The sequence below is a fragment of the Euphorbia lathyris genome, chromosome 9, assembly GCF_963576675.1.
Source record: "Euphorbia lathyris chromosome 9, ddEupLath1.1, whole genome shotgun sequence".
NCBI classification, from domain to species: Eukaryota; Viridiplantae; Streptophyta; class Magnoliopsida; order Malpighiales; family Euphorbiaceae; genus Euphorbia; species Euphorbia lathyris.
The window spans coordinates 74,553,094-74,623,843 of NC_088918.1; the positions used below are offsets into that span (position 1 = coordinate 74,553,094).

General features: G+C 36.2%; 2 protein-coding genes and 1 long non-coding RNA gene across 3 annotated transcripts; all 3 read left to right on the forward strand.

Moving 5' to 3' along the window:
• The first annotated feature begins 10,100 nt into the window (after positions 1-10,100).
• Positions 10,101-41,683, forward strand: LOC136207427 (pentatricopeptide repeat-containing protein At1g63080, mitochondrial-like). The gene is made up of 3 exons (XM_065998682.1): positions 10,101-11,419; positions 16,609-18,323; positions 41,244-41,683. Exons 1-2 carry the CDS (start codon positions 10,748-10,750, stop codon positions 17,830-17,832), a joined length of 1,896 nt encoding a protein of 631 aa, XP_065854754.1. The 5' UTR covers positions 10,101-10,747; the 3' UTR covers positions 17,833-18,323; positions 41,244-41,683.
• On the forward strand, positions 11,426-14,214 carry LOC136207071 (uncharacterized). The gene is made up of 3 exons (XR_010676558.1): positions 11,426-11,688; positions 12,379-12,581; positions 13,592-14,214. It is a non-coding gene; the product is annotated as an uncharacterized lncRNA (long non-coding RNA).
• Positions 38,886-40,592, forward strand: LOC136207428 (putative pentatricopeptide repeat-containing protein At1g12700, mitochondrial). The gene has a single exon (XM_065998683.1). The coding sequence runs from the start codon at positions 38,886-38,888 to the stop codon at positions 40,590-40,592; it is 1,707 nt and encodes a 568-aa protein (XP_065854755.1).
• Positions 41,684-70,750: the final 29,067 nt, after the last annotated feature.

Below are 70,750 nucleotides of genomic sequence, written 5' to 3' on the forward strand. Positions count from 1 at the left end.
AGTGAGCATACTTTTGCCCTTGCGGAGCCTGAGACATTTAAAAGTAAAAAATAACAATTTCGTTATCACGTGAACAAAAATAAGTAAAAAAATACTAATTACCTTGCAATATGTTCTCTTATGGCCTGTTTGTCCACAATTACTGCATTTTTGAATCTGACCCTTCCTTGATAGTCTAGTTCCAGTCCTCTCCCATACATTACCTTCACTAGCTTCCCTTATCCTTTTTTTCTTTGGTCTGCCAGGCATTCTCGTAATCTTTGGAGGTTCAATAGGTTCAAAATCCTCCATTCTCCAAAAACGTTTCCCTCTTACTGGTTGCATTTTGTACTTGTATGTCATCATGTATCTCAATTTAGAATAATACAAGTCTATTTGCTTCACATGATTTATTTTAGCATGATACATAGCACATATGGCATGAGGGCAGGGTATTCCACTTAATTGCCATGCCCTACATATGCACTTTCTCTCAAGTAAAATTACACAGTGCCTATCAGTCCCATGTGTAACTTCATACCCTTTTTCCCCATTAAACACAACTCGACAATACCTGGCTATCGAATGATTTAGCATGAATTCCTCCATACTAGTTGGTGAATAGTCACCACTCCAACTTGTAGCCTTCTTTTCATTTTCATGCAACCTATTCATGATCATCACTCTCAGTTCTTCTAACATCCTCAAAATTGGTCTTGATCTCTGTTCCAGAATCTAACTATTGAAGCTCTCGGTCATATTATTATCCACCATGGGATCTTTACACCTATCAGTGAAATAAGCCCTACACCAATGTTGAGGAGGATACTTTAACAAGTATTCTGCTGCTTTTTTATTCACATCTGCCAAGGTCTTTAAGTTGTCCTTGAACTCTTCTTCATATGTACTCCATGCACAACTCCAAAAGTGTTTTTGCAGCTCTAGTCCTTTAAACTTAATCCCCCAATTGGATAGAACATGTCTTGCACACCATCTATGTTCTGCCCTCGGGAGTAGCATACTTACAGCAGGGAGCAATCCCTACATACATGGAAAAGAGACAAACATGATTAATAATTAAATTACTTACCTTCTGCATATTTAATTGTATAAAGAGACAAACATAATTAATAAATTAAATTACTTACTTTCTGCATATCAGACATCACTGTTACATTAGCCCCATCTTGCAGCTTCAGATCTTCTATCAAGTGAGACAAGAACCATTCCCAATTTGCCTTGGTCTCTTTTTTCGACAACAGCCCATGCTATTGGGTAGATTTGATCCATTGAATCGTGTCCCACAGCCACAAGTAGTTGCCCTTTGCATATATCTTTTAAAAAACAACCATCAAGGCCAATTATTGGCCTACATCCGTCCATCCATCCTTTTCTACACGCATCAAAACATAGATATAATCGACAAAATATTCTTTTGCCAATTCTGAGACCTTCTTTTGAAAACTGTAAATCAAATGTGCTACCTGGATTACTTGTAATCAACTCATTCACATATGCTTCCAAACATGAGTACTCTTCCTTATATCCCCCATCCAACTCTTGAATGATCGCCCTCTTAGCTCTTTTTCACATACTAGGTGTCACTTCTAGTTCTAATTCTTCCTTTGCATGATCCTTCATATCTCTAATTGAATACTCAGGTTTTCCCCTAATTTTTTCCTTAAAATATTCAGCTAAAAACAATTTTGTGGCTCTGGGGTTAGTATATTATCGAGTGCATTCGTGACTTGGGACAAATGTCCTAACCACAAATTCATCACAATTACCATCTTTAACAACATATAATTTAAAAGAACAAGTAGGTTCGCAGTTGTACATAACTCTATTTTTATCACTCTTGATCACTTTTAATGGACATCCCTCTTGAACTGAATATTTGGAGACAGCCAATCGAAAGGCCTTAGCATTTGCAAATGTTTGACCAAGTTCGAAAGTGAATTTCTTATTTAAACAAAGCCTTTTAATAGCTGCTTCATTTCCCATCAGATTATTTATAACACCAGCTTCATCAGACTCGTACTTCTCATTATCATAATCTTCTTCATTATCATCACTGCCCTCATTACCACCGTGTCCTTCATATGCTTCCCTTATCTCAATAGAATTCCATTCTGCTCTATATTAATTTCAATATTTCCATCCACTTGGCTTGCTTCTATTTCATCCAATTCGTCTAACATAGGAGCTGCACTTGATTGTGTAAATATTTCAACAATCTCATCGTTTGTTCTGTTATCGCGATTTGATTTCACATGACTATTAGGCTGTATGCTTTTCTCATGCTAATAAAATGGAATATCATTCACCTCAAATGGATAGATATGTACTTCAGTTCCTCTGCCTTCTGTAACATGACCCATAATTGATCTTATGTCTTTATCACCTTCAACTAACATTAAGCCATCAGACAAAGACTTCCCCAACTCTAAGTAATATAGATGTTGAATGTCCTTACACCCTAAATCATCAATGTATCTGTCTTTGATGTCTTTATAGCTGAGAAAATCTATGTCAAACTTGAATTCAATATCCACATTACCACCAATGTACTGCCTTATGGGCATTAGTATCCACTTGCCACCAAAGTGCAAGTATAAATCACAGCAAGTTGTCATTCTGCAAATTATGAATAATAAAATTAATTTGTGAGCCAATAATCTACATATGCACTGAACTAGGCTCAAATAAGAATTTTCATCAGGTCCAAATGAAGTTAAATGCATTTCAACTAAATGCATAATAACACCTTGAGAGGAAACATGGTGCACAAATGGCTTATATATGTAAAATTGGTACCACTAACTATCTTTACAAACAAAGTAACCATTAAAAAATGTGAACAAAGACAACTCACTAAAAGATAACTACGTTCTTGGACTCATTCGAATAATACCACACATCTGAGTAAAGTAAATAACACATATAGAGACAAAGGACCTACTTCTATGCTAATCTTTTTTTATATGAGATAAAAAATGTTATTATATTCAACCTAAATCCTTGCACATAAGAAAAAAAAAGTTAAGAAAGTTACCTTTGTTCTTACTTGGTGGCTGCACAAATAAAAAAACCAGAATGCTTGAGTTCCTTTCAGTTCAATATCATCATTTACAATCCAGAAATGCTTGCTATTATATAGATAGAGGTCTTTTTCTCCAGCAAAAATCAAAGTGAATGGCAAGAAAAAAGAACCGAATCAAAGTGAACTGAAAAAACCAAGAAGTGAAATAAACTATATTAGGGTTCCTGGGTTTTTCGATTAATAGATTTGGGTGAAAATTTTAGATTTGTGAATTCTATGGCTTTACACTTAATCACATTAGTTCAATCTTCATGGAGGTACAAGAAAGAAGAAGCATATTCACCTGGATGGTTGAATCAACAAAGTCCATTCAAAATCCATCGCTTAACACAGAAGATGAAAGGGTGGGGGTATAATTGATATTTGATTAATTTATATCCCTGTGAGTTGGCAAACTTCAATTACTATAAGTAACGGTGTAAATTACTATTTGTTAGTATGGGTAAAATTGAACCAATAGGTTAACCATGGGTCCTTAATTGTACCATTTTAGACCTTAGCGGTATTATTGCTCTTGGCTGTCTACCTTAAGGGTATTTTTGAACCTTATCCCTTTATTTATTATTTAAATTAAATTAACCCTAGTCAACCACTTATAGCATAACTACCTTTCTATTTAAAATACAAAGAAATTGTTTTCTTCATTTCTTAGTAACACTGCCGTCACCCTCTCCTTTTCTTTTTCCTGGAAGTTCATATGGACACCAAAAGGTATTTTTGATTTTCCATTTATCAATTATCATTTTACAACTTTTAAATTGTTTTTATAATTCCATACCTCCATTAGTTTAATTCGATTCTATGGTGCCTGGTATTAGGTGGAACAACTTTTTATTTACGATGTTTAAGTTTAAGGATTAAGGACACTTTGCAAAGAATTAGAGTAATTTGGTTCGCTTCGTTTATGGAATAGGAATTTGATATCCTTTGGATGGATTCAGAAGATCGATAATCATCTAAGATTTGGATCTGGCTATTATTTGGAGTTCGAAGTGAGTGGTAATTATGGTTCATGACACTATGTGTTTGATTTTGAAATCTCTAGCATGAAATCTATTTGATAAAAATATTTTGTTCGGTACTTTGGTAATTAATATTAAAAGGTTTGATAAATACAATTCTATCCGATTTTTTTAAATTTATCTCCTATTTTCGTTCCTTTAAGACATTTGTGACGAACTTTCCTAAAAATGTTATTTGTTCAAAATAGCCCTTATTCTAGTAAGTTGATAAAACATTTTCTTGATGTTAAACTTATTTGTCAAATATTCTCTGCGAACAGGTCTTTTATACATTAGTTTTCTTATATCATTTATTTTATTTGGAAATGGAAAATCCTTTGAGGTTATATTTAATTTTGATAATCGATTGATTTATCTGTTACTATTTGTATTGAAAATCTGAAATTTTATTTAAATTCTGTCATCTGGATATTTAAGTTATTTGAAAAAAATATTATGAGATATAATTTACACATTTTGAAACCGGTACGTGTGCTCAGTATTATCTGTATCTGTTTTCATGTCTCACTGACGTTCATGTTAGGCTTGCATTATTTGTTATTGTTTTATTTGTATATCTGTTTATCTTTGTGTCGATTGTATTAGAATCATGCATAAGGTCGGTGAAGACATTGTGTATCTGAATCTGGTAGTGCTACCATCCGTGTCTGTTATCTGGCATTTGGTACCGTGGTTTTGATAATTGCTGTAATTCATTATTATTATTCGATTTACTTGATTTGAGTAAATATCGCAATATTATTTGATTTCTCTGCACCGTCATGTTTGATAAATTCTGAAAGAAATTTGAAACTTATCGGCATATCTATCTGTTCCCCGTCTGTTGTGCTATGATTATCACTCACTGAGATTTTCGCTCGCATAGACGGAAATCTCATATCACGTTGATTTTATTTTTTTCAGATTAAAATCTCTATAGCTGAACAGACATTTGGGGTTCAATATTGAAGGAGGATATTGTTAGTTAGATATTGCTATTGTACTAATTTAGAGACATTTGGATAAATTTACGGTATATACTTCTTTACAGTTTAAGTTGTATCATCATGCTAGAAGCCTTTATTAGTTAAACTAGTATTAATTTGTACTTTGAATTTAAGGCTAGCATAGATTAAGGTAGTCTTAATTTATGCGCCGGTCATGACCAGGTTCGGATCGTGACAAAACAATACCTAAATGGTCTCAAAAGGAAAAAAAATTAAAATTGCTTAGAATAAATCATTTCTTGATTTTTTTTAAGGTTGTCAACGGTCATTTTAAACCGATGATTAAAATTTTGTGACTATAATATTAAAAAATGTAAAACTGAAGTTTTATGTTACGTTTTGAAATTCAGTGATCATATAATAAAATTGACTAAAGTTTTTTTTTTTTTACAACGACTAAAGTTTATTGACTATAAATGTAATTTATCCATATAAATTCACTTGATAGTAACGATTTTAATGTTTAGTTGTATAGTTAAAAAATGCTTCATGATTTATGGAATTTTCTTTTTCCTTAATAATAATAATAATAATAATACATGAACTAGAAATTGTTTTTTTTGGTGATTTTCATAAAAAAAATGATTCAACTCTATTTTGTTTCAGTAAAGTGATTTAACATTTTTATTTTAAAAAGTCATTCCAACCAATTCAAATAATAAAAATCACTTGAATAGTAACACGTTTGGAAAGAACTTGAAGTTCATTTTATTATTTTTTCAGGAGAGATTAGATTCATGGTAATATATATACAACTCCAAGCTGTTATAAAAGTCAATTGTTATTTAAATTTTAAATACTGTGTTAACATGTTAAATTAGTTTAAACTGATTTATTGTCTCGTAAATTTGTTTTTTTAATCCTTTGAAAGCTATAAAATGAGTTAGAAATTGGTAAACTGATTTAAACTGATTTATTGTCTCGTAAATATATGGGTTCGATTGCTTTGTGGCAAGTATCGAAAGGACAAAATCTTTGGGGCCCTAAAGAGAGGATTGGCAATTGTTCTTTCCTTTGGAAAGGGCTCAGTGCTGTGTTTGCTGAGTTCTGCACGGGGGTTGGCCTGGAGGTGAGTAATGGTAAGTCCATAAGCTTCTGGTATGACACCTGGATCGGAGATAAACCTCTTATAGAGGTTTGCTGCTCTCCCCCGCCTAGCAATTTCCACAACTGGAGGATTGCCGATGTGGTGGACTCTGATGGGGACTGGATTTGGTCTATGTTTGATTCCTTCTTGAGCCTTGATTCTCTCCTCAGAATCAGGGGAGTGAAGATTAGTAACCTTGAGGAGGACAAGGATAGGCATTGCTGGGCCCTGACAAAAAATGGAGCTTACTCTTGCAAGTCTGCCTTTGAAGCTTTTACTCTTGACAGATCCGACCCTCTTTCGAACACTTGGAAATCCATTTGGGCTCTGAAAATCCCTTACCGAATGAGGAGCTTCCTGTGGCTTGGAGTCAAGGACAGGTTGCTGACTAATTCGGATAGACATAGACGTCACTTGGCGGATTCAGGTGCTTGCAGTAGATGCAGATGCCAAGTTGAATCTTTGTGCCATGCCCTTAGGGACTGCCCTAAGAGTAAGGAGGTTTGACAGAAAGTTCTTCCGCACCACATTCTCCCCTCCTTCTTTGCCTACCCTGAGAATGACTGGTTCTCCAATGGGGTTAAAGGTAGGTTAATGGCTAGCATGGAGCAGAGAGACATTTTATTTGCTATTATCTGCCACCACCTTTGGAAGTGGAGAAACGAGGAGATCTTTGGTGAGAAGACTGTTTTTATTCAGAACTTACCCGAGTTCTTCTCTAAAAAGCTCCTTACCATTACGGGGAGCTTCAAAGGGGACCCCCTTGCCAATTCTACATAGAATAAAGAGGTTCAACTCGTTGGGTGGTGTAGGCCGAAGGATGGGGTGGTTAAGTTGAACACGGATGGCTCCTGTCTCAACAATGGAAATATCGCGGCTGGAGGCGTGCTCAGGGACGCGGGAGGTGCCTGGTTGTCTGGATTCACCCATAACCTGGGTTTGGGCTCATCCTTTTCAGCGGAACTTTGGGGTATTCTTTCTGGAGTCAAGCTTGCCAGAAATCTGGGTATTAAAAGGGTTGCTGTGGAGTCTGATAATATGGAGGCTATTAGTATGATCTCTAATAATCATGCTTTTTGTCTTAGTAGCCAGAACCTTATCAAAGCAATAAGAAGTCTTGGCTCCTCCTTTGAGTCCTTAGAGTTCAGCCACATCTACAGAGAACAAAATCGAATTGCGGATCGCTTGGCGGCGGCTGGGCACGAGGGGATGTTAGGTGTTTCCACCCTTTCTGATCCTCCTATCTATCTTTCTTCTCTCCTTTTAGAGGACAGAGTTAGGGTTAGCTTTCCTAGGCTGATCCCAGGTTAGCTTTTGTCTCGGTGTTGGTTTGTTTTCTTTCCTGTTTCTATCAAAAAAAAAAAAAAATTGGTAAATATATATTTCTAGAGTTAATTGCAACAATATTCGTTAAATTTAAATTAGTTTTTTTTGAAAATATTAGATATTTTATTATTTAAATAGTGATATGACAGTTACATTAAAAATAACTGATTACAAATGACGTGACAATCGAATGGAGTAAAAAAATTATATTTATTATTGAGAAAAGTACAAAAATAAACCTTGTGGTTACACACATTTTCGATTACAGCCATGTGGTTTAAAAGTTTGCAAAATGGTACCTTGAGGTTCATTCCGTTAGCAAACACATACCAAATTAACTAACGGTGTTAAAAGTCAAAGGGAAAAGAGTTAATTTAGTCCTTATATTTATTTATTTTATAAATTAACCCCCTTTATTATCTAATTATCACAAAAAAACCCCAAAATAAAAAATAAAAATCAAATATACCCTCTTCTCCATCTCTTTTTAATTTATTTATTTTTCTTCTTCTCTTCTCTCTCTCCTTTTTGTTAATTTCTGTCTCTAAAATCAAATTGATTTTCTATCTCTCTCTAAATCTAATCTTTAATTAGCTTAAACAACACAATTTAATCTAATCTTTATTTTTCTCTCTCTTTCAAAAACTAATCTTTAATTATCTTTCTCCTTTCTTGATCAAAACGTATGAGATGATAGATGCCCACACACCAATCCTATTGTTTATTGGAGCCTTACTGGCTGTAGTTTTGTCGTTTGGAATCCTCCCGAATTTGCTCAGGATCTACTTCCCAAATACTTCAAGCACAATAATTTCTCTAGCTTTTTTCTTTTGCTTTCAATTGCTCTTTTTAAGTTGATTTCATTTGGGGACATATTAGATTAGCCTAGCTAGAGGGGGAAACTCAATTTGATCTCTGATCTTGGCTTTGTAGGATCAACGTTAACCTTGTTATTTGGTTCATGATTGAGCAGGGATTCAGAAAGATTGATCCTGATCAATGGGAGTTTGCTAATGAAGAATTTATAAGAGGACAGAGACATCTTCTCAGTAACATAAGACGAAGAAAGCCAATCCATAGCCATTCTCTGCACAATCAACTCAACTTTTCACCATTATCTGATTCAGAAAAAATGGAATACGAAGACAAAATAAAGCGACTTAAACAGGACAAAACCTTGCTTCAGCTTGATCTGCATAGAAATGAGATTAGATTAAATTGTGTTTTTTTTTTTTTTTTTAGAACTTTGTGTTTTTTAAGTTTTTTTTTTTTTTTTTTTTTTGAAACATTTGTGTTTTTTAAGCTAATTAATTAAAGATTAGATTTAGAAAGAGATGGAAAAATAAAGATTAGATTAAATTAGGTTGTTTTAAACTAATTAAAGATTAGATTTAGAAAGAGATAGAAAATCATTTGATTTTAGAGAGAGAAATTAACAAAGAGGAGAGAGAAGATAAGAAAAAAATAAATAAATTAAAAAGAGATGGAGAAGATGGCATATTTGATTTTTATTTTTTATTTTGGGGTTTGTTTGTGATAGTTAGATAACAAAGGGGGTTAATTTATAAAATAAATAAATATAAGGACTAAATTAACTCTTTTCGTTTTGACTTTTAACACTGTTAGTCAATTTGGTATGTGTTTGCTAACGGAATGAACCTCAATGTACCATTTTGCAAACTTTTAAACCACACGAGTGTTGTTCGAAAATAGGTGTAACCACAAGATTTATTTTTATACTTTCTTCCTTTATTATTTAATTTATTAAACTGCTTGAATCTGTTATGCGACTAAAAACTATATTTTTAATTTTTTTAACCGTTACATTTGACTGCCATATTATACGTAGTAGAATTGTTTTTAGACATATACGTCATTTGTCTCTAAACTTGTTCAAAAAGCTTGATTGACCATTTAACTTTCAAAGTGTCCCGATAGCCCTCTGAATTTTCACAAAATGTTTCAGTTAGCCTTTTCAACTTGCGTAAAATATAATCAATTGTAAAAAAGTAATTTGAATGCGAAAAATGTATTGCACGTATCAAGGACAAGTTCAGAGCCAAATGATGTATTAAGCCTCGTTTCTAATACGATTTTCACATCACTATTTCATTTGAATTAATTAAAACAACTTCATTAAACTGAACAAACAATGATGAATAATGACATAACATCCATTTGACTTTCCAAACTTAATATTCAAAACCAATTAGAATCTTAAACTATCAATATCATCAATTAGATCTAGAACTAAGAAAAAAATCATTAATTGAATTTTCATACTAAACAAAAATATCAATTGAGTCCTCATAAAAAATCATTCAGTTTAACAGGCTCAGCTCATTTTCTCTAAACTTATTTTGAACCAACATAAAGATTATTATAACTCATGTAAAACAGTCACATTTTCTGATTTTAAGATAAGATGATAACTTAATTGATGTTTTTTTTATTTAGTTCAGGGACCTAATTAATGATTTTGATAGTTTAAGGTTTAATTGAATTTGAAATTTTAGTTTAGATCTCAAATGAATGTTGTGCCCATAATAATTGATGAATTAATGAAATTCCGAATGACTTTTTCAAAATGACTTTTTCAATCAAAGAGATTAACAAATTCCCAAACCAAACAAATCTCTAATTATAATCTGCTGTTTCAGGGTTTTGAAATTCACCCCAAAATCGCTACTCCACGATGCTCACCACCACCTCCAGACGCCTTCTTCTATCTTCCTCTTCAACTTCACCTCTCAATCACTCTCCATTTCATCAGATTACGGGTTTAGTTTCTCCCCTCCATACTCATTACTCTGGCGCTGAGGTCAATGCAGTTGTCTCTTCCTTTCATAAGCTTCTTCGTGCGAAACCCCGGCCATCTGTAATCGAGTTCACTAAATTGTTGTCTTCACTGGTTAGGATGAAGCAGTTTCACACTGTCATTTCTTTGTCCAAGCGGATGGAATATGTGAGTATTAAACCTGATGTTTATACTTGTAACATCTTAATTAATTGCTTCTGCCATTTAGAGTGTGTGGATTTTGGGTTTTCTGTTCTCGGCAAAATTTACAAGCTTGGTTTTCAACCTCACATTGTAACCTTCAATTTATTTAATTAATGGTTTATGTAAAGATGGTAAAATTGTTCATGCAGTGGAATTTTGCCTGATGTTGTCACTCACACTTCACTAATTCATGGTCTTTGCTATTCAAATAAGTGGAAGGAAGCTTCGACATTGTTTGAAGAAATGTTGAATAGGAATATAGCACCGAATGTAGTTACTTTTAGTATATTAGTTGATGAACTTTGCAAACAAGGAATGATAATAAAAGCTCAATCTATTTTAAGCAGAATGATTCAAATGGGTGTTGAGCCTGATGTTGTTGCATATAATTCACTAATAGATGGATATGGCCTACATGGAAAAATGCATCTAGCTAGAGAAGTGTTTGACGTGATGAAGATAAAGGGTTGCAATCCTAATGCCCGTACTTATAACATCTTGATCAATTGGTATGGTAAGAAGAAATGTATTAGCGAGGCAAAGGAACTTCTTTATGAAATGTCTTCTAGAGGTTTAATTCCCGATAATTATACTTATAGTTCTCTTATTTACGGCTTATGTCATGCAAGAAGACCTTGGGAATCCTTCGAGCTCTTTAAGGATTTGGGTGCAACTGGCTATCTTTCAAATGTAGTAACATACTCAACTCTGGTACATGGCTTTTGTGAAAATGGATGTTTTGACATAGCATTCTCCTTATTTCATGAAATGCAAGTGACCAAATTGAAGCCTGATATAGCTACTTACAATATCATAATTGAAGGCATGTGCAAAGCTGGAAGGTTTAAGGATGTAAAGAAATTGTTATCTGGACTTTTTATTGATCGATTGCAGCTACAGTCTACACATATAATATAATAATTGATAGACTTAGCAAGAAAGGATTCCTCGATGAAGCATACCAAATCTTCAAAAATATGGAAAACAGTGTCTGCTTGCCAGATAATTGTTCTTATAATGTGATGATTCATGGATTTCTTCGGTGCAAGGAATTGGCCAAGGCAGCAGAGCTTATTCTTGACATGCGTGGCAAGGGCTTCTGTGCAGATAACACCACATTGGAGTTGGTTGCTGAGAATAAAGCCATCGTGAAACTACTATAAAAAGTCATTGTGCATAGCAAGGTGAAATGATGAGTTGAAACTTGAAATTTAAATTTATTACACCTGCTTCCAAATTATGTTTTGCTGCTGTGAGTTATCGGTACTCCAACTCAATTCATTTTAATATGAGTTTGATGCTACTATAAAAGTGTAAAGATTTAGTAAAAAATGTGTGATTTCTTTGATAAGTTGTTCAACTTTGTTCAGTGGGTTGTATAATTAGTGATTGATCTCTTATTGCACAGGCAGCAGCTTAGTCAGCAATTTAATATGTAAAATAGGAATGGTAGAATAGAATCTGAGGTTACTAAGGTAAATGAAAGCGGTAGTTAATTGCTTAAAATTTTCTTTCATTTGCATGATAGTTGAGCATCTAATGTTACTTTCAAGCTACGAAATGAGTTTATGATACTTATTTCCCATGCATATTATTACATTATTTTTTATCTTGATTTAAGCTTTCTGAAATAAGCTTAAGTTATAATAGTAAATAGTTATTATCAGTCTATAAACAAGATGATGTGACCACGTCAATTACCAAAAGGAGACAAACAAATTTTAATGAGCTGGATTTGTTATGGCTTAGATTATTTTTAAGGATGTATTGTTGCAAATGTTCATACATATTAAAATGAAGAGGATATCTATTAAAAATATTTCATACACTGAATTCCTCTTATTAATGTAGCTTTGTTCGGGTATATGTTTCAGGTGTTGTCCTCGGTATTGGACTTTTGTCTTTAATCCTTTGCAACTATAAGTTAATATCAGTTCAGTTCTTGAGAAAAGAAGAAACAGAAGTCGTAAACAGAGGCCTTTCGAGCAGAATGGTGGCTTCGTTGTTGCGGCAACGTCTCTTATCTGGCAAATAAATAAATAAAAGGCTACTTGCAAGTGGTGCAAAATTGCAGTTGGTAAGATTGTGCTGTAACCCCTTTCTCTCAATTATGTGAGATGTTTAAATCTTAAAGATTAATGTTAATGTTGATTTTCAATGATTTAGAAATCTAAGGTTAATGTTGGAATTTGGAACAGGTCTTACTCCTAAAATCTTTAGGGCTTTTCATTGTTTTTTCCTTATATGAGAAGTTCATAAGTAGAATGAATCATACATATTGTTGTTGATGCAAATTGATTTAGTTACACATTTTTGTTTTTCAGCTTTGTTTCAAATGGATAGTTTTGATTATTTGAAAGAAAGCCGTCAATCTGTGTTTATACAACTTTTGGATTTAGCTGAAGTCAATGAACACTCTGTTTTTTTAGGAGCTGGTGCAAATGGATTGGTTAGACTGACAGTTCGTTTATAGAACTTTATGAAAACGGCTTACACTAAGATCTCATCAATCCTAGGTAGTTTTCTGTGTCATATTTTCGTAACTTAATCTTATGTTTGACCGCTTAAGGTAGCGAGGATGTTAAAAGGCATTGCATCTGAACCCCCAATTTACGACAAAGATTTACTTTGTGTTTTGTGGGTATGTTTAGAGCCCTTAGAATTAGTCAAGGGAATTAGAAGAAGTAATCAGCAGAAGTGTACTATGTTCTCATTATTAATGTTCAAATTTCAATCTATGTTTGATATACTTTCCAGTTCAAAATTATCCAAGTATGGAACATGTCGATCTACTCTGGTGAGTCGATAAAGGTCAATCCTGACACGACCCATTTAAAAATAATGTTTTCTTTTCAGTGTTGGTTCAGGTTTCAGTTTCCGTTATACAGACAAATGAATATTCTTAATTGTACTCTCTTTCTAAGTTGCTGCCCAATTGCACAGAAACTCAATAGCGTTTTTGCTTTTCCGTTTCTGTTTCAATTTCGTTTTCCGCATTATACAGACAATTTGTAAGCATTTGATTGAATTTAGCGTTTTGTTCGCATTTGATTGTTATATCTCTAATATCCTAAACTTTCATGGCAGACATGGTCGAAAACATAGATACCGACAATGAATCTTCTTCACCCAAGAGAGCTAAGCCAGCCTGTGCCTTTTGGTTCTCCTGTAGAGCATTGTTCACCTACAGTGCTGAATTTGGAGATTTGTCTCATCAGAAAAGGTGAAATTTCAGGGAAACTGTTGAAGCTACTTAGTGAGCTTGGGGATATCAATTCGGCTTCCTCTAGCTCAATGAAGAGGAAGCTCAAGTGATGAATTGGATCTTTCTCTTGATTATTCTTCCATTTACAGGACTCGTGTATTGGGGTTTTAAGAAGTTCTCCACAACTGGGTATGATTAAACTCATAGTTTGTTGATATTTGTCATTAATTGTAATATATGTTTTCAGTCTTTGTTTGTAACGATCTACTTTTGGGAGTGTGACGCCTGGGTGGAAAGAGCCAGCTGGCCCTAATTAGGTATACGACTTCTAGGCAGGACGGATTGAGAGGGTGGTCTGATACTACACTAGCTTGTCGAATAACTATTATCTTCCTTCCGACATCGAAGTTGCAAGATAATTTTATTCTCTTGAGAACAATATAAGAATATTCATTGTTGACCTTAAATAAGGACATAATAAGAAAGTAATGTTATTTTGTCCGTATTACTGGATTTATTTTTCTAATAAAATTACTGAAAGTTACATTTAATTTTAATAAAATCATTCTAGTCAATAAATATATAAAAGTTCACTCGGAATATTAGAAAAGTCAAAAGTGATTTTTTTTTTTTCTATTTGAAATGGTTGAAATGACTTTATTGAAATAAAAAGAAAAGTAAATAACTTTGTTAAAACAAAATGAAGTTGATTGACTTTTTTAAAACTAACTCTAAATTTAAGTGATCAATCGTGCAATTCACCGGATAACAATTTGAAGTTGTCTTACTATACTTTTAAAAGATGATAAATGAAATGGATTCAAAGATTCAATTTATGGTAATACATATACAACTCCAAGTTGGTTATAAAAGTCGATTATCCTTTGAATTTTAAAAACAACAAATTATCTTGTATAAAAGTCGATTCTCCTTTGAATATTAAAAATGATGGATTATCTTGTTAAATTAGTTTAAAGTGATTTATTTTCTCTCGAATTTGCTTTAAATGATCTATTGGTCTCTTTAGCTTGCTTAAAATGACTATGTTTTAATTTGTCGAAATCTCCACTTATTTTACCACTCATAAGGTCAATCATGTTACTTTAAGTAATTTCAAAGTGCTAATGAGTTGTTTTCAAAGTTAGAGGAGTGATTAGAACTTTTTAGACAATTTGAAAGGCGAAAGACATATTGAGTCTATGGTGATAGTCACAATGATGGTTACTTAAGTTTATTAGTAGTTTGTAAAAACCAAACTGGCCTGAGCGAATAACACGTGCCTAAAGACTTTCATCGAAAATGAGTTTTGAGCTTGAAATTCAAATAAATACAGCGAAAATAAATATATTTATTATTTAATCAATTAAACTGCTTGAAACTTTCATGTGACTAAAAACTATATATTTCAATTTTTTAACTGTCATGAAACATGCATACAGTTACCATATTATATCTAGCAGAGTTATTTCTAATGAGATTGTCACGTTAGTATTTCAGTGATTTTTTCCGTTTCAATTAATTGAAATCACTTCATTAATTAAGTACACATGTAAATTTTCAATGTGATGTCTTAGACCCTAGAGATACATTATAGGGATAAGGTACAAAAGTACTCCTAATGTTTACAGCCAGAGCAATTTTACTCCTGACGTCTAAAATGGTACAATTTTACCCTTAACATTTGCAGCCAAAAGCAATTCTATTCCTAACGTTGGCAAGTTTGGTCAATTCCAGACATAATTATAAAACACATATATTTTGTTTCTTATTCTGCACGAATTGCATAACAGTTCGTTTTAAAAAAAAATTCATATATTTTGTGATTTAATAATAAAATTGGAGATTAATATTTATAAATTGGTGGAGTATTTTGAATTTTTGTTTGTCCAACTCGTACAATAGACAGTACACTTTTTAATTTTTTTCATATCTAATAATATATTTAGGGTAATTAATTTATTAGTCCCTATATTTTGATAAAACACATTGTTTAGTATGTATATTTTCAAAAACACACGGTAAGGTCTCTAACATTTTTCTCGATGAACTGTTTAGTCCCTAATATTTTTCTCGGTGAACTGTTTAGTCCCTACCGTTAGATTCTCATGAAGATTCTGTTAGTCGATTTGGATTTGAGTCAAAATCTATTTAAAAAAATGTAATGCCTTAACTACTCTTTACTACAAAATCAAATATATAAGACATTATCTTCATTGTATCTCATCTATGCGTTCTTCTAGTTGATTTGAGTCGATTATGGGTTAATGATTCAATCTTTTCTCTATTTTTTTAGTGCGAGTTGTGAGAGAAAGATATGGAAGTGTGAATTGCTTTTGACTGATAAATAGTAAAGGGTAATTTAGTCATTTCCGAATTCATAAGTGGTAAAAAAATCTAACAAACAGACAGAAGGACTAAACAGTTCACCGAGAAAAAAGTTAGGGACCTTACCGTGTGTTTTTTAAAACACAAGGACTAAACAATACGTTTTGTCAAAATATAGGGACTAATAAATTAATTACCCATATATTTATGATCTGTTACTAATAAGTGATAAAATGACACACGTATGAAGTTTAGATGCCAACATTCATGATCGTTAAGACAGTTTGATGAATTATTTCTCAAATTAACCTTATTTGATAACGTTGGGATAAAATTGCTCTTGGCTGCTGAAGTTAAAGACAAATTTGTACGATTATAGACGTTAGATGTAAAATTTCTGGTATTTTTTTGGCAGCTTATTATCCCTACATTGACCAGGGTTAAAGATTGAGGTGGCTATTAATCTAAATTTGAAAAACGTCGAGGGCCATTTAGGTTTTATGCAAGTTCATAACGAATGCCTTTTTTTATCCAAGAGATCAACAAATCCCTAATTCTAATCTGCTGTTGTTAGGGTTTTGCAATTCACCCCAAAATCGTTTCTCATAGTCAGATCTACTCCACGATGCTCACCACCACCTCCAGACGCCTTCTTATCTCTTCCTCTTCAACTTTACCTCTCAATCCTTCTCCATTTCATCAGATTACTGGTTTAATTTCTCTCCTCCATACTCATTACTCTGGCGCTGAGGTCAATGCAGTTGTCTCTTCCTTTCATAAGCTTCTTCGTGCCAAACCTCGGCCATCTGTAATCGAGTTCACTAAATTGTTGTCTTCACTGGTTAGGATGAAGCAGTTTCAGACTGTCATCTCTTTGTCCAATCGGATGGAATCTGTGAGTATTAAACCTGATGTTTATACTTGTAACATCTTAATTAATTGCTTCTGCCATTTAGAGCGTGTGGATTTTGGGTTTTCTGTTCTGGGCAAAATTTACAAGCTTGGTTTTCAACCTCACATTGTAACCTTCAATACTTTAATTAATGGTTTATGTAAAGACGGTAAAATTGGTCATGCAGTAGATTTATTTGATAAGATTGTGGCTGTGGGTCATCAACCTGATGTACAAACTTACAATGTGATTGTGAATGGTCTATGTAAAATTGGAAATTTGCATGTGGCAATGGGTTTGCTTAAAAGAATGGTTGAGAAAGGTTGCCGACCTAATGTGGTGACATACAATGCCATTATTGATGGTCTTTGCAAGTGTAACCAAGTTGATGAAGCATTTAATCTCTTCAAACAGATTAAGAGTCAAGGAATTTTGCCTAATGTTATCACTCACAATTCACTAATTCATGGTCTTTGCTATTCAAGTAAGTGGAAGGAAGCTTCGACGTTGTTGGAAGAGATGTTGGAAAGGAATATAGTACCAAATGTAGTGACTTTCACTATATTAGTTGATGAACTTTGCAAACAAGGAATGATAATAAAAGCTCAATCTATTTTCAGCAGAATGATTCAAACGGGTGTTGAGCCTGATGTGGTTGCATATAGTTCAATTGTAGATGGATATGGCCTACATGGACAAATGCATCTAGCTAGGAAAGTGTTTGATGTTATGAAGAGAAAGGGTTGCAATCCTAATGTTCATACTTATAGCATCTTGATCAATTGGTATTGTAAGAAAAAATGTATTAGCGAGGCAAAGCAACTCCTTTGTGAAATGCAAGAAGACCTTGGGAAGCCTTGGAGCTCTTTAAGGATATGTGTGCAACTGACTATCTTCCGGATGTAGTAACATACTCAACTCTGGTACATGGTTTTTGTAAAAATGGACATCTTGACATAGCATTCTCCTTATTCAATGAGATGCAAATGACCAAAGTGAAGCCTAATGTAGTTACTTACAATATCCTAATTGAAGGCATGTGCAAAGCTGGAAGGTTTAAGGATGTAAAGAATTTGTTATCTGGACTTTTTATTGATCGATTGCAGCCTACAGTCTACACATATAATATAATAATTGATGGACTTAGCAAGAAAGGATTCCTAGATAAAGCATACCAAGTCTTCAAAAATATGGAAAACAGTGTCTGCTTGCCAGATAATTGTTCTTATAATGTGATGATTCATGGATTTCTTCGGTGCAAGGATTTGGCCAAGGCAGCAGAGCTTATTCGTGACATGCATGGCAAGGGCTTCTCTGCAGATAACACCACAGTGGAGTTGGTGGCTGAGAATGATGCTATAGTGAAATTACTATAAAGAGCCTCCGTGCATATCAAGGTGAAATGATGAGTTGAAATTTACATTTATTACACCTGCTTCCAAATTATGTTTTGTTGCTCTGAGTTATTGGTACTCCAACTCAATTCATTTACTTATGAGTCTGATACTACTATAAAAGTGTTTAGACTTGGTCAAAATACATAGGGGTTTGTATTAGAGAGAGATTGTTGTGTTGGATGACAAATGTATGATTTCTGTGATTAGTTGTTCAATGGGTTGTATAATTAGTGATCTCTTATTGCACAGGTAGAAGCTTAGTAGGCAATTTAATCTATAAAGTAGAATATGAAGTTACTAAGGTAAAGCAAGTGGTAGTTAATTGCTTAAAATTTTCTTTCATTTGCATGATAGTTGAGCATCTAGTATTATTTTGAAGCTACGAAATGAGTTTATGATACTTATTTCCCATGCATATGATTACATGATTTCTGATCTTGATTCGAGGGTGTATTGTTGGGATCTATAAACAAGATGATAAGGGCTGGGCTTCATATAGTGAATTCCTCTTATTAATGTATCTTTGTTCGGGTATATGTTTCAGGTGTTGTCCTTGGTATTGGACTTTTGGCTTTAATCCCTTACAGCTTTTAAGTTAATATCAGTTCTTGAAGAAAAGAAGAAAGAGAAGTCGTAAACAGATGCCTTTCGAGCAGAATGGTGGCTTCCTTGTTGCGGCAACGTCTCTTATCTGGCAAATAAATAAATAAAAGGGCTACTTGCAAGTGGTGCAAAATTGCTGTTGGTAAGAAATGGAGTATGTAGTTCAAATTTTGCTTTCTGAGTGGTCATAGAAGTGTTTCTTTGTTCAAATCTCAGGCTAGACTGTTCTGTGAGACGTTTAAATCTTAAGATTGGGCCACTGTTCAATTTGAGCTATTGTTTTTTAACGATTTAGTCCCAAAATCTTGGAACAGGTCTTAGTCCCAAAATCTTTTGATCTTTTCCTTGTTTTTTTCCTTACATGAGAACTTCATCAGTAGAGTGAATGATTCATATTGTTGGTGATGCAAATTGATTTAGTTACACAGTTTTGTTTTTCAGCTTTGTTTCAAACGGATGGTTTTGATTGTTTGAAAGAAAGCCGTCAATCTGTGTTTATACAACTTTTGGGGCACAGGAACAAGAACAGGCACTTGCGCTTCCCAATTAATGTTTTATATTGGGGCGCTCTCATTTTCTTCATCAATGTTATTTTGCTTTTGCATGATCGTTGAGCATCTAGTGTTATTTTCAAACTACGAAATGAGTTCACGTAACTTGTTTACCATGCGGATGATGACATGATTTCAGTTCCCGATTAAGCATCTGTTTATGGCAGTGTTAGGTTTGTCAAACAATTTGTAATTGAATCATTATATATTTGTATTTGCTTAAAGGGCAGTAGATGGCCTTTCTAGTGAAGGTTTTTGTGTTGATTATCCAATTTATGCTTTTTTTTTTTTTTTTCTTTGAAATTGGACGGATGGCAGGACATGGGAATTTTTCCAGAGTTTATCTATCTGGGAGACGGGAAACACCTGCCTGCATGTTGGAAGGGATGTAACCGAGTCGAGTCAAGCTTTGACCTGTTCATGCTCGACTTATAAAAAAAATTGACGAGCTCGACCTTAACATTCTGTTCGTGAGCTGCTCATGAGTTCTTTGTGAGCTTGTTTATGAGTTTTTCTCGTGAACAGTTTATTAATTCAGTTCATAAACTTCGTTCGCAAACATTTCACTAGTTATATTGATTTGAAATTTCTTTTAACACAATCTACAAAACTAAGTTATTTTACATTTTCCTCTTCATAGAAAATTATTATTAAAAAGGAAATTGAACCAAATTTGCTTACGAGCATGTTCATAAACATTATAATCGATTTTGTTCATGAATCTATAATTGCACCTGCTCGTGAGCTTTTGAGTCCAGCTCCTCGCGAATAAAATGATTAAAAAAATATACATGTCTTTGAGGAATAAAATAATATATTAAATCATGGTATTCTTTGATATTTAAAATTTCACTTAATTTAGTTAAATCTATTTATCTTAATCTATTTATTAGTATTCGAATCTTAGATTCAGTATCAACAATTTCAGTTCAATAATTTATTATTATTTATTATAATTATAATTATTTATATATAGTTTATTATTATTTGATATAATTTATATATAATTTATAATTTATTTTGCATACAATTTATCATTATTTATTATATATATATATATATATATATATATATATATATATATATAATTTATCATTATTTTTTTTAAAGAGATTCAAAGGGTTATTTAATCTCGTTAATAGGTGGACATGGTCTATACGAGAAATACAATTCTAACCTAGAAAAGTGTTTGATGTGATGGTGAAAAAAGATGCAATCTAAAAGAGAAAGATTTATGAAATTGTTGTAGCCCTTTTGTGGTGAAAATGAAATTAAGATCGTGTCAGCGATTTATATTACGTGCGAATTTTGGAATGTGTCATATCTGACTGTCAAATGATTGTTAGGAAAAATAATTTCATAAGGTCCAAATTATTAAGAGCTTAGCTAAAGAAAAAAAATAATAAATTGCACGAAGGTCACGAAATTGTAAGAAGGCCAAAAATAAAAAGTGCAAGAATTTGAATTGTTTAAATAAACTAGAAATTACGAGGAAATGTGTTGAAATAAAGAAAAGTGCAGAAATTTATGATTGGAAATAAACTTGTGTAGAGTTCAGTCTTAATTAGGTTTTGTTGTGTTTGAAAATGAAGATTAATTTGGTTTTTATAGCTTTGAAGTCTTGGCAACCACTCTCCGTGATGTCCACTTCTTAAATAACTACACATGATCTTCAACTATCACTTTCCACTAACTTCTAGGAGGTCTCAATAGAAAACCGTCCCTCTTAACTGACTTCGGTCTTCTTATTGACCAGAAGGTCACCAATTTGAAAACCACCCAACTAACAACATAAAACTTAATTTAATTAAATCAAATTAAACTATAAGTTGACATTATTTAATTAGTCTATCCATAATAAAAATTTAATCAAATTATAGGAGGTCTCAATAGAAAACCGTCCCTCTTAGCTGACATTATTTAATTAGGCTACCTATATAATAAAAATTTAATCAAATTATACATTTTTTAATGAAATATTGGGACGCGGAAGCCGGCTAAACATCCCAACTATGTTGGCACCCTCAGCGCAGCAACCAACCCAATATTATTAAAAAAAAAAAAAAAAAATTTGTACAAAGAGAGGGAAGAGGAGAGAAAAAACTTAAAGAAAATGAATGTGAGCCACATTACAAATATCGTCAAAAATGAAAGCTTGACATAATGGAGGCGCTGTGCTCCACCAGTTCAAATCATTAGCATTTTTCCCGAAGCTTGCTAGCCGATCAGCTGTTTGGTTGCCTTCCCTGAAAATGTGAGTGATGCTCCATTGCATATTGGAGAGCTTGGGCAGACATCGGATCTAAGCACGCTTAATTTTCCATGGAACCTCCATCGATTTTTTCCTGATCAGTTGAACTGCATAACTAGAATCAGATTCAATCCATAGCTTTTTTCAATTTCTGTCCCAAGTCGCATTGATAGCGAAGATTATGGCCTGAAGTTCAGCAATCGGAGCTGATGCATCTGCAAGAGGGAAGGCGTAGCAGCCCACCACAAATCCTCTACAATTTCTGAACACTCCTCCCGCACCAGCCCAGCCCGATTGGTCTGCAGCACCATCCGTGTTGACTTTAATCCAAGAGGTAGGCGGGGCTAACCATCTCATAGTGACGCAGTCCGATTCAGATGTCGGGCTGCTACTAGATGAGGAAATCCTGCAGTCATTAACGAGATATAGCAGTTTGCTGCACAAATTTTGGATTGAATGGAGATCGGAGTCGAATATGGCTTTGTTCCTCGTAGCCCAGATAAACCAGATGCAGGTTATAACAGCTCTTATCCAAGCCTTTCTCACACCTTTCCTGATCCGTATAGCTCGAAGATTGGTGAAAAAATGCAGGAAATTACTTCCTCTGCAATCCTCCACACCGAATAGATTGAATACCATATTCCATAGCGCTAGGGCTTTTCTGCAGGAAACGAAAAGATGGTTCATGCTTTCGCCATCTTCCTTGCACAACTCACATCGTTGAGCTAGAAGAATACCTTTCGATTGCAGACGATCCTGAACAACTAATTTACCATGGATCAACAACCAGCGCGTGATAGCTCTCCTTAGCGGAATAAAACATTCCACAACATACCATGCCAGTCCACAGGGGTTCGCGGAAGAAGCGAGTGATAAAGACTCTTAACCGATAACTTCCTAGACTCCGATGGCCTCCAAATGCATGTATCCTCCTCGTCGTTGCTGATGCTGTCAACGACTTCAACACTATTCTGAACATTATCAGGCAGTAGACTCAGGTTCCTCCATGCTCCATTAATTCTAAACTCATGAATAGGTGCATATAGATTCCTCTGAATTTTCCTTGGAATTCTACCTGATAAGCAATGGTAGGATCAATCCACCTGTCTGTCCAAAAATTCAGTTTTGAATTATCATTGAACCACCAGATGACTTTGAGCTGAATCTGATCAAACATGGCCTTGGAAGAGGTCCAAATGGAAGAATTAGAAATGAATTTTCTGGGTATCCCCAATCTTTCCAGAAAACGTTTGCGCAAGAGAGAGGGGATGAGGCTTCGACCCTGAATAAGCTCCCAAGAGAATTTCCCAAGCAATGCTGCATTAAACGTTCTGTAATCTTTAATACCCAAACCACCATTCTTAGTCAGTTGACAGCAAACTTTCCAAGGAACAGTGATTAGCTTCCTTTTATCTATGTCTCCGGTCCATAGAAAATTCCTAACTTCCTTATTGACCCGAGATATAAGATCATAAGGCCATTTGTAAACCAAAAAGGAGTGAATGAGCGCCCCTATCAGAGATGATTTGATCAAAGTAAGCCTGCATGCAAAGGAAAGGGCTTTGCCACGCCAGGCACTGAATTTGCTTAGAAACTTGTCAACCAGTGGCTGAAGATGACGAGATTTTGGAGCTCCTTAGAAAAGCGGAACCCCAAGGTAATTAAATGGAAGGCTAGTTAAATTGACTCCCAGAATTCCAAGAAGTCAATTTCTGCGGGTGGTACTGATAAAATTACCAAAAAGTGCCTGGGATTTGTCCCAATTAACATCTTGCCTCGAAGTATTCATATAGAATTCAATCAGGTCCCTGATACATTTCATGTTTTTTATAGAAGCCTGACCAAACAACATCATATCATCTGCATACAGTAGACGAGTGGGAAAATTGTCGTTTCCAGTATAAGCCATTGCGTCAAACTTTCCTTCACTAACCAATTTTGACAGCCATCTGCTCAAGAAATCTTCAGCTATCCCAAATAGAGTTGACGATAAAGGGTCTCCTTGACGAACACCACAAGAGAATCCAAAATACCCTTTGATTCCTCCTCCAATAGCAATGGAAATTCTAGCTGACCTTAGGATCTCTAAAATCCAATTTCTGAATTGAAGGGAAAATCCAAAAGCGTCCAAGACTGCCAGAAGGAAGTTCCAAACGAGGGTGTCAAAGGCCTTCCTGATATCAATCTTCACATCCATGTTACCACCAAAACACTTCTTCTTTAACATATTGATACCCTCAGACGCTGCAGCAATGCAGTGGTGAATGCTCCTGCATGCAATGAAACCAAATTGATTGTTTGAAATAAATCCCGCTGCAATGGGCTCCAGCCTGTCAGATAAAATCTTGGATATGATTTTATAGTTGAAATTTCCCATCGCCACAGGACGGAAATTTTGAATTTCATTTGCTCCAGCTAACTTCGGAATGAGAGCAATGAGACTAGAATTCATTCCAGGCAGCATACAACCAGTTTCAAAAAAGCTATGAACCATCTGACACACATCTGGCCCTACGATATCCCAAAAGTGTTGATAGAAGACCCCACCAAACCCACAGGCCCAGGGGAGCTGTCACAATTCATGCTAAACACTGCGGACTTTATATCTACCATCGTCGGTTTCTTGATGAGAAGGTCATTATCCATAGCAGTCACAGAATTAGGGATGACAGACTCTATAGTTGTATAATCAATTCTTCTTCTTGATGCTGTAAATAAAGAAGCATAATACTCCACCACATGCTGGGAGATGGCATTTTCATCACTCACCAGAGACCCATTGATTAATAGAGAGCTAAGAGAGGATTGTACCTTTTTTTTTATTTTGGCTACCCTGTGAAAAAAATTGGAGTATCTATCACCTGCTGCCAACCACTTTTCTCTGCTTTCTTCTCTGAACAGTAATTCCTGCCTATATAGGTGCAGATCCAGTTCCTGCTGAGCCTCAGTCTCAATCCCTTGACGCTCCTCGTTCATCCCATAATTTGATATATCTGATTGAATATTCTCTAATTTTCTCATAGCAGCCTCAATGTTTCTGTCAACATTCCCGAAGACCATTTTGTTCCAATGCCTGAGCTTGGGCCTTAGCGTTCTGAGCTTGTGACACAGTAACTGAGCTGGGGGAAGTGAGAGGTGACTATCCTTCCAATGATCAGCTATGACTTTGTGTATTCCGCTATGAGTCATCCATATGGTGTGAAAATGGAAACGAGCTTTTCTAGCTAGCCCAGAAGCACACGAAAGCAGAATCAGACTATGATCTGATTTGTTGCGAGGGAGAATGGTACAACTAACCCTGTCCCAACCATCCAAAACATCTTCATTGACCAGAGCCCTATCCAGTTTGCATTCAACATGCTCATCACCCATTCTTCCATTAGACTAGGTGTATTGCATCCTTGAGGTGTCAACTTCAGTCAGCTCCCCCTCACTTATAAAGGTTCGAAAATCTCTACAACTTCTAGCAGCAGGAGGCGTCCCAGTTTTTTCATGAGCACCGGTCACCGCATTGAAGTCCCCCAGAAAAAACCTCTTATTGCAACTTCTGATAGCCAAAACTGACTCCCAGAGATGCCGCCTCCTACTCGATGAGTTACTTCCATAGACAAAGGATATTTGGGATTCATTACCAACAGATCGGTATAAGATTGTGATGTGTTGTTCCTGGCTAGAGATGATAGAGCATTTGTTCACGAAACTGACTCTGGAGAAGATCCATATAGAATTGCAATCATTTTTAGCAACTAGCTGCATATCAATGGAGTTCCAAAACCTCCGAGGAATGCTGCCTAAATCAACCATGGGCTCCGATAAACAAACCATGTCTGGGTGATTATTATTTTTCAGAGAAGTCTCAAAGCTTGTTGAGTGCCCAAGTTACCAATGCCTCTACAATTCCAGTATAGAACTATCATGGAGAACTGATAACAGAGTTGGCCCCTCCCTTCGCACTAGAATCGGATCTCTTGCACACGATTTCTTTCTCGTTGTAATCCATTCGGTTCCCTCATTTCTGTTTAACAAACTGATCTCTCTGTTCTTAGTTCTGAGAACATGTTGTGCCCATTCGGGAGATTTTGCGAGAAAGTCTTTAGGCAGAGCTGTTGTTAACTGCATAGCAATTCCTTCAGATTCTGAAGCCGATCGACCCTCTCCTTCACTATAATCATCCCATGATTTTGGCAGCTTACCTTGATCAAATTTATTTTGTATTTCCGAGTGATGAACTATGATTTGCATAGAATTCTCACTAGTATTGACCGATTTCACGGCTTTGAGTTTATCCTCAGCTGTTGTTTGGCTTTTACGAATCACTGGTTCTTTGGGATCTTTGGACTATTTTCCCTTTGAGGGCTGGATTCTTATAGTCTCGATATTTCGCCTACATTACGTCGACAAGTGTCCAATAGAAGAACAAGTTCCATAGAGCGATGGAAGTCTTTCATATTCTAAATAGACCCATTGTTTGTGATTGTAAATATCCACCCGAAGCTTTGATTGAAGATCACAAGCCAAATCAACATCGATGAGGACCCTAGCATAGTGCCCAAACTCGCCGTTTACAGTGTTTTGATCGAATCTGATAGGAACTCCCACAACTCTAGCAAGCTAGCAATTATTCTAGTATCCCAAAACTCCCAGGGTAAATTATAGAACCTTACCCATACTTGGGCAGAGGAGGATTTGTGCAAATCAGGGTTAAATCCTGGAGTCCAGGGAGAAAACCTCATGATGCCCGGCTTAAGTGAAATGGCACCATTTCCCCAAATAGATTGAATTGCATCTTCATTAGGCATGATTATCTGATAAAAACCCTTCCCTAGAGAAATAAGCTTCCAATTTAAATTGCATTTCCATACTTGACTTAGTTTTTCCTTCAGTTCCGCATGTCTCCAGGGACGATCACCCTTATTCAGTGAAATGCGCCCAATAACCGAGTGTTGGAAGGACATGACTCTCGCATCATAGATGTCTTGTTGGACGTTGATCACCTTAAATCCTCCCTCCTCCGTGACCATTGGCAGAGCTGTCGTCGGAGTACAAATAGGGATCGAGATCGATTCTCTTAGCACCTCCGCAAAGGTGGATTTCTTGGGCTGATCAGATTTAATTGAGTTTGCAGACTCCGGAGAGAGGAAGCGGGTGAATGATGATCGATCAAAGAGATGAGCTATTGCAAATGGTGCATCGCTGGAAGAAGAGTTTGAGGCCATGATCGGCTTAGGCCATGATCAATCAAATTATCATTAAGTTCAATTACAAATAATTAAAAATAGATGTAAACAGAAACAAAATAACTTTTTTTATGAAATGTTATGTACAAATGTGAATCCCATTGTTGTATTTCGTTAGGATAATCAAACTAAAATGTTAGTTAGGTATGCGCCCTCCGGGTAGGACATACTTGAAACTATCATAATGATATAAAAGTCACTTTATTACAATAGAATCAGATTCGGGGACATTTTTAATTGAGTTGACAAAAAATTATAAATTATAAGTACACATTTAAATTTTTAATTTGTTGCGGTAGACCGTTTAGATACATTATAATGTTTACAGGTGGTAAAAGTACATACGACCTGATTACACGATACGAAATCCACATATAATTGTATTTGCATTTAGCTTAGTAAGTACTATATCATTTTTTGATTGATAGAAAATTGACACGTAAATTTTTGAGTTGGGTTAGGATTGACATGCTAACTCGAAATTGACATTAAATTATACGAATATTTATAACCATTGTTATATTTCCTCATGTTTTTACATATCACCACTATTAATAAAGGTAATAAAATTACAATTATAATAAACACGACTTGAACCTCTATATTATTATAAACACATTATATGAGCCATCAACATGATATTAGATGGTTAGTATTAACATATGATCTGAAAACATGACACAAAATCGATACTGACCCGATTAGGTAACATGATTATGACACGAAGATTATTGAGTTGGACTTAGGATTGACTCATTTTGATACTATCTCAAAGTTGACATGATAAAAACCCAATAATTGCTAGTTATTTAATGCTCAGGATTAAAGATTGAGGTGACTGTTAATATAAATTTGAAAAAGTTTCGTGGCCTATTTCAGTCGTTTTCTAAATTGAGAGGGTCCAAATGACTTTTTTAATAAAGTTAAAATTCCCAAATCAAACAAATACCTAATTCTAATATGCTATTGTTAGGGTTTTGCAGTTCATCCCAAAATCACTTCTCAGAGTCCGATCTACTCCACAATGCTCACCACCACCACCTCCAGACGCTTTATTCAAATAAATTTCCTCTTTTTTCGAAAAAAAAGTTTACTGCAATTGGAAAAAAAGAGAGTTTACTAAAAATATGTAGATATAATTCCACCACGATTCTATCAAAAAAAATCCATCATGATTTATGGAATTTTTATTTTTCCTTAATAATAATGACCGACGAATAAACTTGACCGAAGGAGTCGCTAGGTCTTAAAATAGAGACTGGTAGTCGCCAATAACATGCTCCAATGTCGAACTGCCACTAGTTTTTCATTGAAATGCGTACACTAGTATTTGTCAGTCCGAGTCGAGCTCTAAATTCACCCAACCTTTTGACTTTAACCAGCTCGGGGCTTCCTTGAAGGACAAGGCTTTGATAAGCAGAGGATCTAGCGGACACCAAAAAATACCATTTGCAGCTGCCACAAAGACTCCTCCCACGTCCCGCACGACAAAGTCGTATCCCCCGATACCTAACTCCCTGAACAGCGTGCCATCCAAATTTATCTTATATCGATTCGCCTGAGGGCGAGACTAATGATCCGCCCCAATCTGCATATGTGGGTGACGTTGCTAGGTACAAACATGAGCTGACTGCCACTAGGATAAAAACGCAGCAGCTTTACTGAATGTTATGCCAGTGGGGACACTAACATGTTAGAAATATAGAATCAATTTTATATTTTGTTTACAACTCAGCCTAGCTCAGCTCAGCTTAGGCGTTACTCAGCTCAGCTCAGCTTAGGCTTTACTCAGCTCAGATTTCCCTGTAATCTGCTATATAAGCAGTTCCTCACTTCAATAAAAATCAATTCGATAAAAAGATATTTCTCAAAGCTCTTTGGCTCTTTGGTTATGAAGAGTTTTTACATGGTATCAGAGCAAGAAGGAAATTAGATCCAAATTGCTATCCAAATGACGAAAGGAAGAAGCTACGTCAATGTTGTACGAGGTAGAGATGATTTCTTCCTCGATGATATTGAAGAAGATGAAGAAATTACAGCACCACCGATTAAGTCTTCGAAACAGAAAAATAAAAAACCTAATGCTGAAACCAGTCGTAATCATGAAGCTGAAGCAGATTTGATTCAAGTCGGACTGAATCCATCAAATCCATCAACGCAACGTCCTGATCGACGAAGTGAAATTCATTCGACACCAGAAATCTTCAAATCTGTGCGACATTATGATAATCCAGGTTCTATACTTGTGAATACACCTATGAATGGATCTAACTATATTTCTTGGCGTCGATCCATGCTTATCGCCCTCAGTGTTAAGAAGCGCACTAATTTTGTGCTTAAGGATGAGGAAATACCAGATCCTGATACTAATATTGATGCATATGAAGATTGGATACAGGTGGATAATCTAGTGTTTTCCTGGATTATGAACTGCTTAAGTAAAGAATTGCAGGATACTTTTCTATTTGCTCCTACTGCACGGGCTCTGTGGAAAGAACTTGAGCATGGATATGTAGAGGACAATGGTCATTTGTATTTTCATCTTAAAAAGGAATTAAACAGCATCACACAAGGACAGATGACTGTAACTGCATTTTTTTAATAAACTGAAGCGATTGTGGATGAAATTTTGGCTCTCAAACCGATTCTCAATTGCAAATGTGGTGGTGCCAGAGAATTGATACAGAGTAGATGTGATGAGGATAAACTTTTGCAATTCTTATGTGGATTGAACATTGAGTTTGAGCATGTTCGCAATCAGATACTCCTGATGGATCCAATGCCAAATGTCAATCGCGCATTCTCTATGCTATTGCGAATTGAGAAACAAAAGGAGTCAACAACTGATGGCAAGGCGGATTTTGCTCATATTGCAACTGCTAACAAACAACCTAATGCAGTGACTGCACCTGCAGTTCCTAGATCTGTCAACAAACAAAAAGAAGACAAAAGTAATCTCTACTGTGATTATTGCAAACGCAAGAAGCATGATCGCAGCACATGCTTTCGCATCCATGGATATCCTGATTGGTGGACAGGATCCAAGAAGACTGGTCCAGCTGGTCCTCCAGCAAAAGCTCTTCTTACTCATGAAGCACAGACTCCATTTGATGAAAGCTCCACTGATTCAGATGATGAGAAAGAGATGCAGAAATTGATTCAACAAGAAATTCAGAAATACAAGAAGAATAAAGGCAAAAACCAGGTTGATTTCACTGCTTTTGCTCGTACCAAGGATACAGGAGAGAATAGCCATTATGCATCCAGCTCAGGTATGCCTAAGACTTACTTACTATCTGTGAATCATAACTGCCACAACAGTCAAGCTGTATGGATAATTGATTCAGGAGCTACCACTCATATGAGCAGCTCCATAAACAACTTCTCTAGCATTAGAAGTTTGGACAAAGCAAGAAAGGTTTACCTACCTGATGGTTCAGTCAAGCTTGTTAACAAGATTGGAGATGTGGAGATAGGCTCTAATCTCATACTGCATAATGTCCTGTTCATTGATTGTTTTGATTATAACTTGCTTTCAGTTGCACAACTACCGAAGGATACTGGTTTGCAAATGACATTTACACCTTATAAATGTATTTTGCAGGACCCTATCTCTAAACATATTCTAGCTGAAGGAACACAACAAGACCACTTATACCATTTGTCCAATGGTCATTTTGATTCCATTTCCAATAATGTCATTTCTAGTCCTGTTTCTAGTACTGTTTTACATACTACTAGTGCTACAAATAATGGCAGTTTATGGCATAGACGGCTAGGCCATGTATTTGTTCATAAACAGAAATATATCCCTATATTTGACAATTGTAATGAGCATGATGATTGTGATATTTGCCTAAGGTCCAAGCAGCATAGAAAACCTTTTCCTACTAGTACTTCTCAAACACATAAACCTTTCGAACTAGTTCATATAGATTGTTGGGGGCCTTTTCATAAACATTCACTCACAGGGGATAGATATATGCTCACTTTGGTTGATGACTATACTAGAAACACCTGGACCATGCTATTCAAGCATAAGACTGAAGTGCCTCACTTGATTTCTGTTTTCATTAATATGATCAAAACTCAGTTTGAGATCAATATCAAGAACATTCGCACTGACAATGGGACTGAGTTTGTACGTACCTCTTGTCAGAATGTATTGCATACTCATGGGATTATTCATCAACGAACTTGTGCTTACACTCCACAGCAGAATGGCATAGTGGAACGCAAGCACAGACACCTTAAAGAGACTGGCAGAGCATTGCTTATGCAGGCTGGTCTTCCCATTGAGTTTTGGGGGGAAGCATTACTTCAAGCCACTGTGTTGATCAACATCATGCCTACAAAGGTACTTGGTTGGATCAGTCCTTATCAAAAACTTTACGATCAATCACCACCTTATGATCAGTTGAAAGTGTTTGGATGTTCATGTTATATAACCAATACTAATCCTCATAAGTCCAAATTTGAGGATAGATCATTTCCGGCCATTTACCTTGGCAATGCTCCACATCAAAAAGGTTTTAAAACCTATAATTTATCTACACAAAAGCTTGTCGTCTCTCGTGACATACATTTTCAAGAGGAGATGTTTCCCTACAAAAATCTCACACAAATTGCTGATACTGATGTTCAAAACAATAATACACTCCTTTTCCCATCTGTTGTAACAGATGAATCTGATTGTCATTATCAATCTGCCCCTAGACCTCTTAAATCACATTCTCCATAACCAATTCAACAAAACCAAGATGTCAATCAAGATATAGATCTTAATGACAGTCCTTTCATCCAACCCTCAACTCCTTCTGATGTACCTATATCTCCACCATCTGTTCAAATTCTACCTGTTCAGAGACACACCTCTAGAATCATCAAAAAGCCAACAAAATACAATGACTTCGTTTTGAATACTGTGGTAGCAGATTCAGAAGCCAGTTTTACTTTCACAGCCATTCATGAAGCATACCTTGTCAACCTTCACAAAATTCATGAACCCAAATCCTATTCTGAAGCTAAATCTGATCCGAAATGGTTAGAAGCCATGACTAAGGAATTAAATGCTCTTGAAGCTAATCAAACCTGGGTTATGGTTCCTTTACCCCCTGACAAGCAAACTATTTCATCAAAGTGGTTATTTAAAGTTAAATACAACCCTGATGGTTCTGTGGAGCGTTATAAAGCACGACTAGTAGCTCGTGGATACACACAGAAGGCTGGAGTGGATTACAATGAATGTTTTGCTCATGTTACAAAAGTAACAACTGTCCGTATGTTCATTGCAATTGCAGCAAGTAAAGGCTGGCCAATTCATCAAGCTGACATAAATAATGCATACCTTCATGGACATATTGATGAAGATTTGTACATGGAGCCTCCAGCGGGATATCATGTGGAGAAACCTAGACATGTTTGTAAACTTAACAAGTCCTTATATGGTTTAAAACAGGCCGGGCGTCAATGGAACCTAGAGTTCAGCAACAAATTGAAAAGTATGGGGTTCAAAAAGAGCATTCATGATTATTGCTTGTTTATTTTGAAACAAGAATCTGATTTAATTGTCCTTATTGTGTATGTTGACGACATCCTCATTACTGGAACTTCAGAAAAGTTAATCCAAGAGATAAAAGAAGAGCTTAATCGCACATTCACCATCAAGGATTTGGGAATTGCTCGTTATTTTTTGGGTGTGGAACTGGCTCGATCAGATTCTGGCATATTACTCACTCAGCAGAAGTATATTCTTGATATGTTAAAAGATGCAAACATGAGTAATGCTAAAGTAGCCAGTAGTCCTTTCCCTTCCGTTTTACAATTTGATGCAATTTCAGATCCTTTTGAAGAACCAAAGCAATACAGGAGACTGATTGGTCGATTTTTGTACCTTGGTTTCACTCGTCCTGACATTGCCTATATCACACAGCAACTTAGTCAGCATATGAATTCTCCCACACAGGTCCATATGAAAATTGCTCAACATGTGCTTCAGTATTTGAAGGGAACAATGTCCATGGGGTTGTTCTATGCTGCGGATGCAGAATTCTAGTTATTCGCATATTGCGATTCTGATTGGGGACGATGCAAAATTACACGACGATCTGTAACCGGTTATTGTGTAATGTTAGGCAGTTCTTTGATAAGTTGGAAATCAAAGAAATAAGGAACGGTGAAAAAATCGTCTGCTGAAGCCGAGTATCGTGAAATGGCAACCACCGTATATGAGATCAAGTGGTTAACATACCTCCTTGCTGAGTTCCAGATTCAAGTGCAATTACGACAATCAGTCAGCAATTTACATTGCTTCAAATCCAGTATTTCATGAACAAACAAAGCATATTGCCATAGATTGCCATATTGTTCGTGAATACTTGGAGGAAAAATTCATCACCACCCCACATGTGGCTTCACAATCACAATTGGCTGATGTGCTCACTAAGCCATTGAGTTCTAATCAAATGTGGCCAAGTTTATCCAAGTTGGGACTGGTCCGCATAACATCTCCAACTTGAGGGAGGGGTGTTAGAAATATAGAATCAATTTTATATTTTGTTTACAACTCAGCCTAGCTCAGCTCAGCTTAGGCGTTACTCAGCATAGGCGTTACTCAGCTTAGGCGTTACTCAGCTCAGCTCAGCTTAGGCTTTACTCAGCTCAACTTTCCCTGTAATCTGCTATATAAGCAGTTCCTCACTTTAATAAAAATCAATTCGATAAAAAGAGATTTCTCAAAGCTCTTTGGCTCTTTGGTTATGAAAAGTTTTTACATAACACCATTCCAAAAATCCTCATTTCGATCCATCCATACTTCCCACCAGACCGCCACCGCCTGCTCCACAACCACCACTGGTTTCGACGCTACAACATACGCCAAGAAATCCAAGAACGATGTGACCCTCACACTAATATCTCCAAGAGTCAAAAAATCCCAAAGAGACCGAGCAGACCTACAGGAAATTAACGCATGAAATAACGTCTTCTCTTGGACCTGACAGTAAGGGCACGACTGATCTATCGGCACATGCCATCTACGAAGATTAGCTCAGGTTGGTAAGCCGTCTGACAAGGACCTCCACATCAGATTTTGAACCTTTGGAGGAACTTGAAGGTTCCATAATGACGTCCATTCAACCCTAGGAATTCTATGAAACGGGTCTGCCACAGCCTCCATCAACTTCAGGTAAGTGCTTTTGACCGAGAATCGTCTCGAAGACGTCCACTTCCAATCCTACGAGTCATTTATCTATCTAAGACTAAACTACACTCGCGAAATCAGACCAATGTCCCGATCCGTGAATAATCCTCGTATTAGCTCCGAGTCCTAATCCGATGCCCCATGCACCCTGAGATTAGCCACCACCTCACACTCTACCCCCGTCAACCGAGTGCTTTCCACATATGGCTTCTCATCCGGGAGCCAAGGCTCGTCCCAGATATTTATCCCTCTACTGTCTCTGATCACCCTCCTTACACTAGTATTGATGATATATTTAGTAGCCATTATACTCCTCCATATGAAGCTCGGGTTGTTACCGAACTCATCATCTAGAAAAGAAGTATCAGGATAATAGCAAACTTTATAGACCCGTGTAGCTAGCAACTCTAGATTAGAGAGTAGCCGCGATCTCTATTTAGCAAATAAAGCTAGATTAAACTGATGCATTCGTCTGAAACCCATATCCCCTTCCTCTTTAGAAATACAAAGTTTATCTCATGCTTTCCAATGAATATATGTACCATTATGTCCCATTGAACCCCATCAGAAGGAGTTCACCAACTTCTCCAAATCAGAACAAATGATTTTGGGTAATAGAAATAGGCTCATGGCATATGACGACATAGTTTGGATGACATATTTCAGTAAAATTCCTTACCCGCTTGAGAAAGGAAATTTGCCTTCCAACTATTTAGACGAGCCCGAGTTCTTTCCCCAACAAACCGAAACACTTGGAATTTATTTTTCCCAACCAATGACGAGAGCCCCAAATATTTCATAGGGACCGCAAGCATGAAGATATTAAACAAGGAACTCACAGTATTACACACAACTTGAGGACAGTTCCTATTAAACAAAATGGAAGACTGGTTGAAGTTTATCGGCTGGTCTGATGCTTTCTCATACATAGTTAAAAAGTAATTCAAGATTTTTTTGAACTTAAACTTCGATTTTTTTTTGAAACACTTCTATTTCTATTTTTATTTAAACAAAGTATTTCAATATTTTTTTAGATAATTTTTTACCAGAATAATGATATAACAGTCACATTTAATTTTTACGTATGATATGATAATCTAATGTAGCAAAAAATGTTTAAAACCGTTATGTGACTAAAAAACTATATGTTTCTATTTTTTAGGTGTTATGTAGCATACATATAACTACCATATTATATGTAGCACAATTATTTCTAATGCGGTTGACTTGTCACTATTTTAGTTTTTTTTCGGTTTGAATTAATTGAATGACTTTATGGAAATGAATTGAAAAACAAAGTTAATGACTTTATTACAATAAAATGAAATTTAGTGTCCTTTTGTTTTCAATTTTCGGAATGGTATTTTGTCTTTTAAACCTACATAGGAGTTAAAGAAATATTAGAAAAATTTGAATAAGTTGCTTTTTTATTAAAAAAAAACAGGTAAAATAAACGGATTCTTAGAAGGTGTTTGTTTCAGCTTTTCAGATAAGCTTTTAGCGTTTCACTCCAAACCGCATGAAATATAGCATTTGGTTAGGTTTACACAACCGCAGTATTTAACATTTTCTCTGGAAACTACAATATTCTGGAGCGTTTCACGAAAAACTCATATTTGGAGCTTTTCATAAACAGATGTTTGTAGTTGTATGTTATTGACAAAATTATCTTTTTTATTTCCACAAAATATGTTTATTCTTTAACATTATTTATATTCCTACAACATAATTACCGGAAGAACAAGGTTTTATTGTGTTCAATAATTTTTTTATATAGATTATTTTTATTAATTTATATAACACATTTTTTTTATTTTATAATAGGAGAGAGTGTAAAAATATTCTTAACATTTGTAGCTAGGAGGAAGGTTAATCTTAACTTCTAAAATGATGCAATTATACCCGTAATATTAGTAGCCAAAAGCAATTTTATGGTATTTTTTGATAATTTCCTTTTTATATTTTCATCGTTGATTAATTTAAAACATGTTCATTTTAGACATTTGAAAGGGATAATTACTAATCTGACCCAACCAATGACCCCAATTTACATATCTAACCCACATTATCTCAAAGTTACCAAATTAGACACTTTCACCAATTTTGGACAAAACTAACCTTAGTTCTATTTGATGAATCTTCTTCTTCTTCTTCTTCTTCTTCTTCTTCTTCTTCTTCTGTTTCATCCGCTTCTTGTTTTTCTTCTTCCTCCTCTGCTTCATCCGCTTCTTGTTCTTCTTGTTCTTCTCCTTCTTTGTTTCAACTTCTTCATCTTCTTCAATTTCTTATACCAATCGTTAGCGATTTTTGACATATTATGTTCAATTTCCCGTACAAATGGTATATTTTTTGCTTATACGCTTGCTTTTCTCGTTGGTTTTGCCTCTTTCTTCATCTTTAATGGTATCGTTTCTATTTCCTCTATTTTCTATAAATTTTTTTCATTTCCGTCCATTGTTGTCGCATTTGTGACGAAATTGTCGCATTTCGTCACAAATGCGACAAGAACTGTCGCATTTCATCGCAAATGCGACAAGAACTGTCGCATTTGTTAATGCGACAACTCTTGTCGCATTTGCAACGAAATGCGACAGTTCTTGTCGCATTTTCGACGAAATGCGACAATTTCGTAACAAATGCGACAGCAATGGAGGAAAATGGAAAAAATTATGGAAAAATAGAGCAATAAGGGTCTATTTATACTTTTTTAGAGTGGCATTTTGGTAAATAGTCAGTGGTATTTTGGTAAATAGTCAGTGGTATTTTTGGTAAATAGTCACCAACTAATTTAACTAACTCTAACCAACTAACTTAACTTCCTCAACTGCCGTTGACTGCTTCTGGACGAGACAACACGCCCCGCATATGCTCTGCTACGCCCTGCGTGTTGGCGGACACTAGGCCTAGTGCGTTTCATTGATGGTTTCCACGCGTGGTGTCTCTGGTGTCGCGTCCCGCGTGAAGGAATACGCCCTGCGTACTGGTGGATACGCCCCGCGTATTCAAGCCTCTGATCTTGGAATGCTCTGCGAATGCGTCTTACGCACGACGTATTGACAAATACGTCGTGCGTGAGCAATTACGCCTCGCGTAAGATGAAGGACGCGCTGCGTGTTTGCGTTTTGACGTTGATTTCTCCGGACGCCTTGTTTACGCGCTGCGTTTTGAGGACACGTCCCGCGTGGTGCCGGATTTTCTCACGGGTTGAAGCTTAGCTTACACGTGTATTATTTCTAGAAAATATAAACTATATCCTAAAAAACATAACCTAAGCATTTATATACATAAAAATAATTATTTTATTTTTTTGGGCTAACAGTATGATATGATAATCTAATGTAGCAAAAAATGTTTATAACCGTTATGTGACTAAAAAACTATATATTTCTATTTTTTAAGTGTTATGTAGCATACATATAACTACCATATTATATGTAGCACAGTTATTTCTAATGCGGTTGACTTGTCACTATTTCAGTTTTTTTTTCGGTTTGAATTAATAGAAATGACTTTATGGAAATGAAAAACAAAGTTAATAACTTTATTACAATAAAATGAAATTTAGTGTCCTTTTGTTTTCAATTTTCGGAACGGTATTTTGTCTTTTAAATCTAAATAGGAGTTAAAGAAATATTAGAAAAATTCGAATAAGTTGCTTTTTTATTTAAAAAACAGGTAAAATAAACAGACTCTTAGAGGGTGTTTGTTTCAGCTTTTCAGATAAGCGTTTAGCGTTTCACTCCAAACCGCAGGAAATATAGCGTTTGGTTAGGTTTACATAACCGCAGTATTTAACATTTTCTCTGGAAACTGCAATATTCTGGAACGTTTCACGAAAAACTCATATTTGGAGATTTTCATAAACAGATATTTGTAGTTGTATGTTATTGACAAAATTATCTTTCTTATTTCCACAAAATATGTTTATTCTTTAACATTATTTATATTCCTACAACATAATTACCGGAAGAACAAGGTTTTATTGTGTTCAATAATTTTTTTATATAGATTATTTTTATTAATTTATATAACACATTTTTTTTTTATTTTGTAATAGGACAGAGTTTAAAAATATTCTTAACATTTGTAGCTAGGAGGAAGTTTAATCTTAACTTCTAAAATGGTGCAATTATACCCGTAATGTTAGTAGCCAAAATCAATTCTATGGTATTTTTTCATAATTTCCTTTTTATATTTTCATCGTTGATTAATTTAAAACATGTTCATTTTAGACATTTTAAATCCGAACAACAACAGTTTAATATAATTTTACCAACCACTAGTAATTATACAGCTAATAACAAACAGCTAACAGCGACTGCAACAACTATCAGCTAAAAGCTGAACCAAACCGCCATTAGTCATAATTTTGAAATTGAGTGAGTAGTATGCGGATAAAGATAGATGAGTTTTTTTTTTTTTTTTCTCAATTTATCTGATAAAAATTATAAGCACACTTGTAAATTTTTAACGTGCTGTCTTATCCACTAGATACATTATAATGATCAGGGTTAAAGATTGAAGTGACTATTAATGTAAATTTAAAAATCTTCGAAGGCGATTTGGGTCTTTTGCAAAACTGAGAGGGTCCGAATGACTTTTTCAACCAAGAGATAAACAAATTCCCAAATCAAACAAATCCCTAATTCTAATCTGCTGCTGTTAGGTTTTTTTCGATTCACCCCAAAATCACTTCTCAGAGTCAGATCTTACTCCACGATGCTCACCACCACCTCCAGACGCCTTCTTCTCTCTTCTTCTTCAACTTTACCTCTCAATCTCTCTCCATTTCATCAGATTAGTGGTTTAATTTCTCCCCTCCATACTCATTACTCTGGCGCTGAGGTCAATGAAGTTGTCTCTTCTTTTGATAAGCTTCTTCGTACCAAACCCCGACCATCTGTTATCGAGTTCACTAAATTGTTGTCTTTACTGGTTAGGATGAAGCAGTTTCAGACTGTCCTTTCTTTGTCCAAGCGGATGGAATTGGTGAGTATTGAACCTAATGTTTATACTTGTAGCATCTTAATTAATTGCTTGTGCCACTTAGAGCGTGTGGATTTTGGGTTTTCTGTCCTCGGCAAAATTTACAAGCTTGGTTTTCAACCTCACATTGTAACCTTCAATACTTTAATTAATGGTTTATGTAAAGATGGTAAAATTGATCATGCAGTAGATTTATTTGATAAGATTGTGGCTATAGGTCATCAACCTGATGTACAAACGTACAATGTGATTGTGAATGGTCTATGTAAAATTGGAAATTTGCATGTGGCAATGGGTTTGCTTAAAAGAATGGTTGAGAAAGGTTGCCGACCTAATGTGGTGACATACAGTGCCATTATTGACGGTCTTTGCAAGTATAACCAAGTTGATGAAGCATTTGATCTCTTCAAAGAGATTAAGAGTAAAGCAATTTTGCCAAATGTTGTCACTTACACTTCACTAATTTATGGTCTTTGCTATTCAAGCAAGTGGAAGGAAGCTTCAACGTTGTTTGAAGAGATGCTGGAAAGGAATATAGTGCCGAATGTAGTTACTTTTAGTATATTAGTTGATGAACTTTGCAAACAAGGAATGATAATAAAAGCTCAATCTATTTTAAGCAGAATGATTCAAACGGGTGTCGAGCCCAATGTCGTTGCATATAGTTCAATTATAGATGGATATGGTCTACATGGACAAATGCATCTAGCTAGGAAAGTGTTTTATGTGATGATGAGAAAGGGTTGCAATCCTAATGTCCATACTTATACCATCTTGATCAATTGGTATTGTAAGAAGAAATGTATTAGCGAGGCAAAACAACTTCTTTACGAAATGTCTTCTAGAGGTTTAATTCCTAACAATCATACTTATAATTCTCTTATTTACGGCTTATGTCATGCAAGAAGACCTTGGGAAGCCTTCGAGCTCTTGAAGGATTTGTGTGCAACTGACTATCTTCCGGATGTAGTAACATACTCAACTCTGATACATGGCTTTTGCAAAAATGGACATTTTGACATAGCATTCTCCTTATTTCAGGAAATGCAAATGACCAAAGTGAAGCCTAATATAGTTGCATACAATATCATAATTGAAGGCATGTGCAAAGCTGGAAGGTTTAAGGATGTAAAGAAATTGTTATCTGAACTTTTTATTGATGGATTGCAGCCTACAATCTACACATATAGTATAATAATTGATGGACTTAGCAAGAAAGGTTTCCTAGATGAAGCATACCAAATCTTCAAAAATATGGAAAACAGTGTCTGCTTGCCAGATAGTTGTTTTTATAATGTGATGATTCATGGATTTCTTCGGTGCAAGGATTTGGCCAAGGCAGCAGAGCTTATTCATGACATGCGTGGCAAGGGCTTCTCTGCAGATAACACCACAGTGGAGTTGGTGGCTGAGAATGATGCTATAGTGAAATTACTATAAAGAGTCTCCGTGCATATCAAGGTAAAATGATGAGTTGAAATTTACATTTATTTCACCTGCTTCCAAATTATGTTTTGCTGCTCTGAATTATTCGTACTCCAACTCAATTCATTTTAGTATGAGTCTGATGCCTACTATAAAAGTGTAAAGAGTTGGTCAAAATACATTGGGAGTTTTTGCTAGGGATAGAGATTCCTGTGGTAGATGAGAATTTGTATGAAAAAAATGTGTGATTCTTTGATAAGTTGTTCAACTTTGTTCAGTGGGTTGTATAATTAGTGATTGATCTCTTATTGCCCAGGCAGCAGCTTAGTAAACAATTTAATCTGTAAAATAGGAATGGTATAATAGAATCTGAGGTTACTAGGTAAATAAAAGCGGTAGTTAATTGCTTAAAATTTTCTTTCATTTGCATGATAGTTGAGCATCTAGTGTTATTCTCAAGCTACGAAATGAGTTTATGATACTTATTTCCCATGTATATGAATACATGATTTCTGATCTTGATTTAAGTTTTATGAAATAAGCTTAAGTAATGATAGTAAATAGTTATTATCAATCTATAAACAAAATGAAGAGCAAATCTATTAAAAAGATTTCATAAAGTGAATTCCTCTTATTAACGTAGCTTTGTTCGGGTATATGTCTCAGGTGTTGTCCTTGGTATTGGACTTTTGGCTCTAATCCTTTACAGCTATAAGTTAATATCAGTTCTTGAAGAAAAGAAGAAACAGAAGTCATAAACAGATGCCTTTCGAGCATAATGGTGGCTTCCTTGTTCTTATCTGGCAAATAAATAAATAAAAGGCTACTTGCAAATGGTGCAAAATTGCAGTTGCTAAGAATTTGGAGTATTTAGCTTGTTTGTTTGTTCAAATTTTGATTATTTGAAAGAAAGCCGTCAATTTGTGTTTGTACAACTTTTGGATTTCGCTGATAGACTGACAGTTCGTTGATACAAATGGATTGTGTTTATACAACATTGTTTCCAGATAGTATGTGTTTAAATCTTTGTCACATTTTCGTAATATGTTAGAGCCCTTATAATTAGTCAAGGGAATCAAAAGAACTGTACTATGTTTTATCTTCAACTGGAATTTTTTGCAGGTCAAAATTATCCAAGTATAAAACATGTGGATACTACTTTATTTTTTGTAATAATAAAGCATGATTAATCAATTTAAGGATGTTAAGGCGCGTTTTAGACTGGCGCTTCCCAATTAATTTTGACTGCGTATATTGGGGCACAGGCACAGATAGAGACACGGACTTGATAGTAACTAGGGGTGTTAAAATGAGTTGGCAGGTCATAAACGGATTGTGATGATCTACTTTGGTGAGTGGTTAAGGGTCAATCTTGACATGACCATTTAATAAATGGATTGATATAACATGATCCATTAATTAAATGGTTGGCTTGTTTAACTCGGTATATCATTTTTAGTATTTATTTATCAAACATGTTTATATTATGGTTCATGTCATAAGATGTGGCTAAGTTTTACGCTGGCCGCCACAAACCTACCGCAACCATCCTCCTTTGTCCGGGCTTGGGACCGGCTGTAAAGGCCACCAAGTGACCCTCACAGGCGGAGTTATATGATGGTTCAGGTGGATAGGACGGATTGGAGGGAGCGAATCTGTGTCGCTGACACGACTTGACTTTCACGGTTTTATATGATGGTTCATGTTAGCCGACCCCGAATCATTTCGGGACTAAGGCTTTGTTGTTGTTGTTGTTGTATTTATCAAACATGTGTATCATTTTAGTGGCGGAGCTAGGAATTTAGTTTTGGAGGGCTAATTTTAGATGTGGGGTTAAAGGGTAAATTTTCAAAGTCTAGGCCGTTAGGGCTAGGCAAAATTATTAAAAATGTCCAATACATTAAAACTGTAAAAATGTTATCATTTTTTAGAAACTAGCATTGAATAATAGAAAATTAAATATGTTTACTCTTTTTACGTTGGACACTTATAATGTTTTAGCGAACACACCGTCGTTTTGGTGTGTTCGTTAAAACATTAAAAGTGGCCGACGGTGTGTTTGCTAAAACATTAAAAATGTCCAACGTGAAAATCGTAAATATATTTAATTTTTTATTAGTTCAATGCTAGTTTCTAAAAAATTATAACATTTTTATAGTTTTTAATTTTATATTTCATAAATTAAAATTTAGTTTAAAAACTAAGTTTTTTGAATCTTAAAAATAAAAAATTAATTCTTTTAATGGTAAAGATATAATAAAAATGAATTTAAAAGTGTTATCAAAATAAAGAATCTATTTAAATTAATTAATAATGATAATATGTTTTTATAATTATTGAAAAATAAAGTTAAAATAAATAAAAACTTTTTAAAATAAAACAAGCTTGGGGGAGTTAAACCTAAAACTTTTTAAAAAGGAGTATGTAATCAGAGGCGAAAATAGGGAAGGACTTGGAGGGGGCCATGCCCCTCCAGCTGTTGAAATCATTATGTCCTTATCTTTCATTTTTCGGTTCATTAAATCATTGATCTTTTATTTGTATACATTAAGCCTCTGATCATTTTTTTTTTGTCTCATTAAACCTTTTATGGTCAGAAAAGTAATTTTGAACATAAAATTTAGTTAACATGTTATTCAGTGCACACGCACTCGAAATTTGTATTTTTTCACTGTTTGAAAGTCGTTTTGGATGTGTAATGTGACTATAGGAAACTTGTAAAAACCTTATTAATAAAGTATTTTTAACAGAATTAGATGTACATAACTTATTAATTTGGTCATAAAGGGCTTAATGAGATAAAAAAATAAATGATCAGTGACTTAATGTATTCAAATAAAAGACCAATGGCTTAATGAATCAAAAAATGAAAGATTAGGGACCTAATAATGTTTTTTGCCTTTTATATTTACCAATAAGGATGCACTAAAAGGTGGAGAGAGATGCTCTATTAATAGAGATGATGTAGACACTCTTAGAGTATCTCCAATGCAACGTGCTCGGAATGATGCTTGATAAGGTGGAGGGTGCTTGAAAGAGTGTCTTGCATTGAAGGTAATAAATGTTGCTTAAATGATTATGACAATGTTGCCAATTTTTGACACCTTTATTTTTTCTTTTCTTTTTTAATACAAAAATGATTTAGTTGTCTACTATTGGTGAAATTTTATAGCAATATTTATAATTAAAATAAATTATATATAAAATAATGATTTTGCAGGACCATAGTGACCACTTTTAGAGTTGCTTAGTATTTGAGCTTTTTTTTTTAAGAAAGAGACCATGCATCAAATAGAATCAGAATACAAAGATTGAACAATGAAATCTAGAGGACTAGTATGTCACTCCACAGTCCTGGCATAGAATATGATGTCCTTGCATGTTCATAAGCAACACTATTCTCAGAACGACTATAAAAAAATGATATTAACATCATTAAACGAATGAATCAACATACACTATTACAATCATCAAGAACAAGGTTGTAATAAGACTTGGAGGCAAGTTGAAGATCTAAACCCACCACCTCTGCATCGGCTTCAACAAGACAGTCGTCCATACCCTTTCTATTGAGCCAACTTAGAGCTTCCTGAATGCCCATAGCTCCCCCTACACGAGGCAAGAAATCACCTTGCACAGGTTTGAAAAAAGCTTCACAAAACTTATCGTTGCAGTCTCGTAACACCGTCCCTAAACCCAGCAGACATGACCCTGAGATAATAGAGACATCCATATTCAGTTTAAAGCGAGGTGGAGGAGACTGTAACCATCGAATTGCGCCCCAAGTAGAAACTTCCCCACCTGGAACAATCTGGGCACAAACATTCATCCATCACTCCTTCAACCCAATGCACGCAAGACGAAAACAAACATCTCCAGAATTCCTTGAATTATTCCAAATATAATTGTTTCTATTCAGTCACATATTCCACACAACCATAGTCCACAAACAGCAATTCTCAGCACTAAAATTCGCAAGAATGAATTGTAACCAATCTTTAAAGTAAAGAAAAACGCCACCCAACACTCTACCTAAATCATACACGTTCCAAACAGACTGATCGTGAATGCAATCTCTAAACACATGTAAAATAGACTCAAAATCTAAATTACAGATAGCACAAACAGGATTGACGGCCACACGTTTATCCGTAACCGCAGCAGTTGTAGGCAAAACATTTCTATAAGCACGCCAAAATATATTACGCATTTTAGGGAGAACTTTCAAACTCCACATCTTTTTCCACATACTATTACCAACCAGATGGTCCTATTACATAACCAATTGTAAGCACTCTTCACAGAAAAAGAACCACCATTCTCTAAACTCCAAAACCAAATGTTTTAAACGTAATTACTAAAAAGCGGCAAACTAAGAATAATGTTTTGATCTTACTCGTTAAAGAAATCTCTTATGACTTTTTCATCACATCTGAGCATTGCTTTCCTACAGCTTTAGTCCACTATAAGCTATGTAAGTTCAGTTTTTCAATTATAGAAATAAGGGTGTGCAGTGCATCGATTAAAACCGAACTACAAAAACCCAATTAATCAGAATAAGTGATGCTGATACCGAACCAAATACTATATAAAAATTGAAATATTTGGTTCGATTTTAAACAAAAAAATCCTAATACATCATCAACCCCCTTAAGTTGTCCAAAAATTGCAACTGACCTCTTGAACTTCAAAACATTACAACTAGTCCCTAGTAACCCCTCAAATTTCATGTAGCAGCGCGTGATAATAGGGGGTTAGTTGTAATATTTTGAAGTTTGAATCATGTGTTGCCACATAGAATTTGAATGGTTATTTATTCCAAATAAGAAAGTTAGGAAAGTTAGTGGTAACATTTTGACATTTAGATGTCGGCTGCAGTTTTTGAACAACTTAAAAAATTGGAAATGTATTATCCCAAAAAAAATATTAGTTAAAAAATAAAAATCATTATATTTCCTTATTAATTAATTTGACTGATAACAAATAAAACTTAATATATGCTATTACAGTGGTTTCTAATAGTGTATAATAGTTATATTAAGGGCTTTCTTGTAATTACTCTTATCTAGGGTTTGTATCATTGTGTATATATTCACGATTTACATCAATACAGAGGCACTGCTTGCTCCAACTTACATGGTATCAGAGCCGTATCCCAAACCCTAGACGCTCCCCTCCACGTTGTCTTCCTCAATTGCTCTCATGGCCGACGAAAACTCCTCCCACTCACCCGAAACCTCTATAGAAAATCCCTTCCACTCCTCTTCAAACAACCCACCGCCTCCCACTTATGCGCACCATCAACAGTCCCTTCACAGTCAATTGACCGTGAAACTCACATCATCGAATTATATTCTATGGTGTGCACAAGCTTTATCTGCTATTCGTGGTAGTGGTTATTCGGATCACATTGATCCTCGAGCTATTACTCCATCTCCACTGCTTCCCGATCAAGCCCCCAACCCTGATTATCAATCCTGGTACCGTAAGGATCAACAAGTTCTCAATGTTCTGCTAAGTTCCGTCTCGGAATCTCTCTTGCCTCACATTGCTACTGTTACCACTGCTCTTGAGGCTTGGAGAAAACTCACAACCACATATGCTTTAGGCTCTCGCTCTCAGATTCATTCTCTTCGTGCTAAAATTAGCACGCTTACTAGAGCTACCGATGATATCTCTACTTATTTGCTTTGTGCCAAAGCTATTTCTGATCAATTGGCGATTCATCAATTTTTCTTGCCCGAGGATGATCTCAATGAAGCTATTGTTCAAGGCCTTGGTGATACTTATGATGCTTTTTCTTGACATTTTCATTCCATTCGGGAACCAATTACTTATGATGAATTGTTTGGCTTGCTCTTGTCGGAAGAGCGAAATTTGACTCGCCAAAATCCAGTACCCTTGATCCCGCCAACATCCCTATACAGTGGCCGACACCCCTCTAATGGATATTCGGGACAGTGAGGTCGTAGCCGTGGATGAACCGGTCGTGGTGGCAGATGTCATTCTGCTGGATAGAATTCATATGCTGCTAGCCGAGGGGCTGCTTCTGAAGGACAGCAGCTTTCCTCTAGTTATTCGACTTCGACACAATATTTTGCTTCCAATAGGAGAGCTTGTTGGTCCCTTATAACGTTACAAGTATAGTCCCAAGGGGGGGTTAGGAACTATTTAAACTTTTTTTAATTTAGGGCAGACTTCTTTTCTTAAGAGAAAAGGTTTTAACAGCGGCGCTGAGTAAAAAGCAAGATACTGGCTTAGTCAACTGGTGACTAGGTCAGTTTCTTAACTTGAGTCAGGAGATAGCACTTAGAGTCTATTCCTGAGCTCAGATGTTCGATGCGCACAACTCAGCTTGACCTCTTTACTTGGTCAGTTTTTGGTTATTTAAGCAAGCAATATATATAAGGAGTTTAAGGTAAGAAATGTGTTACTCAGCAGATTTATCCAGGTTCGGCTTCTAAGCCTACATCCTGTCCTCGGAACACGTTCCGAGCTTTCGAATCCTCTACTGAACTCTTTAAAGGTAGAGCCTCAAACCTTTTACAATCTTAGCAACTGAGTATAACAAGAGTACCTTCCTCTATACCTCTACTCAATCCTAATCTCTCGCTGAGTACTATAACCGAGTACTCAGCCTCTCCTTTCTAATCTCTAGAAATGATAAGTGTTTGTCCTAAACAATGATTGCTAAGACACCTTAGATGACTGAATAATCACTCTAGACTTTTACACAAAAGATATGAAATTTAGTGTAAGATTGCTTTGCTTTTTGCTTGCAGAACTTGCGTAGAAATTTGGTCAGCGTAATGGCTTGATCAAGTTCTGTGTAGAATGAAGCAACTGATGGCACTATTTATAGAGACGTCTTGAGGCATCAGTCATTTCGAATTTCGAAATAACCGTTAGAGGGAAACGACTTCCTGTCGTTGTCATCCTGACTTGCTCAGAGCTCTCGGCCAATCATATTTTAGTACCTTCTGTCCTCGGTCAGCTTTTGGTCAGCTCGGCAGAGTGTCTCTCCTTTTATGGTAAAGTCAATTGGACAGCATATTGTGTTGTCTGAACTTTACCCAAAGTGGAAACACTTTATCTGGAAGTTTTCCTTAGCCAGCTGCTGTCTTGTACGCTTTGTCGAATCAACTCAGCAGCTTCGTTCCGAAGTTGTTCTCTGAAGGTCTTCTAGATCCTTCTTTTGTTGAGTTGCGTTTTGTCCATAACGACAACATTTTGACATACGCGGGCCGAGTTGTCTTGAATTGTTTGACTTGGGCTTTGACTCTTGTATTGGGCTTGGGCCTTTTAATCCTTGTGTCAAAGCATTTAAACTTAGTGTGTTTTAGAATATTATACTTAAACAATTTTGTCAAATCAAAATTATGTGGAAAGATGTTTCAACAGAGCTCACTTGACATGTCACAACTGCCACAGTATTGGCCACGTTGCTAGGAACTGCTCCTCACCAAAGATTAATCGTGACAATCCCATACCACCTCAATCTCACATCGCTACTGCATCATCTCATGTTCAACCGTGGGTACTGGACTCCAGGGAAAATCATCATGTCACGTTGGACTTGGGTAACCTCAACATCCACTCTGAGTGATGAAGTTCAAATAGGTAACGGCTCCACTCTCCCTATTCATCGCATTGGTAATTCATTTGTCTCGCTTGGTTCGTATGTTGTCAATTTACGTAATATCTTACACATTCCAAAGTCATCTCACAATTTGTTATCCGTTTTTGCTTTAACTAACTCTAATCATGTCTCTGTGGAATTTTTCTCTGATCGTTTTTTTGTGAAGAATTTGGAGACGGGCCGGGTGAGAGCTCAAGGCTGGAGTAATGAAGGCTTGTATTCTTTGTGCCTATCAAGCTCTAGCAATTTCAATGCTTAGTTAGCTAGTTTATCTCGCTGGCATGATCGTCTTGGACATGCCAGTTTTCCAATTGTTAAATGATTTGTTGCTTTGAATAATATTGATCTTTTGAATAATAAAATTCCTACTTGCTCATCTTATTGTGTCAGCAAAAGTCATAAGTTACCATTTACCATGTCTAATCATACCACTACTGCACCTCTTGATATGCTCTGTGCTGATGTTTGGGGTCTTGCACCTGTCATATCCATGGATGGCTATCGTTATTATGTCTTATTTCATGATCATTGCACTAAATACAGTTGGGTATATGATATGGGTCAAAAAACCCTATCTTTAGGTACGGTTTTAGGACGGGTTTTAGCGTTATTTAGTTAATAAGCGAGCAATTCTCGCATTTAAATGCTTTTATGTGAGTTAGTTAGAAATTGGAAACATTTTATTTACTTTTTGTTGTTTAGGCTCGTTTTATGATCAATTTAGGCAAATACGGCCAAAACGGCATGCGTATTATAATTCCGTTATCTTTTGAAGCTAATTGATCCATCAAAAGTCGCACCGAATGAAGCGTTTGCTCAAAATAAGCGATTGGCGGGTCAATTTAGCCTTTGGACTAATGTTATCTGGAGTTTTTGTGCATGCGCAGGGATAAGTTCGGGCGAAAAACACATTTTTGGCATTCGGAGACTGCGCGAGGGCGTATCGGGCAAGACTGCTCGACGAACTGGCCTATTTTAGGCTAGCTCGCCAAGCTGGCCTTCGTAGGCCAGCTCGCCGAGCTGGCTGAGCAGGGAGCCTGCTCGCGACGAGCAGTGCCTGCTAGCCGAGCAGCTCGCCCTGCTCGGCGAGCAGACCTGCGGGAATTGGTCAAAAAGACCAATTCTGCCCCCACGACTCCACGACCGGTCCCATGACTTCCCACCTGTATAAGGACACAAAATAGGTCAAGAAGAGGGCCCGAACCGCGTCTATAAATAGGATTTTTCCAATGTAAATTAGATTTCTTTCATTAATTGTAAATTATTTTAGCTCTCCCCTTGAATTTCCTCTCCATCTCCTCCATCTTCTTCGACCTCCATTGAAGCTCCTTCAAAACTGTTCTCGAGGAATATTCAAGGTCCGTCCTTAAGACCTAGGAAGTCGATTGCAGAGTAGACAGGTTCCTTGAAAGGGATTTTCGTATCTCCTTTTACCTTTCCTTGTTTGTACTCTTTGATACAGTCAATGAATCCTAGGCTAATTGTATCCTGTGATATTATTCTTCATCTTTAATAATATTTTAGCTCTTATTTTGTTCTATGCTTAATTGTTTAATCTTTGTCTTACGCTTTATTCAATTGGTTTAACTCATTCAAAAGCCCCAAAATCTAGTAGGCACATATTGCGAGCTGAATCTGACCTAGTCAGAGCCTAGGAGATTGACGACCTCTTAGTTGATTAAGCCCAAATTGCTGAGCCTTAGACCTAGTTTCGGCCTTACAAGGGAATCACGCACTAGGAACTTCAGGAGGGTAAGTAGGGTTAATCGCCTTGACTTAGATTAGGTTTTTAATCAATAGACCTAATAAGCTAACTTCATTATTATCATTCATACCATTTTCCTTCGGGTAATTGCATTAGTGAAAGATCACCTATGAGTAGTATAACTTAATTAGGAGTAGTTTAACTTAATTAGGCGTAGAATAACTTAGCTAGAATTAGATAACTTAGCTAGGAGTAGTATAATTCAACCTAGGAGTAGATTAACTTAAACAAACAAACTCAAAACCCGCAAAGCTTAGATAACACCTGAGACCAAGTAATTCGATACTTGTGGTAAATAAGTCCTGTGGATTCGATACCTGGACTTTCCAGATTTATTACTTGATAATGACCGGGTGCACTTATCCGTTAGTGAGCCTTGCGGTACCGACAATGCCGTGAGGCGCATCAAGTTTTTGGCGCCGCTGCCGGGGATTTATTTCTTTTGCAATATCGAACCAAAGGTTGATTTGTTAGTTTAGGCATTCCTTTGTGAATATCTTTGTGAATATCATCTATACTTGTTTATAATCGTTTATACTTGTTTATATATAATCCTTTATACTTTTCTTTTTGTGAATATTTGTTTTTAATTTTTTATTGTTATTTCTAATGATTCTTTTTTTTTTTAGAAAATGGCTACAAACAATGGAAATAAGTAGTCTATTACGCATTTGCTTAACTTTCTATCTACTCACGAAGATCAAACTGACGATTTGTATGCCTCAATTAAAAATTTATGCATACAAAAAGGGATCCTAGTTGATTCAACCGCGGAAGAATCAATTAAAGAACCTAATTTGGTAAGTCAGGTTGATAAGGTAATATCTTTTCCCATTAACAATGAAGAACTGATCCCTGATTATGAGAAACCAAAAGTTTCAATATTAATTGAGGAATCAGTTGAAATTGAGCCTCTAGAGAAGAATCCAAAAATAGAAGAGTTCGGTTTTGCTCCATGTCCAGAAAATTTCATTCTCTTTGATCTACCTAGAGAATAAAAAAGGGAGCAAACTAAACTTTTTCATAATTTATTTAAATTTGATCCTTTGTTTTCATTAAAATTCGTTGAAACTGATAATCTGTTTTGCAGGTACGGATTATTTATTCAGGAATTTGAATTCATAACGCGAATGTCAGCATACACCTAGGTGGGAATTCTATGTCGAGCTCACCGACTATAACCTAGCGCTTCTTGGGAGGCAACCCAAGTTTTAATAAAACTTTTCAGGTTTATTTTATTTAGATTATACATTGCTCTTTTAGTTTAGTTTTTTTTTAGTTTTCTTTAACGTTTTTTTAAAGTGTTCGGGTTTTTAAAAAATATATATATATATTTTTTTCGGACCTTCTGCCTGCCAAGCTAAAAAAACAAATTGCCCCGGGCGGCCCAGCTCGCTGGACATTGCCGCCCAGGCCGCTGCTGGGCACTGCCACCCAGCCCGCCGCTGGGCACTGCCCCCAGCCCGCTGTTGGGCACTGCGCCCAGCCCGCCGATGGGCACTGCCACCTAGCCCGTTGCTCGGCCGAGATAAGCAACGGTTCGGTATTTTTTTTCCGAATGGAGCTGAAATAAATAAATAATAAAAAAAACAAAAAAAATGGCACCGCAAATCATCAAGTTTTTGGCGATTGCGATAAAATCAATAAGTTGTCTTCTCCACCCTAACTTTTTACACTTGTTCTTTATGGTTTGTGATGCAATGTTGGAACTTATTGCATATTTTTAGTGTGAGGAGGAGGGGTAGACAAACTTACAAAAATTTGTATAATTTTTAAATTTTTGTTGCGTTGTGTCTAGTTTAGTTTTGCGTTTTTTGGGTTTTATTTATGTTTTGCATGCTTAGGACCTAAAACCGTGAACCTCCTTCGAATCTAAACTTCGTTATTTGTCCTTGAGGGCTGAGAACCGAATCTAAGATTGCATGACAACTAGTTTAGGTGTAGGACACAATCCTTGTATTTGTAAAAGCATGAGCTAAAGTTTGCATTTAGATCCTACTTTTGAAGAAATGCTAAAATCATTACTTAGGTAGATAACTTAAGAATTGAAGGCATGTGATGTTAAACTTGAGTTTGGGGAGAACTAGTAAACACAAAATTGAAACCTAAAGAATTGTGAGTTGAATTTGAGCCTAAGAGCGAACATCAAAAAGCTATTTTTCTTGACATTTTTGTGTGAATGTTTTGACTTGTGGAAAAATTACAGATTTTGCACCTAATGTTGTGTTGAACCTACATGCAATGATTTGAGATGATAAACGATGAAATCAGCCTCATTAGAATTAACCCTTTTCTTTACCTTATTTTCTCTTTTTCGTCCACTCTAGGAAGCCCTTTTGAGCCTTTATTTTTGTAGTTTATAGATTTTTCTTTCGTTCTAACCCAATTTTTGCAAACCATCACTTGGTTTGCTACTTAACCCTCAGTTTTTGCAAAGCTCATATCGAGCCTTTGTCGTTTCTAGCGCTTTATATTTGTTTATGGTATCATAGTAGCAAGCCAAAAGTCTAAGAAGTGAATGAGCATCACTATCCCAAAAGAAAAAAAAAAGAAAAAGAGAAAAAAACAGAAAAAGAAAAGGAAAGAAAAGAGACGAACAAAAAGGGGAAAACTTCATTCCCCAGTTCTTAAAATCAAAAGCGTCTCAAGAAAACGTCCTAAAAAGAGAATAATGAATGAATAAAAAGCTCAGTCACTTCATATTTGCTAAAGTCATTTGAACTTTGTTTTTTCAGCGCTAGAACTATTAACCCTTGTTGTACCTTTAACCCTCTAACCACATTACAACCCCAATTCGAGGCTGTTTTTGATATCATCGGAGTCATATAGCATAGTAGATGAACTCGGATGAACGTGCAAAATCAACGTAATCCTAAGCAAGAACATAAGCCGAGAGTAAACACTTTAGCCACCAAAATTGTGTGAAATGAGTGAACTACCTATGGTGAGGTGTTTTACTTAGCGATCCCCTCAAGCTCATTTAATTGAACATGTGTCCTTTTCTTAAAACATATGACCTATGATAATTGAAATGCGGCTTTTGGATATCGTGTCTCTACTTTGTATTTCCGAATGCATGTGATTACAGATGCTCGAAATTGTGTCAAGCACCTAGTCAAACCGAGAGGTTTTCTAGCTTGCTTGTGATTGCGGGTTTAGTTTTTTAGTTTACTTGGGGACAAGTAAAGCTTTAAGTGTGAGGAGGTTTGATAGGGGTCAAAAACCCCTATCTTTGGGTACAGTTTTAGGACGGGTTTTAGCGTTATTTAGTTAATAAGCGAGCAATTCTCGCATTTAAATGCTTTTGTGTGAGTTAGTTAGAAATTGGAAACGTTTTATTTACTTTTCGTTGTTTAGGCTCGTTTTATGATCAATTTAGGCAAATACGGCCAAAATGGCATGCGTATTATAATTCCGTTATCTTTTGAAGCTAATTGATCCGTCAAAAGTCGCACTGAATGAAGCGTTTGCTCAAAATAAGCGATTGGCGGGTCAATTTAGCCTTTGGACTAATGTTATCTGGAGTTTTTGTGTATGCGCAGGGATAAGTTCGGGCGAAAAACACATTTTTGGCATTCAGTGACCGTGCGGGGGCGTATCGGGCAAGACTGCTCGACGAACTGGCCTATTTTAGGCCAGCTCGCCGAGCTGACTATGCCATAATAGTACTTCCCCAACCCAGCAAACACCTTCGCCTACTTTTCCTTCCCTTACCTCTACTGCTACTCATAATAGCTTATCATCCAGCCCTATTCCCGCCACCATTGACCCGTCACCGCCACCACTGACCCATCACATCCACCTACTCACCATAGCTAACCAACACCCCCTATGCTCACCCGATCCAAAACTAGCCACCCTAAACCCAAACCACCCCGTGCCCTAGTCTCCACTCTACCCACAGTTCCGAGCTCCTATACCGTGGCATCTAAAGATCCTCATTGGCGCAAAGCCATGCTTGAGGAATATACTGCTCTCATTCGAAATAAAACCTGAACCCTTGTACCCCGGCCACCCTAAGTTAACAAAGTTGGTTGTCGCTGGCTTTTTCATCTTAAACAAAATTCAGATGGCTCTATTGAACGGTACAAGGCCCGTCTGGTTGCTAGGGGCTTCACCCAGCGTCCCGGTGTTGACTATTTTGAAACATACAGTCCGGTGGTTAAACCGACTACCATTCGGCTCCTTCTTGCCCTTGCCGTCTCCCATGTTTGTTCTATTGTTCAGCTGGATATCTCCAATGCATTTCTGAATGGCACTCTTGATGAAGCTGTCTACATGGACCAACCACTAGGGTTTATTTATTCTGCTCATCCAAACTATGTTTGTAAACTCAATAAATCACTGTATGGTCTCAAGCAAGCTCCCCGTATGTGGAATCGTCGTCTAACTGAGGTCCTTTCTTCTCGCGGCTTCAAAGGCTCCAAGGCTGACACCTCTTTGTTCTATTTGCACACTACTGCTGTTACTGTTTTCTGTGTTGTTTATGTTGACGACAATTGTTCTCTTGGGTTCTGATCCCACTATTATTCAATCTCTTATTCAACAGTTGGAGACTCACTTTGCTCTTCGCAACCTTGGCAAACTTCAGTACTTTCTTGGTCTCGAGGCACATTGGATGCCGACTGGCTTACTCTTAAATCAAGCCAACTATATTACTGAGATACTCCACAAAACCAATATGCAATCGTGTAATGGTATTTCCACTCCCATGTGTGTCAAAGAGCAGTTTCATCTGGGTAAAGGTGACAAATTTACAGACCAAACTAAGTATCACGGCATTTTGGGAAGTCTTCAATACTTATCCTTCACTCGCCCTGATATCTCTTTTGCTGTCAACAAATTGGCTCAATTTATGCATGCTCCAACTCTAATTCATTGGCAAGGGGTCAAACGGTTACTTCGTTATCTTCAGCATATGAAGCACCAGGGTCTGTTCTTTCATTCTTAGTCTTCAGTTGTTTTATATGGCTTTACTGATGCTGATTGGGCTGGTAGCTTGGATGATCGCAAGTCTACCACCGGGTATGCAATCTACCTTGGTCGCTCTCTCATATTTTGGACATCTAAAAAGCAACGTTCAGTAGCTCGCTCTTCCACTGAAGCTGAATATCGTGCTATAGCTACCGGTGCTTCTGAAATCGTTTGGCTTCAGATTCTATTACATGAATTGGGTGTTGCTCTTCCTCACCCTCCACGTCTTTTGTGTGATAATATCTCAGCCACTTATCTCACGGTCAATCCCATTTTCCATCACCTCAGTAAACATATCGAGATTGATTTTTTCTTCGTTCAGGATAGAGTTACCAAACGTCTACTGCAGGTCCAGTATATTCCCACCAAGGATCAGATCGCTGACGTTTTTACTAAGCCACTCACCAAGGCTCGCTTTCAATTTTTGTGTTCCAAGTTGAGCCTATGTAGAACCCCGGCTCCACTTGAGGGAGGGTAATAGTGTATAATAGTTATATTAAGGGCTTTCTTGTAATTACTCTTATCTAGGGTTTGTATCATTGTGTATATATTAACGATTTACATCAATACAGAGGCACTGCTTGCTCCAACTTACAGTTTCCACTTGGTCAATTTTTATCTGGTCAGTAACTGACCAAATGAATTTGGTTTGTCACCGTTAGATATAGACTTATTAAATCTAAATCTTACGATGATTTTAATCCTCACCACATAATTTTAATAAATCTAAATTTAACGATGACTAACCAAATTTACTTAATGAATCTTACTAACCAGATGAAAATTACCGCACCATCAATGGAACTATAGTCAATTTGATACCCTAATTTCAAACCTACAAAAGTATCCGTAAGTATTCATTTATGTGAAAAGCACGTAAAAAGACTTTACTTATGTGAAGCCAAATGTCTTATTTATTTATTTATTTATTTATTTTATGAAGGAGCCAAATGTCTTAATCACTGCAAATTCTTTGATTTCATTGTCTATCTCTCTTCCCTTTTAATTCGTTACATTTGACCAAATCATAAATAATTGATTTTGTATTAAATTTATTTATTTTTTTATAAATATATATTAAATTTATGAAATATTAACTAAAAATATATTTTAATCATGTTTGGTAAAGAGTTTTTTAGAATAAAATTAATGTTTGAGCCACTTTAGAGGTTTTGATTCTAATATTAGTGTTTGTTGAAGAGATTTTTAAAAAAACTTATTGGCTCTAAAAAAACTAATTTTGAAAAAATCATTTTATGAGCTTTTTCAATTAACTTGTCGTCTCATCTCTTTTGAATGACATTTTTATCTCTAATACTACACTTTAACTCCAAATGAATGCTTTTTCATATCCTTATTTATCATTTACTCAAACAACTATTAACAATAAGTTAAGTTTTACCAAACAAGTTTACACAATCAGTTAACTAAAAGGGTAATCAGTTAGCAACTATTTGTCAAATATGACATTTATCTCTCTTTATTGATTATTTTATACGACATATTAAATTGAACCACTTTTTATTCATTGAAAACTTAAAATTACAAAAATACAATTAATATTAAATTAATTAATAAGGATAAAATAGAAAAAAATTTGTCTTAAAAATTATATTTGGTAAACAATATGAAATTAAAAAAAAAAATTAATGAAATACGACTATTATTTTGAAAAAGACGAGTGCTTAATTTTTCAATTTTGAATTTCTAAAACACTTTAGTTTGAATTTAAAAACACTTTGATTAAACTGAAGCAATGAAAAGTCAAAGTAAATGAATATAATTAGTCAAATTAAATCGAAAAGGGATTGGGGATAATTGGCAGAAATTTGACTCTTTCTTTGCGGTTTTGGTGATAAATTACATCTATAGTCACTAAATTTTACTTTTATTAATATTATGGTCATTCAATTTCAATACATAATATAAAAGTCTCTCAAATTTACCGTTTATTAACATAAAGATTATTCAACCTTGACCACTTTAATAATAGGTAAAACTTCAATTATAGAATTGCTGGAAATGATGTTAAATATATCGTGTTCTTAAATTAAGAAGTTATAGGGTGCTTTATATATATATATATATATATATATATATATATATATATATATATATAAGGCAATACTGTTCATTTGAGGTACATTTTAAATCGAGTTATGCGTTTATTTACATGGTACCAAAGAAAAAATCTTATTTTCTTAGAACCTTCAATCTTTCCCCTGCGGTTTCATAAGAGAGTACACTACAAATGAAGACTATGTCTCTCGCTTCTCCCTTTTTCTCTCAGCACTCATCTCAATGCTCTTTTCTCATGACGTCGTGACTTAATATTGGCTTTGTTGATATTAGCATCACACACATCAAATAAATTGGACGTGAGACGAATGTGTTAAATATTCCACATTACTAATTAAATTACGAAGATATATATGACTCTTTATATATATATATGAGATAATCTTCTCATTTGAGATGCCTTTCGAAATGAGTTAGACCTTTATTTAACCAGCTTTACTCTTACCCATGCCATTCCAGATTACAAGCCTTCCCCATCTCCTACCGTTTTCACTGATATGTCACCTTACAAAAAAATTTATTGGCAAATTGCTCTATATCACTCACATAAGGTCAGAAATATCCTAGATTGTTCATAATCTCTCTCAACATCTTAGTCATTCTTCCACATATGACATTTCCCGAGCGCATCGCATTTTGAGATATCACACAGGCTCTCTAGGCCTTGGCTTATTCTTCCATGTCACCAATGCATTTCAAGTTCAGGCTTTTTCTTACTCGGATTGGGCTACATGTCTAGACATTGGGCGACTTATTACAAGATATGTAGTGTTTCTAGGAAATGCTTTGATCTCGTGGAGATCCAATAAGCAAATCATTGTATCTGGGACTTTCTCTAAAGCAGAGTATATAGCCATGGCCTCGGTTTTCCTATTAATTACAACAGATCATTAACCTATTGAAATATTTACATGCACCTCATCTCGCTTCAACACTTTTGTTCTATAAAAACACATCTACTATTCACATAGCTCAAATCGTGTCTTTCATAGCACACCTGATAAGCCTAAAATATACCTAAAATATCATTACTATTTACGTTAGTTTTGTCGTGAAATCGTGCTAATTATATTCGATTAGAGTACTTTTACGTCTATATATGTTTCTTTGATGCAAGGTACTTAATTATTTGGTTAAATCCAAATAGGAACTAAAACGGAGCAAAAACAAGGGAAAACCCCAAGTTACGAGCTAAAAGTACAAGAAATTCAGAAGACCGATTCGAGGAGACAGGAACGAGGCGAGACTGAGAATTAAAACATGTGTCGCGACCGAGATTCCCATATCTCGGTCGCGGCATGCTAAAAATAGGCACGAAGGACAAGTTCGTTCTGAGGAAAATTTTGCTCCCCAGGTCGCGATTGAGATTCCAGAATCTCGGTACGACCAGCAGCCAATTCAGCAGTGATTTCACATGTCGAAATTCCAAGAAATACGTCTATTCGATTGGATAGAAACATCTCTTCACAATGGACACGACCCTTCAAACACGACTCTTCAACATCTATAAATAAAGAGCTTATTTAAGAGTTCAAAGAGTTGGTTAATAAAGTTTTAGAGAGCTAGAGATTCTGATTCAGAAAAGAGCTAGAGATTAGTTTTCAATTCTATAAAGAAAACTCGTTGTACACAAGATTGTTCTTAGATTAATTACAAACACATTAGCGATTAAGTTTACATTTAAGAGTTGTTCGAAGACAAGTTCACATTCTGGTAGTAGATCGGACAATCTCTATTCCGAAGATTCAGCGAGAAGAACTAACGGTTGAAGCGCCCCAGGGTCTGACAAATCTACAAAGTTTGAGGAAAGGATTGACAACTCGGAACTCAAATTAGTTAAAATGCTATCCATGTTTATTCTTATCTGTTAACTTGTGAAGATTCACAATTCTATAATAATACATTTACTTTATTCAATAAATATTTCTGTTACTACTTTGATGTTACTTTCGAAGTAAGGTTCTGGTGTTTTCATTAAAACGTATATATTTCATATAATTACAAGGAAACTTTGTTGAACACTTAAAAGAATTAGTTTTTATGGATGATATAATCGTTAAGTTGGCTTATCAGAAATAATATACCAATTTGATTAAGGTGGAAATCTGCTCCGATCCAAAGAGATTTCTACGATTCAAAGCCTTCTAATTGAGTAAATTTATGAATTGTTACATGTTCATAATCTTACCAAAGTTAAAGTTGTTTTCTTTGCTTAATGCGGACAAGTTTTATACACTTCTTATTTTAAACAGAAAAGTTTCTGTCTTGTAATCGAATCTCAAGACAGAATTGTTTTCTAAAGTTCAACATATATTTCTTATCTAATTCTAACCAATACAAATCAAATCAACGATTTTCTATAATATAAACCTAAAGATGTGAATTAAACTGTATTAAAATAAGTTTTTGTGAAAAGTGTTCCTTGTGGGATCGATATCTTTTATTACTACAAGCGTATACCGTGCACTTGCGGAAATCGCTCAATAACACCTCTCAAAATCGTGATTTTCACCTGGTCAGTGACTGACCAAGTGAATTTGGTCAGTCACCATTTGATCTAGGCTTCTTAAAATCATATGGTGGAGATTAAAACAATCATATGGCTTAGATTTACACTTTCTAGATCTAACGGTGACTGGCTAAATGTACTTGGTTAATCACTGACCAAGTGAAAACTACTAAGCCTTCATATCCCATGTCTTTATGAGTAAAGTCCAACAAAAAAACCATTTGATTTCAAATTTTGTCAAACTGGTACTTGAATTATTATTTTTTGTCCAAATGGGGACCAGAATTTTCATTTTGCTAAAAAAAAGAGGATCATTTAATTTGACACTATAAAAATGATCGTTAACAACCTCAAAATGAAAAATTCTAGGGCTAATTACAAATCTAGCCCAACTAAAAGGGGTCATTTACATATTTAACCCACCTTGCTTCCATCTTACAAAATTAGACACTTTCAACCACTTGGACAAAATTACCTTTAGTTCTATTCGATCGATCGATCTACTCCTGCTTCTTCTTCATCCACTTCTTCTTCTTCTTCTTCTTCTTCTTCTTCAATTTCGGATATCTATCGTTAGCAATTTTTGAGATTATTGGCGTATTATGTTCAATTTTCCATAGAAATGGTATGTTTTTAGCTTATACGCCTGCTTTTCTCGTTGGTCTTGTGTCACACCCGACCCTAAACGACCTCAATCGGCATCGGGCGTGAAATAGAAAGATTATAATCAATACTTAGAAGTCTCCAATTATCCAAATATCATAATAGCAATACCAAAGTTCTAACCATAATTCTAATAATAAGCAACAACTTCCGATCCTTGCCTAATCGATCGGTAACCTTCTCTCTATCATGTACTTTCTCACCTAAAAATATTAAAACATTTAAAAAGGTGAGACAAAAATCTCAGTAAGAAACTATCAGCTATAAAAAAAAACCAACTTTATTTAACATAGCTACATATATACATTTATAAAGGAATTTAATCCAAACCTTATAAAATATACTCAAAACGTAAGTTCATAATATAGTCAAAGTAGTAAAACAAAACCATAAAAATATATAATCTTGTATCCATTCTTGAGTTCAAAACCTTATAAAATATTGTAATCAAATAAGTGTTTTTATCAAACCAACTCGTATTTAATCAAACGTAAAACCTTATATCAAAATCAATCATAACCGAAAACATAATCCAAATGAACTTAAAACATTGTATCCATCCTCGAGTTTCTCCCCTTAAGTATCAATCCATAACCATATATATAGTCGAGACGTCTCTTAACATTGCCTATCCCATATGGTCTTACCCAACACTTCACTGCCATACTCAATAGGTCTTCAGACTGTGTACACAGGCCATGTCCCTCACTACACATGGTCTTCAAATATAAATGGATATAAAATCATAAAATCATAACGTGCTCAAATTTTCTTTCACAATCAAATTCCAAACTATTTCATAACCATAAATCATTTGGCTTCAATTAGCCATTTTGTATCATAAAAATCATATTTGGACTTCAACCCAAAATAATAACAACAATAACCGCAACAGATTTCTCAATCCAAAAACAATTCGTAAGAAATCTTCAAATTCATTTTGTTCAATATAGATATATATTGAAACCAAAAACATATATGTATATATGTAAGTCAACCAAATTAAGCCTTAAATCAACATAATCAAGTAAAATATGAAATTCACATAGAAGCATAATCAATAGATTCATTTAAACCGTAATTTCACAATAAAAAGCAAAATCATGAAAAATCTCAATTTTACAAAATTCATGCATAACCCTAAAATATCAATTTCTGAAATTTCTTTGATTATATATATATATATATATATATATATATATATATATATACATAAAACTCAAAATATAGTTGATAGTTACTTACCTTGGTCCCTAATTGAAGAAAATACACCCGATCGATTCTCCTCTAAATTCTATCTAAGATGTTTCCCCTCCAAACACTTTCGAAATTCAAAAACTCTTCGGTTAGGACTTAGATCTATACATAAGGATGCTATATTTTAAATTTCGAGTGATTTAGACGGTCGAATCTCCGTAAATCAAAGAAACGGTTCAGAGAAAACGGATAATAAATATAAAAAGAAAAAGAAAAAGAAAAGGAACAAGATGATATGATCACCGCGTACTGATTTGATATATATATATATATATATATATATATATATATATATCAAATTTGACAAATATCACATTTAATCCTTCATCTTTCTATAATCTTTTAAAAATTATCATAACTTTTAATTTACACATAAAAACATCAAATTAACTCCAAATTTTTCTTATAACACCAAATAAAAATCACACACCTAATAATTATAATATATATTACTATCAAGGTATAAATTCTAGAAATTTAGACCCGGACGTGACATCTTACCTCTTTCTTCATCTATAATGGTATCATTTCAATTTCCTTTATTTTCCATATTTTTTCTCCATTGTTATCGCATTTGTGACAAAATTTATCGCATTTCATCGCAAATGCGACAACTCTTGTCGCATTTGTGATGAAATGCGAAAAAAACAACAAGAGTTGTCGCATCTGCAACAAGAGTTGTCACATTTACGATGAAATGTGGCAACTGTTGTTGCATTTATGATGAAATGCAATAAATTTCGTCACAAATGCGACAACAATGGAGGAAAATTGAGAAAATTTGTGGAAAATAGAGGAACTTGAAACGATACCATTACAGATGAAGAAAGAGGCAAGACCAACGAGAAAAGCAAGCGTATAAGCTAAAAACATACAATTTCTACGGGAAATTGAACATAATACGTAAATAATCTCAAAAATCGCTAATGATTGCTATCAGAAATTGAAGAAGATGAACCGAAGAAGAAGTTGAAACGAAGAAGAAGAAGAAGAAGAAGAAGAAGAAGAAGATCAATCGATTGAATAAAACTAAGGGTAATTTTGTCCGAAGTGGTTGAAAGTGTCTAATTTGGTAATATGGAAGCAAAGTGGGTTAGATATGTAAATGGCCCCTTTTAGTTGGCTAGATTTGTAATTAGCCCAAATTTCTAAGAATTAAAGTTGTTTATTACTTTTTTTTTTTGGTAGAAAAAGGAAAGGAAAAACCAAACAAATAAAAAAACAATTATACAGAGATTAGCCTGGGGAAACTAACCCCAATCCTATCCTCTAAAAGAATAGGAGAGAGAGCAATAGGGGGAACGGACATGGTAGAAACACCTAACTCCCCCTCATGGCCAGCCGCCGCCAAGTGATCCGCAACACGGTTTTGCTCATGGAAAATGTGGCTGAACTCTAAGGTCTCAAAGGATCCGCTAAGCCTTTTAATAGCTCTAATAAGGTTGCGACTATGAAGACCCATGATATGATTATCCGAAATCATATTGATGGCCTCCATGTTATCGGACTCCACATAAAGCCTCTTAACACCCAGCCTTTTAGCAAGCTGGATTCCTGATAGAATGCCCCAGAGCTCCGCAGAGAAGGAAGAATCCAACCCCAAATTCTAGGTAAACCCAGAAAGCTAGACGCCTCCCGCATCTCTAAGAACTCCTCCGATAGTAATCTTACCATTACTGAGTCGGGAGCCATCAGTCTTCAGCTTCACAAACCCCTCTCTAGGCCTGCTCCAACTCACAAGATGGATATCACTACTTTGGGAAGAATTGGCAAGGGACTCTCCTTTGAAACTATCAATAATAGAGGAGAGTTTCTTCAAGAAAAACTCAGCTAAGGTAGGCAAAAGCACCGCTTTGTTACCAAAAATCTCCTCGTTTCTCCATTTACAAACCTGATGACAGATAATGACAAAGAAGATGTCACCATGCTCCATATAAGATAGTAACTTCCCACTAATACCAACAGAGAACCAGTCGTCCACTGAATGGGCCATGAAGGAAGAGAAAATGTGATGTGGGAGAATTTTCTTCCAAACCTCTTTACTCTTAGGGCAATCCCTAAGAGCATGGTATAAAGACTCAACATGGCCTACACATCTTCCGCAAGCTCCCGAGTGTGCCAAGTGCCTTCTGTGCCTATCCGAGTTAGTAAGCAACCTGTCCTTAACGCCCAGCCACAGGAAGCTCTTAATACGGTAGGGAACTTTGAGGGCCCAAATGGTTTTCCAAATATCCGAGGGATGATCAGACCTATTGAGGGAAAAAGCTTCAAAGGCAGATTTGCAAGAATAAACTCCATTGTTCGTCAGCGCCCAGCAATGCCTATCCAAGTCTTCAGCTTGATTTCTCACCTTCACTCCCCGAATTATAAGGAGAGTCTCAAGACTAAAGAAAGAATCGAACATAGGCCAGATCCAGTCCCCTTCTGAGTCCACCACATCGGCAATCCTCCAGTTGTGGATATCACTAGGCGGGGGGGGGGGGGGGGGGGGGGGGGAGTACACACATCCACTAAAGTTTTATCCCCAATCCAGGTATCAAACCAGAAGCTAATAGACTTGCCATTACCCACCTCTAGACCCACCCCCGAACAGAACTCAGCAAACACGGCGCTAAGCCCTTTCCTGAGGAAGGAACAATTGACAACTCTCTCCTTCGGGCCCCCGAAGATTTTATCTTTCTGATACTTACCACAAAGAAGGCGAACCCAGAGAGAAAAGGGGCATTGCCACATACGCCAAAGGAGTTTCATTAATAAAACTTTATTATTATCCTTGGCTCTCCTAATACCCAAGCCACCTGAATCTTTGGGCTGACAAACTTCACTCCAAGGCATCAGATGGATCTTTCTTCCTTCCATAGCCTCCCCCCACAGGAATCTCCGATTAATCTTATCAAGATCATTAAGCACAGGATCCGAAAGCTGACAAGCCTGCATGATGTGGTTGGGAGCTTCACAATTCACAGATTGAATTAAAGTCAGGCGGCCAGCGAGGGAGAGAGTCTTGGCTTTCCACGTGGCACACCTCGTATTGGGTTTATCCAAAGTATCTTTAAAGTAAACTTTAGACACTCTCTCATTGTGGAAGGGAATACCCATATACTTTCCAAGAGAATTAGTAAGAGGAATACCAGACAAATCACTTAATCTTTTACAAATTCTCGGATTCATATTCTTAGAGCACATCATCATAGATTTCTAGATATTAAGTCTCTGACCAGAGGCTGAACAAAAACAATCCAGAATATCCATAATGACACTCAACTGCTCCTCATTACCTTCAAGAAAGATGAGAACATCATCAGCAAAGAATAAGTGAGTCACCTGGGGACAGAAGCTGTTGATGGCCACCGGGTGGAAGCTCCCAATATCAATGGCATCTTGAATAAGGTGGGAAAGCCTCTCCATAGCAATGATGAAAAGGAAGGGACTCATAGGATCACCCTGACGGATACCCCGACCCGGAGAAAACTCCTCCGACATATCCCCATTCACCATAACCTGAAACACATGAGAAGTAATACAAACCTCAATAAGCTTTCTCCAACTGTTAGGGATCCTAGCTCTCTCCAGACTCTCCATTAGGAAGTTCCAGTTGATACGATCATAGGCCTTCTCCAAGTCCAGCTTTAGGGCCACAATGCCTTTCTTCCCTTTTCCTAATCTTCATAGTATGCACCATTTCTTGGGCAATCACCACATTGTCCATCATTTGTCTACCGGGAACAAAACTACCCTGATTCTGACAAATGATCTCCGGGAGAATACCCCAGATTCTATTCGCCACAATCTTTGTAACCGTCTTATAAAGAACATTACAAAGACTGATGGGTCTCATATGCAAAAAGGAAGAAGGCTTCTCAATTTTAGGAATAAGAATCAGGAGGGTTCTATTGACCACCTCAATATCCTTAGACCCATTGAAAATGCCTAAGATAAAATCATATATACCCTCCTTCACAACACCCCAATGCTTGTGGTAGAAGCCAGCAGGAAGACCATCAATTCCTGGAGCTTTAGACGCTCCAATGCTGAAGATGGTACGGTCAATCTCTTTTCGGGAGATAGGAAGAAAGGCACTTTGACTAATATCTTCACTAATCAAAGGAAAGGTAGCAAATGAGTGAGCCCTCTCTAGCTGGATAGGATCCTCTTTGAACAGATCCTTATAGAACTCCAGATCCAAATTCCGAATCACCTCGTCTTCATACACCCACTCACTATTAGAATCCTTAATGGCCTCAATTCTATTCCTCTGCCTCCTGATCAAAGTGGACAGATGGAAGTACCTGGTATTATGATCCCCATCTCTAATCCAGGATTTCCTAGACTTCTGAAACCAAAGAAGCTCCTCCTGCCTAAGCACAGCTTCCAACTCCTTCTGAAGGGTACTGAGGAGACCATCCAAACTATGATCAAACCTCACCTCCAACCTATGTTGAACGCCCTCCATCCTATTTAACAACTTATTTTTTCTTCTAATAATATGCCCAAAGACATTCCTATTCCACCCCAGCACATTATTCCTGAACCCCTCAGCAGCTTGCAGGACATTCGAATGAGGTTTCCAATTCTCTTGGATGAAATCCTTGAACTTAGGATGGGACTCCCAAGCCAGCTGATACCGGAACGGTCTCTTCCCCCTAAGGCGGTTGCCTCTCAAAAGTCTAAATAAAATAGGACAATGATCTGAATGACGGAACGTTAAAACAAAACTCTCAGGGAAAGAAGTCTGGGCAGACATATTAGCATAGACCTTGTCCAACCGAACAAAGGTACTATTGCGTTTCCAAGTGAATCTGTGATTCGAAGCCCCATGTCGGAAAGCCCACATAAATCCATATTCTTTTTGTGATGAAGACACCGATTAATGTAATGATTGGAGCCCCCTCTCTGATCACTCATAAAGGCGATATCATTAAAATCACCCGCAATAAACCAGGGATCAGAGATGCTGACACTCATAGAAAAGAGAACCTCCCACAGCCGTTTTCGATTAGCTAAGATAGGATCAGCATACACAAGGGTAATCAAGAAGGGCTTATTGCCGGAAAAACTCACTTTACAGTGAATGAACTGCTTATCGATACTAACAATATCAAAATGAATCCGATCTGGCCTCCAAAAAAGCCAAATCCCACCAGCACAGCCAGTTGCCTCCGATCTAACACACCTCTAGTTCTTAAACTTCTTAACCACTTCATCTGCTTTCTCTCCACTAATCTTAGTTTCAAGTAAAGCAAACACGAAGGGTTAAACTGTTTAATAAGGTCATTAATATGGATACGAGTAGCTTTGCTAGCCGCTCCCCTAACATTCCAGCATAACAAGTCCATCGAAAGGAGGAAAACTGATCGCACCACCCTACATAAGCCATGTATTTAGCAGGGGCTCCTGAGAGCCTCACCGAGGTACCCGTAGGTCCCCTCTTCTCTGACAAAGCCAAAGAATTCTGGATGCTCTTTGTTTACCCTTTGTCTTCTTCAACCTAGGTTTAATCGCCCCATTGGTTTCCCAATCCCAGGATCACCACTAGGAGTAGAAGAACTAACCTCATTAGTCTCCTTCATCTTAAGGCCTGCCAGAGTCAGGGGATCCCCCTGAGCTTCATCTTTAGAAACAAAGAGGGGGTTAACCGAATCAACCATAAGCTCAGAAGGTTCAGCAGACTCCAGATCAAACATACTGTGCTCCATAAGCTCATCTCCCTGGATAGCCTCATGAACATCCTCAATAGACAGGGCACCAAACCTAGATCCATACCTAAGATCTAAGCTGGAACCAGCCTCCTCCATAGCTTTGGGGATAGGCTTCTCCTTCACACTAGGAGCAATAATAGGCTTAGAAATAGATGAATTCCCCTTACTGATAGTATCCGGAGGAAGATTCTGCACAATGGGGGGGGGTTGAGTTCTACGACGAGTAGTCCTTTTAGCCACCATCCAGGGACCAAAGTTTCCTCCATTCCCTTGGTTACCTACAGATTTACTTCCACTCTCCACAACAGTCTCCTTCACAACACTCTCCCTTTTGGGGCAACCTTCCTGAGAGTGACCATACATGCCACAATCATAACAATGTTATGTAAGCCTGCATATTCAATAAAAAAACACCTTGTTTTAAACACAGAATTTAGATAATAAGGGTTTCGCAAGATCAACATCCACACAAACCCTAGCAAACTTGCCCCTAATGGCACCAATAGTAGTCTTATCCACATGGTGGACCTTCCCAACCATGCCTCCTAATTTGCTGAGAAATTTCTCACTGTAATACTCAATGGGAAGGCCCAGAAACCTAACCCAAGTCAAGATCCTATTAACAGTAGAATCATGAGGATTAAAATTTGGAACCCAAGGCCGTAAAGCCAGAACATGGTTGGAAATAATATATGGGGCCCCCTTGATCACAGAATTGTAATCCTCAACTCTAGTAAACTTGATGACATAGTAGTCATTTTCAAGGTCAGTAATACTGACCTTCCCTTTCTTAGCCCACTGGGCTTGAATCCTTTGGGTAAAATAATTAAAGTTGATCCTCTTCCTCAGCACCTTCACTATCAAAGACACTTTCCACTTCTCTCTGAGCTCCCGCTTCTCTTCTGAGGACAGTCTAATCACCGGACAAAGTGGATCATCCTGGGCACCCTCCTCCTCATCAGAGTCAGAGAAAAGATCCGCAGAGTCCCCTACCATCTCAACTTCCTCTAAACAAAGTTCCTCCTTAACAACCCCCATAACTGTGTCTTTCCAAGACCCTTTACCTATCCCATTAATGCCAGTTACAGTCCTGGGGGAAGCCTTGTTCCCCTGTCCCTGAACCTCACACCCAGCCCTTAAAGGCCTCTGACTCGAGGCACCATACCCACTAATTACTGCCCCAGCCTGCCCCTCACTGCCCGGGATAGGACAACCAACGTCGGGCACCGTACCAGAAATTCCAGCCCAACGCCCCGACCCAGCATCGGCAGGATCCGTGTGGTGCCCGGCGCTGTCGGTAGGGATGACCGGCGCCATGCACACAGCAGCGGCATCTTGCCCCCCATGCCGTCTGGGATAATGGGGAGCGGGCCGCGAGACACCTCTCCTGCCGATCCCGCATGCCCACCCCCCAAAAACCTTGCAACAGCGTCCCCCAACCCAGCCGGCACAACCGCATCCCTCATCATCACCTGCGCCCCATGCGGATCTGTGAGAGACGCACCTCCCCCCACAGCTCCAGGCACCGCAGCCATCACCCCGCGATCCCAGGCCACATCTGCCCCCCAATCCCCTATGTCGACGCCGCTGCCTGCCGGATCCAGCCCCTCGTCCCCCTTCCGAGCCCCCCCGATTCTGCTCCCGGGATCGATCCCTCACCCTCTCGCCACTCACCCTTCTCTCCCTAGAAACCCCTGCCGAAATAGCATTGCCCCTTGCCGACACCCCTTCCGGCACAAGATCCGAAGGCCGACCCTCCCTAGCCGCATGATCCGCCACCCCAATCCCAGATCTGCCGCCATCGCCGCCCCCCTCCAAAGTTCTTCTCGCCCTAGGAATCTCTCTCTCTTTCGTCATATTTCTTAGGTTTAATGTACTAATGATTTTTTAAAGTTGTTTATTACTACATTTACTATGGATCCAAATCTTTTATTTTCCAAAATCATTATTTTTAGAGTTTTCTATTTCTAAACAACATTCTCTCTCACCTCACCCAACAACGTATAAATTATTTTAAAATTAAAAAGTTAAAAAAAAAAACTATAGTTATTTAGAATATCATCAAGTCTTTGAATTTTTTAAATTTGAAGTCGTCAATACTCTTGAATCTTTGTTTTTGTTTTTAGTAAAACTGAGTTGCAAACAAAAACCTCTTTGAACTCTTTTTTTAAAATATCAATTTGACAAAAGTGGGAGTACTATTGTTTTTTTTTTCTTCAGATGAAAAAACATTATATGTCCTTAAAGTATTTATTTTCATACTCTTTTTATTTGTTAGTATTCATTTACGACAATATTATTGCTTTATAGAAAAAAGAAAAGACAAAACTAAACTAGGAAAAACTCAAACTAAAAATAATAATGGTAAATTCATTAAATACAATATCAAATATTCAAATCTAGAAATTAGAAGAAAAGTCAAATATATGCAAGTCCACATTTAAAAGAAGTCAAAGTAATAAAGGCAGTAATCCACAAGTCCTTTATTTCCGCATATTATATTAGTAATTTCCTTTATTTTCTTTTTCTTGAAACCAAAAAAAAAAAAACAATTCAAATAACAAGGTTTTAAACATCATTCTATCAGTTCTAACATAAAGTAGACAATCCGAGCAAACTTATGAGTTACACTATTCGCATAACAGCTAACAAAATTGACATTAATATCATTTAAAGAACTTATAAAGAAATTTGCATTATTCTTATATAAAAACATAAACAGACCTAAAAGTAATTTCCTAAGATTAACTACCATAGCAACATCTGATTCAATTTCACATCTTCCTAAACTTTTATTTTTTAACCAACTCAGCGCTTCCCTTATACTCACTGCTTCTCAATCTCTGACTTGATAGTTGCATGAGAGAAGCTTAGAAAACGTACTACAAAACTAGCTTCCACTATTACGAAGTACAACCCCAATTTTTGTTTACATTGTTCGCTGACCAATCTGACATAGAACAAGTCGCTATGACTAACACATCGGCGACATTGATTGCAAACCGCTTGATAAAAGATACATTACTATTCTCAAGATCCAATAGTATGGATTTACAATCAAATACAATCACACCAAAACTAGATACAGAAACATCTTGACAATGTAAAACATTTATTAGGAGTTGTGAGTCTGTTTCGATAATGACATCGTTGAGACCACAATTTTTTAACCAACTAAGGACTTCCCTTATGCTAAGACCCTCGACAAGTAAATGGTCCACATGACAAGAGATGGTAATGTTCCTTGTTGTCACAAAACTATCAGATGAGTTGCGAAGAACACAACCTTTGCAGGCATGTCACATGAGATTTCGCATCTTGCTCAACACATTTAACTCCAAAAATCTTTTCCAAAAACTAGTTGAATGGTGTGTACTCTGATTTAGGCTCATACTATATCCACTCTTTATCCTATATTTCTCATAATGCTCCGGAGCCTAGAATGAAGACTCTGTCTCTTCATTGGCAAATAGAGAAATAGCTAAAATGATATTCCAATACTCACAGACCTCCATCCTTCGTCATTTTGAATCAGAGATAACCATTCTTTCCATTTTTAAAACTCCCACTTGATTCCCTTCTTTAAAT

Coding starts and splice junctions, on each gene's coding strand:
- LOC136207427 (XM_065998682.1), top strand. CDS start 10,748: ATGTTGAATAGGAATATAGCACCGAATGTAGTTACTTTTAGTATATTA. Junction 11,420..16,608: donor TACAGTCTACACATATAATA/TAATAATTGATA, acceptor TGCTGTTGTTAG/GGTTTTGCAATTCACCCCAA.
- LOC136207428 (XM_065998683.1), top strand. CDS start 38,886: ATGCTCACCACCACCTCCAGACGCCTTCTTCTCTCTTCTTCTTCAACT.